The 72089-nt window shown below is 46.5% G+C and overlaps 1 protein-coding gene across 4 annotated transcripts; it reads right to left on the minus strand.

Moving 5' to 3' along the window:
- Positions 1-17551: 17551 nt before the first annotated feature.
- Positions 17552-57368, minus strand: LOC135394325 (23 kDa integral membrane protein-like). Of its 4 annotated transcripts, none has more exons than XM_064625016.1 (8): positions 57221-57368; positions 56022-56164; positions 50049-50249; positions 48960-49040; positions 30601-30690; positions 20828-20938; positions 20688-20771; positions 17552-20619 (listed from the first exon to the last, which is right to left on the minus strand). In XM_064625016.1, the coding sequence occupies exons 2-8, from the start codon at positions 56079-56081 to the stop codon at positions 20575-20577; spliced, it is 672 nt and encodes a 223-aa protein (XP_064481086.1). In that variant the 5' UTR covers positions 56082-56164; positions 57221-57368; the 3' UTR covers positions 17552-20574. The 4 variants fall into 4 exon arrangements, with proteins under 4 accessions (XP_064481086.1, XP_064481088.1, XP_064481087.1 ...); XM_064625018.1 differs by having other exon boundaries at positions 57178-57368; XM_064625017.1 differs by lacking the exon at positions 57221-57368 and adding an exon at positions 56727-57030.
- Between the last annotated feature and the right edge of the window lie 14721 nt (positions 57369-72089).

Here is a 72089-nt window from a genome sequence, read left to right on the forward strand (position 1 = left end):
TCGTGAACTGCGACATTGAGTCGGCGACGCTCACCGTGAACGGGACGCAGCAAATAGACACGTTCGACTTCAACAATAACCTGAACCACCGAAGCTACTTCAACCTCCTGGAGCAGCTGTGTGAGAAGCACGTCTCCTACGAATACGACCACTACGTTGGAAACAAGTTCCTACTGTACTACGATCTGGATCCCGATCAATCCTCCGTCCACCTGTCACCGATCAGGCGTGGAAACGTTTGTCTGCAACTCAAGTTCCGACGTGCCTTAGCCGAACCCACGACCGTATTGATACTGTCCGAGAGTGTGCGAATTATGTCCATCGATAAGAACAGGAACGTCACACTGGATTAGCAATGTTCGAGCAAGATATCGAGAGACTCCTGAAGTACAACGATTACACTTCGGCGCTCTTTCGCGGTGTATACGCTCGAGACGACCGTCTGCCCGCACTGGATAGACCGAGTGTAATAGTGGTGAACACCGATCGGCGACAGCAAGCTGGGGAGCACTGGATTTTGTACGCGAAAATGAAGGATGACCTCATCTACTTTGATTCCTTCGGATTGCCGCCCATCGAACCCGAGTTGAAACGCCTCACCGTCGACGAATATAATGATGTCTGTATCCAAAGCCTGTATTCTCCAATGTGTGGTGTGTACTGTTGTATCGCGGCGACATTGTTGGCGAAAGGGAAATCACTGAAGAGCATTGTATCCCTGTTTTCCGATAATCTTGCCGCTAATGACCTAAAATCAATAAAGCTGCTAGAAAAGTTGTTTGTCGCTTAAAAACGCCTGGTGTCCTTTATTCTCTATAGCACCCCCACAAACTATACTTGCTTAGTCAATGAATACACGCTATAGCTCCCTATCATATCATTCTATCAATACAGCTTCCCATCATATCAGCCTATCTTCCTAATCCATTACAACAACGCAACACTTAAAATCAGAAATACATGTATTTTTATTTTACTGCTGATTACATATGGGGCGCTCGCTGGTCTCGCGGTCACTTCTTCTCCTGGTGAGTAAAGATGATGTCGGGCGATGCGATTCTTTTACCATCCCTGAATCTCTCCTTCTTCTCTAGTTTCAGATCTGGTAATTCTCGCATTTCTTGCAAATCTTCATCTGTCAGTCGCTTAAAACGACTGGGTAGGTACACCTTTACGCGTTTATCGTTGTCCATCAGGAGTTCCACGTACATGGACTCCCCGTACATAGTATCCACTTTGCGCAAGTCCAACACGTCGAGCTTTTCGTTGTTCGGAACAGTGCTCATTTTCTGAATGTCCCCATCACCGGGTTTCTTTAGTTTATCCAGCTTCTCGAAAATAGATGACATATCTCTCAGCGCAAGTTTCTACGCACGCCAAATGAACTGAAAATGAGGACAACTATTACCTAACTTTCCTCATCTTGAAGACAATAGTGAAACATACCTTTCTCGTTGTGCGCTTCACCGAGAGTCAACCGACGGAAGTAGCTTCACAGACCTCAAATGAGTTGTATATATCGCAACTTTTTTTTAAAGCACCCCTGGAGGAGCGCAAGGGTGGTGCGATTCTGTTTACACAATCACGCAGGAACAGCATGTGATTTATGATGCGCGCGCGCGCACGCGAAGGACATTTGGAACTTCTTGGAAACCAAAGTGCATAAGCGAACCCTTTGTTTTTGGTTACAGAAAGCTTGCTGATATAAAACTGATGGCCCAACTTGTTGAGACATGCAGCGCCGCGGCCGAGGCTCCATGACCTCATTTCTTGACAAGCATGATTTACGACCTCCAAAGCATGGCAGTACACGAGCTTTGATATAAAACAGATGGCCCCAACGTGTTGAGATGGCCGATGAAGCTCCGTGACCTCATTTCTCCTCCGTGACCTCATTTCTCGGAACACATGATTTACGACTGCCAAAGCATGGGAATATGCGAGCTTTGATATAAAACACATGGCCCCAACGTGTTGACACGTGCACCACGACCGCGGAGGCCCCTTGACCTCATTTCTTGGAACACATGATTTACGACTACCAAAACATGGGAGTACCCGAGCTTTGATATAAAACAGATGGCCCCAACGTGTTCTGACGTGCAGAGTGGCCGATGAAGCTCCGTGACCTCATTTCTCGGAGAACGTGATTTACGACCTTCAAAGCATGGGAGTACATGAGCTTTGATATAAAACAGATGGCTCCAACGTGTTGGGATGGCCGATGAAGCTCCGTGACCTCGTTTCTCCTCCGTGACCTCATTTCTCGGAACACATGATTTACGACTGCCAAAGCATGGGAATATGCGAGCTTTGATATAAAACACATGGCCCCAACGTGTTCTGACATGCAGCATGGCTGCTGGTTTATAAGACGCGCGATCGCCTCAGGGGGGAACAGTCCGCTTTCACTCGCTTCAAAAGTAAGTTATTCGCCTCACTTGTTGCACGTTTCTTACGGATCCGTTTATTTTCAGTGCCTCGGTGTGTGTTCTGCATTTTTGATCCTCACGATATCGAGGATGAATCGGATGAATCGGACGACGATTCTCGGGACGGCGCACCTCCTACACTGTCTGCTCACGTGATGCGATCGCACCCCGACGTGGATACATCTTTCCTGCCCTTCTTCCAGACTGACAGTGCATTTAGAGGTGTCGTTAAAAGGTACGTGCTATTGGCATCTGTTCACGATCATGGAGTAGAGGATTTGCGACAATATTTAATGAGTCACTTTCACGATATGTTCGCTATATTGAGAGCGCAAAGAATACCCTTTAGGTTTTGCATTTGTTCGGATGTTTTAATGGTAAAGGAAACTCGTGGGGAGATAATCGCGCACATTGCCCACTTTATGGCATTTGCTCGCGAAGTCCACAGCGACGGAGCCATCGCGAATACCCTGATGGATGTGATTCAGGAGTCCACGGGACGCGTAGAAAATTATCAGCGGGAAGGGAGCGGGTTCGTGTCCACCGACGTCCAAAACGTTCAAATGTGCATTTCCGCCGTGAAAACGAAAAAATTCGGATGCAATGGGACACTTCCCGATCATTTGGCTAAGCGCAGGAACGTGCTAACAAATATTCATTTACCGGCACATAAGGAGGGTGAGTGTTTTAAATACAACACGCTCGCCCTCCTGCATCCACAGAGTTGGAATACATGGTCAAAAAAATATGAAAATTATGCAGCGGAGTACTGGTGGCCTAGTCGCTTCCCCGTTTCCTACTCTGACCTGGACGAATTCGAAGACAAAAACATGATATCCGTGTACGTATACGAGTACGTCGATCAGGGAGTGCACGTGTCGCGACCTCCAAAACTCGAGTATGAAAAGAAAATTCACTTATTGGCTATAGACCAGCATTTTTTTGGAATCAAGTCCCTCGAGCGGTTACTGATTAGGAAAGACAAGCGTTTCGTCTGCGAGCGTTGCACGCGCTCTTTTAACAAGGAAGAGAGCATGGCGAAACATCGTCGCCTGTGCGCGGACGTAAACGAAATCATATTGGAATTTTGCGAACCGGGCAAAAACTTTGTAGAGTTTACTAAAATACAGTACAAGCAGCAGTACAACTACGTCGTCGCGTTGGACACGGAGAGCGTGCTCGCGCCCAGTGGTGTTGGCATGCAGCGTCACGTCACCTCGAGCTTCTGTGCCGTGCTCGTACGCACCCACGACTCGAAGGTGATGCGCATCAGGACGCACCACGGTGAAGATTCTGCGAGGCAGTGCGTCAGAGCTTTGATGGAAATGCGGGACGAGATGATCGCCCTGAACGCCTGCCCCGCGGAAATGGTGCTGAATGATGAGCAACGAGCACGACACAGAGCTGCCACCCACTGCGCGTACTGCGGGCGGGAGTTCGCGCAAGATCTACCCCGTGTCCGGCACCACGACCATTCCAAGCGTTGTACTGCCGGCGAGACAAATTACATCGCGACGCTGTGCAACCCCTGTAACGTGGCGTGCACGACGCGGGAAAAACTGCCCATCATGGTGCACAATCTGGCCTACGATTTGGCCGGACTACTGCGGGAATTTCACCTTCTCGGGTGGAAGCGAGCTCCCTTCATCGTGGCCAGTTCCATGGAAAAAATCCGATCGTTCGAAATTGGCACCTTCCTATTCAGAGATACCATGCAGTACCTAAATTCGTCGCTGGGAGAGTTCGTGGAAACCGTCAAATCCATGGGGGGCGCAGAGGCGTCCAATGCCTGAAGCAGGTATTTGGAGACGACTACAAAATTCTGCTTCGTAAAGGTGTATTCCCGTACAGCCACGTGAGCTCGTTCGCGGTCTACGACGAATTGGCTCTGCCGGCAAAATCCGCCTTTCGAAACGATCTGACGGGGGAGGATATAAGCGATGAAGACTATCAGTACGCGCTGCACGTATTTGAACGTTTTGGATGCTCGAATCTGAGGGATTATAATGCATTGTACCTGAAAACGGATGCCCTGTTACATGCTGACGTAATGCAGCACTTCCGACGCCTGTGCTACGACGCGCGCGGTTTGGAATTGCTTCATTGCGTTTCTCTGGCATCCTATTCGTGGCAATGCGCTCTAAATTACACGCGGGCAAAATTGGAGCTGATCATCGACGAGGGCATGTACCGGACCATCGAATCGGGTGTTAGAGGCGGACTCTGTCAGGCGAGCAGGCGTCATTTACGGGCTAACAACCCGCTGTGCAGTGGCTACGATCCCGATAAAGAGGAGGTGTACATATCGTACATAGATTGCAACAATCTTTACGGATTCAGTATGATAAAGCACCTCCCCGTCGGCGATTTCGAATGGGTCGAGGATTTTAGCTCCGTGGATTTTATGCGTCATCCCACAGATTCCGATGTGGGATACGTGTACGTGTGCGATTTGGAGTATCCAAAATCTATCCACGCGCTGACGCGGTACTTCCCCCTGGCTCCTGAGAAGGCGGTCGTCCCGAAGGAATGGCTCTCGCCATTCCAGCGAGAGCTCCTCGAAGAGTTAATGTATCAGCCGGCGAACAGCAAAAAGCTGCTGCTCACGTGCAAGGACAAGGTCGAGTACGTTGTTCATTACGCTCTGCTCGCTCTCTATTGTAGACTGGGCATGCGGGTGACAAAAATTCACCGAATTCTAAAATTTCGTCAGGCACCATTCCTGCGTCCCTACATCGAGGACAATGTTGCCAGACGCGTCGCATCGAGCACGACGTTTGAGAAAAATTTCTATAAAATCTCAAATAATGCGGTCTTCGGGCGTACGCTACTAAATAAATTTAATATGCGGGACATTCGAGTAGCCTTCGATGAGGAGACGGCGAGTCGCCTCGGGAGCCAGGCGGAATGCGCGCGAATGGAAATTTTGTCCCCCGATTGCGTCATGTACGAAATGCGCAAAAGAAAAGTGCGATGCGATTTCCCCCTGCAAATTGGCTTCACGATTTTAGAACTGAGTAAGTTAACCATGTACTCGTTCTACTATGAAACCCTGTTGAGTAAGCTCACTTGTCCGGTGATTACGTGCTACTTTGACACGGATTCTCTGATCCTCGGCCTATTCTGCAAGGACTATGAAGATCAGTTACGCGCGATCGCCGACGACCATTTAGATTTGTCTTCCTTCGATCGTGATCATCCACTGTACAGCGAGAGGAATCGCGGTAGACTTGGCGCGTTCAAAAGTGAAACGGGTAGCGTACCCATTGAGGAAGTAATATGCTTGAAAGCCAAAATGTATTCCATCAAATTAGCCGGGGGAAAACAAATTGCAAGAGCTAAAGGGGTCAAAAAGAACATTGTGCGCAAACACCTCCTCCATGATACGTACCGCGATACCCTATTCAAGCACGCTAGCGTATCGCACGAACAGGTGTCAATAGTGGGAAAGAAACAGTGCATGTACACCATCAGAAATGTGAAAAGAAGTCTGATGGCGTACGACGACAAACGATACCTCTACAATGACGTAGACCCCTACCCGTACGGAAGCTGCGAATATGGTAAGCTCGAGTGGATGACGTAGATAGCGAGATTTCACCTGGCGTTCTTTCCCCCCCCCCGCCGCACAGATAATGCAGTGGATGAGTAGGAGTAGCATCATTTGACCTGCGTCACTGGAAGGATGTGGCACCTCGTTCTCTTCTCGCTCGTCTCGTGCGCGCTGGCGCTGGACGCTGGCAACTGTACTGCGAGCATCAAGCTGGAGAAGGATAAGCACACGTACGCGCACGAATGCCCTGGCGACATCTTGGCCATCAGAGAGTGGCATGTGGTACCTATGCGGTCCGGCATTAACCTGGACAGGAACGCTACTCGATCGCTGCGTACGTGCCTTCACTCGCTGGACGTGAGCGACAGCTACGAAGATATCCAGTGCACGCGGATGTGCCAGCTCACGGAGGACGAAATTTTTCTCAGCCGCTGTCCCGGAGACGTCTACATGATCCGTCACTTCCGTGGAACCATGCCCAGCATCAAAGGAATCAATCTCTCCAAGACCGCCATGCTTTTTCTCAAACATGTACTCAATAAACGTTGAAAGGTATTTTTTCCTTGTCTGTATGAGATAAAGCCGCAGCAGGGTCGCTGCCGAGCGCGCCATCTGGCGGGCGCTAACGAAGGCTATGTTCAGCGGACTTAGTCAGCCAATCAGTGGGCTTAGAATGGGGCCAATCGGTGGGCTTAAACGGGGGACGGCCAATCAGAGGGCTTAGAAAGTCTGGAAAATGTGGAGAGTGATCAGTAGGCTTCGAATGGACCAATCAGCGGAGCCAGTTAATCGGCATAAAGGGGCGGAGCTGTGCTCAGCGATACGCATGCACCAATCAGCGTGAAGTGGGCAGAGACGAGTAATTAGCATAAAGGGGCGGAGCTACAGACAACCAATCAATGATCAGTAGGCTTAGCACGGGCCATTCAGCGTGAACTGGGCGGAGCCAAGCCAACTAATTAGCATGAAGGAGCGGAGCTACGGTAAGCCAATCAAAGATCAGTAGGCATAGCATGGGCCAATCAACGTAAAGTGGGCGGAGCTAATGGCGGCCAATCAGATCAGTAGGCTTAGCATGGCCCAATCAACGTGAAGTGGGCGGGGCTAATGGCTGCCAATCAGATGGCTTTGGATTTGGCTTGTGTTGGCTTAGAACTGGATTGTGTTGGATTATAACTGGATTATGGCTTAGAATTGGATTGGAATTGGATTAGAATTGGATTGGAATTGGATTAGAGAAAACTCTTGGCTATAGGACTTCTTTCTATACTACTGCCGTCCACTGTCGAACATGCGGGTGCAAGTCACTTTTTGGACACACAGAGGTAAAAGCTATGCTCAAACAAAAGATAGCAAGGGAGGTAGCTGAAGCATCTCTAATAATACAGAAGGGGGATATGTGTGTAAGCCAGCCGTCCATTGACCTGACTTCGGAAGAGATAACATATATGCATACGATGTAATCTTTGATGTGGAATAATATGCTCGGTACTTTGTCAGCCATGCGTGGCATGTGAATGTGGCATGTGTGTGAAATTGTTAGATAGTGACGGGTTATCGGACTTCGTTCTTCCTTGTGTGTTTCTTGCTGCATTCAACAGTATGTCAAGATACCAACTACCCCAAATTCGTATACACTTGTGCACAAAATAGGCTCCGCCTCCCGTCCTCAACAAATCAGGCGTGACAATGTTGTCATTCGGGACGATGGTTGGCCAGGAGCGTGCTATGTGGTGAAGTTCATTTTTAAGAGTGTGGGGACAAACCACCGTCGTCTGCGAGCAGTGAGGGAACGACCCCGCGTACTAAACGGGAAAACGTTAAGACAAAGCTCAAAACGGCCCTGTATCTTTCTCATGACTGATGTCTGGAAAGCGTGTTGCAGGTTTTGTCTACAGATTTATGTTTACAAGTTCCAAGTTAGCTGCAATCCTTTCCGAGTTCTTAAATTCGCAGAACGGCGAATCGCAATAGCGGACGAATTCTGTCTATATATGTCCACGTAGCGAAGGAGAGAAAGGAGGCAATAAGCAGGCCTTCTGTATCTGGGTGGCGTCGGCACGACGCGCCGGCGCTGGTACACATTTTCCGCAGCGCATCACATGCTGTTTCGTCCGCGTTGCAAAATAGTTCTTGTTATCTCAAGTGTTTATGAATGATACCTCAAAAGTACAGGAGCCGTGGCGATTTCATATTGCGCCTCCTACTTTAAGTTGTTGAATTTGCATTCCGCGCGACACTGCAGTGCACATAGGTGGAAGCGTTTCCGCCAGCCGCCAACGGATCAATCAAACGAAACCTCGAAGCGAGATGATGTGAACAAGTGGCGTCATTCTGCGTCATTTTAAGGATTTTACACGTTTTTAACTTATGTAGTCAATGTGTGAGGCATTCACATTCCTACTACGCGGTTACCTATGCTTTTACTCCTCTTCGCAGGCAATATGAGTGTTCATGGGGAGAATGCAAGACGTGCTGTCAGATCGCTGCCATCGGCGCTGTGTGCAAATGTATGCATATATATACGTCAATGTGTACTTCACAGTGACATGCTGCTGCAACAGTGTTTTTTAAAATAAAATTTTTCATCTCATATTGCTGGTTTGTGCTGCTCATATGCACTGTTGTGCAGTGTTGATGGGAATGTTCAGAGAATGGCAGTAAAACGGAATAAGGCACGGGGAAAAGGCCCCACTTGAGGTCCGTCAAAGTTCGGCTCAGACGTGCGAAGGACCTCTTCGGAACATGCGCGGATGTTATTTTGGCACTTCTGAGTATATCCCGAGAGTGTCAAAAAATGTTTCAGGGTGTCCTTAGGATGTTTTCATCGTCCTGAGCGCAATATTATGTTGACGTCCTTCGGACATCGGTGGTTTACTGGGTCGTTTGCCTGCCGTAATCGCGAGAGTTGTTACTAAGGTTAACCTTGGCTATTTTTTGCCGCAGAGCTATGACCTAATTTCCGCTACTCTGGCCTACTCGCTTCGGGTCAAGAGATCCAACGAGTCAAGAGATCCATCGAGTCAGGAGATCCAACCGGTCACGTGACAGGCGAGTCAAGAGATCCAAACCGTCAAGAGTTCCAACCCGGTCAAGAGATCCATCGAGTCAGGAGATCCAACCGGTCACGTGACAGGCGAGTCAAGAGATCCAACCCGGTCAAGAGATCAAACAAGTCAAAGCGCCATACTGGTCAGGAACGCGACAGAAAATAAAGTCTATCCATTATACCATGTTCATTGCAGAAGGATTGCGCTGCAGTATTAATTTATAAAGCAATATGACTGGCAACGGATGGTTGTATGATTGTATGCTTTATTGCTGTTGAAATCACAAAGTTTGTGTTATCTTCGCTGTTCTTGAACTACCAGTTTATACTAAACTCCCCCCCCCCCTTTATGTAAAACCCTCAGCAGTCTTTAAAGTAAATAAATGAAATGAAATGAAATAGTGAAGACTTTTCGGTGCTTTCTCTATTCTTACCACGCACGCACACACAGACAGGAAGTAAGCGAGAAAAACCCGAAATTGCGCTGTAGGTTACGACGGCCAGTCCTCCTACAGGGCTTAGTGTTGCCTTTTGCACTTTTATGTGCATTGTCCCCAAGCGCCGTCAACAGGCTATGCCAGAACGGGTGCTTGTTACCAAGAATATTGAGATAAACTTATAAAGAACCGTGAGCTGGCGGGAATTTGTCATTGTCGCGTTCCTTTCATTGGCCTCCACCCTTATCAGGTTATTCTATTCTTTTATTGACACACGTGCGGGAAAACACTGACCGTGCTTTCCAGTCAACGTTGACCTGTCGCGTTCGTTGACTTCAACCCCAAAATGCAGGGTATACTGCTGACTCAGAGTTGTCTTTGTACTTTTGTGTCCATTGGCGTCAGCCGTCCCCGCGTTATGCTAGAACTGAAGCTTGTTTCCGAGAATAATGGACCCAGACACGAAGTATACTTTGCCTTTGTCCTTTCTTCATCGGCGGGAAACATTAAGGGAAAAGTGGATATAAAAAGCGCAAGCCAGGGTCCTGGGATTCGTCTGGGATTCCCTTCTTTGCTGCAAGTCAACGGGAAACCAGGCTCGCTGTTTTTTAATGAACATGAACTTCGGTGCGCCTACATTTGTGCCCTCCAATCATCGGTCGAAACCAGTCATCCAGTACAGAAGCACGCGCTGGCCGAACGCGGTGTTAGAGTTCGGTTTCAAGTCCACAAACAAGAACGATTCCAGCATTCAGTACTACAGGTATGTATTCTGATTCGTTGATCTCATATGTTGCTAATTCTGCGTTACTTCTTACTCATTGGCATTGGACAACAGGAGCATGTTCCAGTGTTAGTTCGTTCTTATAATTACTGCGTTCGACAACAGCAATATTTACAGCACCACTAGGGTTGCCACCTTTCGTAGTGAAAAATACCGGCTGAGGGAGAGGAGGTGGAATAGAGGGAAAGGGAAATGCTCGCGGGAAAGGGAAGTGGGTGAGGGGTGGAAGAGCACACACAGAAAACAGAGAGATAGAGAGAGAGCTCAAGATAATACGAGGAAACATATGTTCCTGTGTGTAATAATAATAATAATAACAATGAATAACTAAGGAAAGAACTGGTGACTGCGGAGTTGGGGCTATGCTCCAGATTTATTCAAGCTGTAGTGGAATGTTGAAGGGAAAACCCCGCAAAAGCCCATATGAAAGGTCTTGAGTCACAAATACCGGCAAACGGCTGCCGGTATCACCTTCCTACCGGCAACCGGCAGAGCGAGCAAATAACCGGCCGTGCCGGTATAATACCGGCCTGGTGGCAACCCTAAGCACCACCCCAGATCGCCGATTGAGCTCTTATTCTAGTCTGATGTTTTGAGTTGTTCGTAGAGTCGAACGAGAGACAGAGTCGTGCTTGATCGCTTTGAATTCGGAGTAGGCCTGTCACTTCTGCGTTGCTACACCTCTGTGTTCTCTGAGGAGCGAAATGTTAAGGCAGTCATCTCCAAGCTGTAGTTTTATAAGTTATCTTTACCTTTTTGTTTTCCTATCGTTGTCATTGCGAGCGTTTTTTTTTTTATGATTTCGTTGATGATGGAACCTTAATTCCAGATGTACGAACTGCTATCGGTTGAGCAAGTTGGCCAAGATGACTAACGAACGCTGTTCTGTTGCCCACCTAACACTGCAAAATGGCGTGATGACAACTGATCCGGACCACCCGACAACCCCACATAGCTGCAACCCTGCGGAGGAGGCTGATGCCGCTTCAGTTCTAGCAGGACGTTATATGTACGAGGTTCGAACCAACGTCAGGACGAGTAGGAAGAGGCCCCGAGAGGCATTTGACGAGGCCCTGTCTGGCGTACAGGAGAGGTTTGAAGAAGACGGCGAGGGACTGCAGAACGACATCAAACGCATCATGAGCACCAACTACGGGTTCGGATCTAAAAGGCGCGCGTTATCGCGCAATCGCCATGCTAATATTCCCAGAGGGAACAGTGTTGACGCGATACTTCCAGAGCTGCAAGTCACAAAAGACTCACAACAATTTCTTCAACTTGAAGATCAAAGTGAAGGCAGGCGGATGCTGATGTTTTATGCAGAGAAAGACCTGGATGCCCTTGTGAACGCAGAGTACGTCCTAGGAGATGGGAACTTCAAATACAACCCCCCAGAATTTCATGGCCCCGGACAGCTGTATACCATACACGTGATAGTGAAAGGTGAATCACATCCTGTTGCATACACATTGATGCAGGCAACTGACGTTCGTGCATATGAAGCTATCTTTTGCACCCTGAGAGACTCCATGATCAGACGGTTCGGCCATGTAGGACGTCTGTCCACAACAGCGACTTGGCTCTTTGACTACGAGTCTGCTGCGATAAGAGCCGCAATGAACGTGTTTGGAACAGCAGCCGGCCCACCCAACGTGAGTATATAGCCAACGCTAACTGCAGAAATAACCTCCAATACAAAGCGCTGTCAAAAAAAAAAGTAAAAAAAAAGTGACAACTCTCCTATAATGTTTGTGTTACAAAGCAGGTTGATCTTACGAAGCACCACCTGTTTCTAACACAAGCGTCATAAAAGATTGTCGGCTTTTCTTTGACTGCGCCATGTGTTGGACAACATATATGTGGTTAGGATGGACACGCTGTGCACATATATCATGATTATATATTTATATATATATATATTATCCTATGACCCGTTCACGAAAGACTACTGCTCGCCCGATTCGTACTACGCACTTAACCGTATTGAAATGTCGTCCGCTTGTTTGTTGTACAGGTTCGAGGCTGCGCTTTTCATTACGCAAAGGCCATAAACAAGAAACGTGATGAGCTCGGACTGAGGACGGTTTGCAGAGAGAACGGTGAACTCAACAGGTGGTTCATTCGTGTGAGGCACCTGCCGTTCGTTCCGGACGACGTTCGTCTGCAGTTCGCCAGTGACCTCCTGTCTGCGAAGCCCTGTCTGTCGCCGCTTCATGCAGCAAGAGTGGACCAGTTTGGACGCTACTACAGAGGCTACTGGCTCTCAAACGCGCTACTGCGGGATCGTTGGGGACAATCTGGCAACCGGGGCCCCAGGACAACGAACATGGTCGAAGGCTGGCATAACGGCCTACACAGCCGCTTCACATCCCGCCACCCGAACTTCACGGAATTCCTGGAGTTCTTGCGTATCACCCAGCACGCTACACAGAACAGGATACAAGCACTCCTGCTTGATCCCCTCGCCGTGCCGACGCCGACATCGACTGCCATCGAAGAGAGGAACCGAGGACTCTTGCAGGAGATGGACACCATGCTCTCATACATGAGCGCGAGCCCAGTCTCATTTGCAGATCTGGAAGTGTATTTGGACAAAATTGCTTCGGTTGGAGTACTTCCCTCGGATGCATAATTTTAGTTTCCATTTGCGTTTTGAATGGGATTTGTACAGTGCTGGACAAAGGTTTAGGAAACATGCTCCGGCGCATTCCTTCCTTCCTCAGAGTGACACGCTAACAGGAAATGGGACCGTACGGACTTAGACATGTGCCTAGGTAACAGAGTCACCTGTCCGTATAGTTACATTCGCCGGTAGCGTTTCACAATCAGGAAGGAATGCGCCAGAGCGTGTTCCGTGAACTTTTGTCCAGCACTGTACAAAGCAATTAACTGAATCAATAAAAATGAGATATTGAATTTGCCATCAGAGTTTTTATTTTGATTTATACCGCACATGAAACGACTGCCTCGTATTTCAATCCGAATACTTTCTGCATAGCGCATGTTAGAGTTAACGGCGTAACACAAAGGGGACGAAAGAATCAACCCTGTGACAGGTCAAGAGATCCAACCGCGTCAAGAGATCCAACGGGTCAAGAGATCCACCGAGTCAAGAGATCCACCGGTGGATCTCTTGACTCGGTGGATCTCTTGACCCGTTGGATCTCTTGACGTGGAATCTGGCCTACTCTGGCTATTGTTCGCCCGCTTAGAGTAACTCCGAGTTGCCAGAGTTTAATAAGAAAACGCGCCCAACCGCTTTGCGGCACAGATAAGGCTGCGAGGGCCAAGGACTCGCACTTCTCAGGCGAGCAGTTTCGTTTCCGCCTCATTTGCATAGCAATGTTCGGAGATGAATATTTTAATGCACGCGCTCACTCCAGGGTTTTTAGAACGTGAAATGGCTTTCATCGAGGATGGTCTCTCACACTGAACGCTCGTTTTTACCTTTGTGTCAATTTTGTTGCTTCCCCCCCCCCCCCCCGCATTTTATTTCCCTCTTTACACATCACCGTGCACGTCGATCTGCGCACTTCTAAAAAAGAACTTGACATGCTCCTGGTCATTCCGAATGACGTATTCTCTCCTGATTTGTTGAAACTGGACGTCGTACTACTTTCTGTGAGGAGGGAGGGTGACAGGGGGCTAGTATGCGTCCTGGGTTGACTTCAGGGCTAAGTGAGCCGACATTCGTCAGGAAAGTCCGACGGAAAACCCAAGGAAAACCTCAGAGAGCACACCTGGTGACAGGATTCGAACCCGTGTCACGTTGTATCAACGAACGTGAAATTGATTGCAGTGTATTCCCTACGAGAAATCGCAAGTGAAAGTAGGTCGAGCTTTCAAAGTAAAAACCCTTAGTAAGTAGAGAGGAATTTTAGTATTTATTTTGAGCCGGAGGACTTCAAGACCTGCAATATCGCAACCGGGGATTTCGCAAAAATTCCACGCGTACCAAAAGTGGATGTTTCTCGAGGGCACATTTTTTCCGGGGGACATATTTTCCAGGTGACATTTCTTCCGGGAACATGTTTTCCGGTTCCCCCAGAGCACGCGCGTCTTTGTCTCGTTTCTTTTTCTTTCCAACTAGTTTCTTTGTTTTCTACATGTGGGGGAACTGAACGAAGAACCGGAGCATGGGAGGGGGCACCACGGTAAATGTTTATTATGTAGGAAAGGGGAAGGAGTGCTGTCGCATCCATTTTGCTACGAGGAATTTTTGTCGCACGGTAACTATCTTGCAATGCAAATGCAATTTCTTTGATTGAACTCTGAAATCTGCAGACGGATCCTGCGTTTACTCGCAAATACAACGATCGTCTCACGGCAAACTGTGAGCAATCAGCGCCGCGTAATGCGATGGAGACGACTGAAATAAACTAGTGAAATGACCACATTTCGTGGCGAAAGATCACACCTCTCGTCATCTCACAAAGCGATAACACGAACCGCAGCCAAATAGAAAAAAAAAAGTTATCTTCACCTACTAGTCACGGCCACTACTATGCGGAATACGGACAGGTTACATAGCGTATAATTGTCGACTTTCCTATTTTACCTCGGTTATGCCATTCCTTTGATTCTTATCATTTTGTGTGCGTACTGTGAGTTGAACTTCTAGTTTCAACAGAAGTGGTAATTTCATAATTCATTTCAAGAAATCCTGTTTCTGTAAGCTGTATTGAGATAAAACTGCTACCGATCGGCACGTGAACAGACTCTTCACAGCTGACTGCAATTATTTAGTATTTGCGTCCATTTTGTATGACGGTTGTTTGACCATTTTGCATTTGAGATATATATTTTTATATATCTCAACTATATTATATTTTGCACAGTCTTCGTCACACGCTACGCGCGCGGCAGCTACCCCCGTGCTACTCAAACCACGAAAATCAACTCGCCGTCTTGCACGACAGTTTCAGAAGACTTTTACTAGACAATCCTCCCTTCTACACACGTACACCGGGTACGATGGCATACAGAAGAGGCTCAAGGTCAAAGGGTCCAGTCGGGAGAATCGCGCGTGGGACAGCTGTCCCACGCGCGATTCTCCCTAACGGGCCATCCACGGAAACCGCGACGGTGGCGCCCCGCCGTAGCAAGTCCGTAAGTAAATTCAAGATGACTACCGTGAGACCGTAGCCTTAATGAGTTAATTAGTGAATTTTAGTCATCTAAACACCAAGAACACTCGCGATCCTCAGGACGTCCTCAAAGTGTCATCGCGTCCTCGTCTGTGATAGGATGTCCGGAGGAGGTTCAGAGAGTGTCATCGTGAGATCTTCCAGTGATGGAAATTTGCGTACGTCCTGCGAAAGGAAATGCCACTGCCGCATATTTCTTTCAAAGTGCCGCCCGTCGACGACGATCGCAATAAATGTGACGCGAGCTCACGGGGCCGCTGCTGCGCGCCAGTGCGCTTTCGCATTCCTTCTGTCAACGACAGTCAGTCTGGTTGTTCTTCCTTGTCTCCCGAGGTACACGCCACACCCTTATTAGTGGCGAAGGACCTTTTATATTTCTTGTTTTTTTAAATCGCGGCACCCATTCTTCGTCATCGAAAATACGTTGAAGAAACGAAGAGGAGAAACGGAAAATGACACGTGCTGGTGGCGGATGTTGAGAAAATGCAAAAAAGCAAGTTGGTGTTTACTGAAAACGTCTGCTCACTTCTAAAAGAGAGAGAAATAAAAGAAGATTCACTAGCTACATGCAGAAGAACAAGTTCCTAGAGTGCTCCTGAGACTATCCCATTTCTGTCCCCAGATGTCGTCCCAAGGATAATCTCTGTAGTCTCATAGGCTGAACCGCATGGCACGAAAAATTGTCCGAAAACTGGCCGAACCGAAATCGGGACCGAACTTGTTTCTGTGCATCACCGCATGCTATCGAAATGCACCCCGAATTTCGGCCGAATACTTCTGGTAGGGAACATCACCTTTCAACCATCCAGCTCAATGAGATAATCCCTGTATTCATAGGGGAAGAAGTCGCACACACGGCAGCAGCTGACTCGATTGCTACGTCACCGTTGCTACGGTTCTCCTTCTGGCTGAATAGCTATTGGATGATTCTACTTTTTCGGTTGGCGTCACTTCCCATTTCGGAGGAGAAATCTGACTTGGCCAGATCGGGCCGAATTCGGCCCGGAATTCTGTTCTCCGAAAAAAGTTCGGTCTCGAATTCGGTTCGGAAAGAATTCGGACGCTTTTCGGGCCATGCGGATGGAACAAATTGAGGATCCTGTGGCGATATTCCCAGGATGTGATTTCTTTCCTTCAGTCGTCCTCAGGATGAGGGATGTCAGCGTGTTTTTAGGGTATGTGGGTATACTGTCTACAGGAGGACGTCTGCCTGGCCAGTGGTTTATCCAGACCCCCCTAAATGTTTGGCAACACCCCCAAATTTTCCCGTGTACTACTGTTACAATGTAACTGCACCACCAATAGTCTGCATCCCCCCCCCCCCCCCGAGCTTGCGTCTCTGGATAAACTACTGTGCCGGGACGTATAACTCAACTGCAAAGACAGCCTCGGTGCCAATCTCATAGCTTTTTTTATAAAAAAGTTGTAACCAATAAAAAAAAAAAAAACACTCGCTATAGGTTTGGACCAACGCTTTAACATGAAAGAACTGATGTTCTGAGGCTGGAACAACATAGAAAGGACAAACACATACAAAGCCTCACGTGGGTTCGAGTGCTACAGCTGGCTAACCTTTTCAGTGACTTTCATCGTTCACTTTTAACATGATCGTTCCACTTTTACCTAGTCACACTTATCACTAATTTTGGGGCACTATAGACCTAGTTGCCTGTGCGCCGTAAAAACTCCAATTATCATCAGCATCCTACTTTTATGTTAATCATGTACAGACTTTTGCAGAACATACCGCACGGCGGCGGCTACCCTAGCGAATACCGGTTTTCCTCACTAAATTCGTGCACCATCTCCATGACTCCGTTTTACGCCCGTTCACACGAGTGCTGCATACTTTGTACTGTCATAATAAATTACTATAGCCAATATGAGGAAGGCTGATGCGTGAGTAAAGTGGAACCCCTCCGTGCGGGAAATATTCGAAACGACAGCAAAAAGGCTATGGAGATCCGCGTCCTGTTCTGCTCTGCTATGGGAATTCATTACCACGAAAAAATGTGTCTTCCACCTAGTTGTGTTCAACGACAATCCATGTGTCTTAATTTCTGGGAACGGGATGTCAGGACAGTTTTTATCAATCTTCTCTCATGACTGTAAGCACCTAGCATGCAATGTATGAATAAGGAGCACAGGATTTCCCAAAAGTGTCTGTTGACACGTTTAATTGCACTTAGGCATTACAGTCTAACAATTTATTGTTTCCAACAACACCAATGTGTGTATACATATATATTTATACAGTATATGAGCGTATATCATATTACACATGGATACAAATATAAATGCTCTTGATCATGACACTTGAAAAATATTGGACGCATTAAAAGCTCCATAGCAGTCAATACATTTGTGCTAGGAATATGGAGTCGTATTACTTTGGAATGGCTAGCACTAGGAACACAATCCATAACAACCACAAAGCTGCACAACTGACGGGGTTTAGCTTCATTCTCACTGCAAGTTCGGCAACAGCTCACTGTGCGTTGTTCGCCAGGAGCATTTGTAGTGGAAATCACGTCTTACAATTTTGTCTAGTAGTTCTGTCATATATAGGAACCAGTGAACGGATCAAGAGGAAGGGTCCGGATGTCCTAAACCCAGTCTCAATTTCTACCTTCACATACTGCTTCAATTGACCGTAAATGAACTGCATGTAGCATGCTGTCCAACGCTGGACTCTTTTAGAAAAGTCCTGGACCCACCCCTGATAGGTACAGGTACTGAAACAATGTAACTGGGGCTTTCAGTTTTGGTGTTTATCCAAGAGCACACATAAATGTATGTCGGTATCTTTTCATGCAGTCAGTGAAAGTAGTTATGCACCGGTAATCATTGGAATAAGCACTTATTCTCTGTTGTGTCAAAGTACCTGTCGATAAATGTAACTGCCAGAAGTGAGACTTGTTAGTAGATTTTAGACTGCTCATGGAAAACAATGGCAGGTGCTTCATGCTGTGGCACTCAACCTGTTTGCACTATCCGTATCAAGTGCTAATGTAGAAGAAGTATTTTATAGCATAACAGTGTTGCTATGAAAGGAGTGGTGTGTGATGTTGTCTGAATCGCTTAATGTGGACCTGGCAATTTATTACTATTACGATGAGTTCAGGTTTTAGCTGTTGGCATAGTACAATGAAAAACTGTAAATAGAGTGTCTTATATGCTGTAAGCATAGGAAGTTCCAGTTTCATTTCTTTATGATTTTCACAGAGTGACTTCCCGTTTAAATGTTTCCACCGATAATAACTGATTTGTGGTGAGCAAAATCCACCGATTTTACATACTGAATTGCTGAATAATTAGACACCGTAAACTGGGATCCCCAAATATAACCGCTGGCAATTCAATGTAAAACAATTCGCCTGAGAGTTGTTATACAATGAGAACGCAACTCATTAAGAATATCTTATCAATTGTGGGCTTGACACAGGAGAACAAAGTTAGTTACGAGTTCATGAAAATTTTGGCTACAGTTGCTGCATTTCATCGGTATTCAACAGAGTACTGTTCCATCAATACACCAATAAAAATCGTAAGGAATGTGTTCCTGTTGTTTCCTAAGGAATGTGTCTTTCGTTAGACCAATCACTTTAGTAATGGTGAACACTTTGTACAGTAGTGTTGTACTGTTTCGAAATCATGATGGAAAAAGTGTGTTGGATTCATTCACAAGATGAAGCAACAATTGGGCGGGTTGGTATAGATCCATCCAGGACAGCGACAACAAATACACGTGACGCGAGAAAATATTGGACTAGGTGTGCTTTAAAGAGTTTACTACATGAACAATCGCAACAACATACAAAGGATGTCATACATACATGATACAAGATAGATGTCACATACAAAGGACAGCACATTAATATAACACCCAAGCCTGACAAGTGCATCCCCCTTAACATGTTACCCAACCCATCAGCATTGCCAGTGGGTCTCGGTAACTAACATGCGACCTTTACCTGTGAACCCCTCTGAACCCGAAACCCAGACAACATGCCATTGCTTGGCACTGGCATCAGTATTGTTGTGTGGTTTGGGTAAGCAGTTCAGGGGGACACACAGGTCAGGGACGGATGTTATATTTAAGTCGTCCATTGTTCTTGTTGTAAATTTTTAAAGTCCTGGGTTTTTCTTGCATCTCATGTATTTATTGTCACTTCCCTGAAGGATTCATTCAAGCCGGTTGCATTTTCTTTAATGCAAACAGTTTCTGTTTTACAAAAATATGTTGTGGGTGCAGTCTCATAATCACATTTGCGTGACTCCTGAGAGGCCCTGTGTCAGGGAGAAGTGGAAAGTGTGTACATTTCCCTCCTGGATTATGTACACAAATCGTGTGGGAGCTATATAAAAAAAAAACATGGTGCTGTCCTCGATGGGCACTGTGTTTGCTGTAATATGTGTAATGCAGTATCTCACACCGTTAGATGCAGTTTTTGCAAAGTATGAACGACCGGCAACAGCGACAGTGAACGAAATGACAGCATGAAACTTGAAGCTTTCAGAATGTAACATAGCACCCAGTTCCTGATGAGTGGTGTGGAGACATCATCTCCGTACACTGTACTAAACTCATTGCATCGATGTTGCACTGAAATGCAATATGCTAGAAAACCAAGGTACTAAAGTCCCACTGTGAGGTACAATGCGTTACACGTATTTTTCATTCACTGCACACAACCCTGGGGGTTATCTCATTAGAGAAGCTGCCCAATACTTGAAAAAATACATTACGTGCAACGAAGGCAGGCACAAAATGAGAGAGATCTGTTCACTCCAAAGGCTCAGCAAGGGTATTATGAAGTGAAGAGTGTTGAGCGGCTTTGTGCTATTTGCTGCCCTAAACTAGGATTTGGAAAACATTACTTCGAAATCCTGTGAATGGTCCAGAATGGTCCCACAAAGAAAACATGTTATTGTATAAATGTGCTTCATGGTAGTACCCAGGTGAACTCTTCACATGAGGGTCTCGATAAGATTACAGAGAACAGGGATAAAACAAATTAAAATGAGTTAATTAACATCAGCTGCCTAACACAGTCACAATGCAAATCAACTGAGGCATGGTAGCAACACTGCCAGATCAAGGAAAGCATCCATAAAAAGTGAGGCACCAGAAAAAGGCACTTGGCTGTTTCTCAGTGACTTGCCCGTCACCTACAACTTGCAGTAAAGCAGTATTGCAATTGATATTGCCAGGATCTGACAAAAGAATATTGGCACACCTTGTAACATCTCTGTGAACAACAAGAATATCCAGAAGCTATTACCTGGGCCAACACAACACCCAAAGTTACAAGCCCGACTTTCAGGCTTTGCTCTCCAAGGAAGATTGCGATGGCTTTCCCACAGCCCTAGAAACAACACCTCCGCTACAGTATAGAAATCAGCAACAACAAGAATAGCTCACCATGTCGTGCAAACGAGGCACATACTTATCCGCTTCATTGTAGCAGCTTTGAGGAACCTGGAGACCACTTCTGGCATAGTCATCAGGGCCCCTAGCTCCACAGCAATTCAACTGGAAAGAAATGGCACGTACAGATAATTTACTACTTTCACAGAAAAAGCTCAAAACAGAGGATATTTGACGTGCCTTACAGAGACGCTACTTGAAGTTGGCATAGACATAGTTTTAAGAGGGGATACCAGCCGCGTCGTTTCACCAACTCTCGCCGCAAGATGGCGCCGGGGTCTAGTCAACCACCAGATGGCGCTAGAGGCGCCGAGTGCAGTAACCAGTACCGTTGTTCAGGAAGAGCACAATACACCGCGAGGGCATGTAGTTCCAACAACACGCGTGACCTCGTTGCATTTGTTCAGATCGACGATTATGTACGGCTAATCTGCTAAGAAAAGGGGTTGTTGAAGGGAACACAGCTTTGTACATGTCTGTGGTTGCTTCCTTGGTTTGCACTCTGTTTGACGTGTGTATCGTCTTGCTGCTTTTGACTGACACCGTCTTCCTCACTAAAATCTCCCGGTTGGATGACTTGAAAACGGTTCATGCTGGCAAAATAATTTCGTTTGGTTTGGCATTAGTGGTGCACCGGCTACAAGGTATGGCGTGTAATGTTCATTTGCATACTCTCATCCATTAAATAAAAATTAACTTATGAAATTTGCATGCGATGGTCTCCGTGTCTACCCTATGAAAGAACACCTTCAGCAACTACATTTTAGCGACAATCCCCAAATCAGCACATAGTGGCTAGCACAGCTAGCGCGCGGTCCATCGATTCGGTTGAATGGAGTTCGGTCGAATGCTGTTTGATTGAAGACATTTGATCGAATGCCACTTGGTCGAATCGAAAGACACGTATTTGTGACACATTTTAATAAAAAAGAGAGGGACGCGTTCTAACAACAATGGTTTGCCTGCTCTGGCATATACTTCATTTAGGATATCAGACCTGCCGCCGAGGAGGTAGGAGCACTAAAATATGTGTAATTTTTGCAGTATCTACTGACTTCAGAATTTTTTATTCAGTGTCCCTTTAAAGTGTGACCGTTTGCACTCTGTACAGGTATACTACAGTGCCCAGACTTTACGTGTGCCAGCTATGAGGACTATGACACGAATGAAATGGCGGCAGTAAGGTTGCAAAGTCGCGATTAAAAATCACATCGCGAAGATGGGGCCGCCTTACACCCTCTCCATCTGTGGACTGGTTGATCGTAGGAAGCTCCGGGCACCTGCTTTCGTCTTCACTGAAGGTCGTTTCCAACATACATTTTTTTCACTGAAATAAAAAAATGTCACCGGCGGACCTTGGTCGATTTAAAATGGAATTACCCAGGATATGCCGCATGTAATAGACGTTCTTTCCTGTGAAAAGTGGCCCAAGCTTTCCAAGTAAAAACACTTAATAAGTCGTTAGGTAATTTATTTAGGTATATTGAGTCCGAGTACTTCCAGACCAGCAATATCGCAGCCGGGGATTTCGCAACAATTCTACGCGTACCGAAAGTGGATGTTTCTCAGGGGACATTTTTTCCAGGAGCATTTTTTCCGGTTCCCGACCAAAAGGCTGTTACCTGTTTTCACTTCGGAAAGTCTACCAAGGGCCCGTATTATCGACCTTTGCTATCAGTTAATCCCCTTTGAAGGCACCAAGTGGGCCCCCTACAATGGGATTCTGATACCTTCTGACTCACACTGCGAGAAGGAAGGACAGGGGTTTGGAATCCGGGGGCTTCCTTACGTAGAGTGGTACTTCTCCCTTCTAATCCGCAGCATGGCGCTACCGTACAGGGGGAAGACAGGACCATTTCGCACCTCTCTACGTACCTCTGTATTTTGCCCGTAATCTCAAGAACGGGTGACCTTATTTCAATGAGCATCGTGTCAAAATACCCTGGAAAGAATTCTGCATCAGAGTTTCATTACGGATTTTTCATTTTCCTTCTTAGTTTTTAACAAGAGCGCTTCAAATTTGCATTCAGTTTAAGAGCGGAAATAAAAAATCGGTAATAAAGCTCAAATGCAGCATTGGACAAGCTATCGTACAAAACAAACGAGGTGAAAATCCATCAAATATTAACCGAGATTAAGGACGAAATGTGTAGAACGAAGTGTTCCATAGAAAATACATGGGGCCTTTGGAGCTGGCATCCCCTCTTAATACTTTCAGTGTAGACCATTTTACTGACAACCTTGTCGGGATCATGGGAAAGTTTACTACAGTAGAAACCACTTATAGCCCTAGCAGGCAGTGCATGCTGTCAAGTACAGTTCATTGTCATATCTGCACAGGATATCCCAGAGTTTACAGCATAGATAGGGCCTGATGTTCTAGGGTTACACCAGATATTTACCTCCTCCCCCAATTAAAATAACCAAAACAGGGTTTAATCCCATATTTCCCCAAAAAACTGCTGCACCAGGCAATCCGAAGTCATCAAACACAACTTTGGAAACTGTGTTGTAAATGCATAAATATGCTCATGCAAACTGTCAAAACAGAGACCCTGCTGCCTCTTAGATGCACAGACTAACTATTAATACTCTGTGTCTACTGGTGTGTCATGTGTATTATGCTGAGTAAACAGAAGATTTACATCTGATGCAATCGGATTGAACCAGAATTGAGTTGAATCAGGTTCAGTTCAACCCAATTACACCTGAATTATTGAAGCAAAATATAACCCGATATTTACCACCTGATGTTGCTGAAAAATATCACCCAAAAACGTCAGCCCTTAAGTATAGAGCAATGGGCAGAACAAAGAACAAACAACACAAGACAATGAGGAACCAGCGGCAAAACACAGCTCAGCCCTCTTAGGACTAACAGTATGGAAAACAAAAATAAATAAATAAATAATGGTGCAGCACTAACATGTTGCATGGAAGCACAATGAAATTACTGAAGGTGCTTTGCAAAGGATGAAAGATCTTTGAAAAAATATTTGGCTGTGTACAGAATGAATGTAATGGTCTACATTGGTTATTTGTGTGAAGTACCTGTTGATGAACAAGGAGACGTAGAGACAAGAATAATTTATTCGTGTGAACACACAGAGCGAGGGGGGCGTGGTTTTAGATCACTCCTCCTCTTCATCGTTTTTAGGTTACAACATCTTCCCGCCTGGGACTTAGGTGCATCCTTCTAGCGGATATATCTGTTGAACCGGACGACGTATGACATTTCTATTTGCCATCCTCAGTTGACATGCTCTTACAATGCCACCTTTGCCATAGAAAACCTTTTCTATCCGACACATTCTCCATAGCATACGTGGCCCTTTGTCTTCCACTAGAACTACGTCTCCCACCTGCACTCTGGGTTTTCGCTGACCTTTCTTCATGAAAGCGCCTCTTACTTTCAAATATTCTTTTCCCACCATAGACTTGTGGCTTGCTGCCTGAGAGACCATGCTGCTATCAGGTCTTCATTAAAGACGTCACTGTTTTCTTGGGTGGAAGGCATGGTGTGTCGCTCACCAATGAGGCCTGCTGGCGTGAGAGGAAGAGGGCTCGCCGCGTCTGTGTACACGTACGTGAGTGGTCGATTGTTTAGAATACCTTCCATTTCCACGAGTATGGTCTCAAGCTCTTCTTTAGTCTTCATGGCTTTTCCAACGGCTTTTCGTAGAGCAGCTTTAATGCTTCTTACAAGCCTTTCATAGAACCCTCCCCACCAAGGTGCTCTTTTGACGATATATTTCCATCATATTCGGTTGGCTGTTGTGAATTTCCGAACCGTGGGGTCACGTATCATCAAGTTAATGTACTTGTTGGCTCTTTTGAAGGACCTGGCGTTATCACTGTAGAAAGTTGTACAGAATCCTCGGCGTGCGACGTATCCTCTAAATGCCTGCAGAAAGCTGTTTGCTGACGTGCTATCCACCATTTCCAGATGTACAGCCCTTGTGGTGGCACAAGTAAATATTACAATGTAATACCTCTTGCTCGATTCTTCCATTTCGTGGGCTCTTGCATAAAGCGGCCTGCGAAGTCCACGCCTATTCTGAATGGAAGCTGCTGAGTAGTCTGGTCCTGAGGAAGTGGTACACTTTCCAGTTTTATGGACCTTGAGTTGTACCTTTGACACGTTACGCATCTTCGAAGTATTTTCTTTGTCTGCTGTCTCCCTTGGATTGCCCAAAATCTTGAACGTAATCGTATCAACGTGTCCCTGACGCCCGCGTGATACATGTTCTCGTGTAGGCGACGTTTTAGTAACTCTGTCAAATATCCATTTTCCGGAAGGATTATTGGATGCTGCTCTTCATAGGGCATGTTGCTAGCGTGCATTCTGCCGTCCAATCGCCAGATTTCTTCTTCATCTTTGAAATGTCGGATACTTCGACACAACAGAGTGTCTGCGCTTCCACTTCCTTCAAACAGCTTCTTCTGTTCTCGCTTTATCCAGTACTTTTCTGTTTCTTCTAGTTCCTCTGTGCTTAATATGCCTGATATTCTTTCTTTTGATATGCGCTTGATGAAATGAAATGCTTGTGCTGTTACCCTAAGCAGCTTTTCTTAATCGCTGAAACGATTAATGTCAAATATGTCTTGTGTCTTATCATGATTCATGGCTGCCTTGCAAGGTTGATATAGTGGATGTGCCTTCCACACCTTCATCCCGCAAATCTTTCTTTTCGTTCGCTTGACTTGGCCATTGACCTTTGTCTTCCAGCCATTGAGGCCCTTCCCACCATAATTTCGATGACAACAGCGTTTTTGACTTTACTCTTCGAGTCAACAAATCGGCCAGATTGGCTTGTGATCTTACATGTTTCCATGCATGCTTCGCAGTCATTTTTCGTATTTCTCGCACCCTGTTTAATACAAACACTTCTGAGGAGGTCTCGGAAGATATCCATTGCAATGAAATTGTAGAGTCTGTCCAGCAGTAAACCTCATCCAACTTACGTTGAAAGTTCTGTTTTAAACAGTCCAGCAGCTTCGGTGTAAGAGTTGCTCCTAGCAATTCGAGCCTTGCTAATGATAATGGCTTCAGAGGTGATCTGGCCATAAGTAATTGCTTTTTGCAACTCAAATCGCCGTAATGTGTAAACATGTACACTGCACATCCGTATGCTGCTGGACTCGCGTCCGAAAATATGTGCAGTTCCGTACGTAAGACCTTGCTCTGATTTCCGTCGTCATAGCATCTAGACATCATGATCTTTTGCAGCCCTTCTACGTCTGTAAACCATTCAAGCCATTGCTCTTGTTGATCCTTCTGCAGGTGATCGTCCCACGAAATATTCGTTTTCCACAGATTCTGCAGTAATATCTTTTCTGCAACAATTACGGGTGCTAACATCCCCAATGGATCATATATCCTTGCGACACATTGTAGCACCATACGTTTGGTCCATAGTGATTCTTCATTCATGTCTTTCACGCTATTCTCTGCAGAGATCTGAATCTCATCTTTTTCGAAATTCCAGTTAAGTCCAAGTAGCTTGATTTGCCCTTTTTCGCATACTTGTCTGTCAGGTTCTTCTCCCTCGAAGTCACTTGCAAATAGTTGCATCAGATCCTTGGAGCTTGACGTCCATTTCCTTAATTCCATGTCAGCTGTGCTAAATATATCTCTTGCTTCTAAATAAACCTTTCTTGCAACCTCATCATTGCTTGCTCCGATGATCACGCCATCGACGTAAACAGATTTTTCCAACATCCGCACAGTGTCCGGGTACTTATCCTTCACGGACTGCAAGTGTGCTTTTATCGTCGCTGCTAGCAGAAACGTGCTCCAGGCAATTCCAAAGGTTACCCTTGTCATCCTCCATGTCTCCAATTTGTTATTTTCTGTCGTATATGGTATGTTCTCCCACCACAGCATACGAAGTGCATCTTTATCTTCTTCTTGTATCAGTATCTGCAGGAACGCCTGCTTCATGTCTGCAACAAGTGCTACTTTGTGTGTTCTGAAGTTGAGAAGAACCGAGACTATGTCATGGTTAAAGGGGCAATAAACAGGTATGGAAGGTGCACTTTTTTCTAATGCAGTGTGATTCGTTTCCTACAGTGACGTTTAGCAAAAATTTTTATCACAAAAAAGTAAATAATGGCTCCAAACCGACCGAATATTCATTGCAATCTTTTGCACTTATACCCCACCCTGCGATGCCCTGGCGACAATAGTCACACGTCATTTTGATGTTGCGCATCATCAACCATTCAAAATGCGGGACGCCTATACATTGATTTTGTTGTAATATTGGGAAGTGAGGTCAATTCTAAACATATTTACACTTGTCAATCCCAAGGTAGCCAGATCAAAAGGTACCAAAAGCCCACAATATTCCATTTCATGTAGGCACTATGTTTTCAACGCGGTTGTGCTCCGCGAGGTCACAGTGATGTTCCCACAACCGGTTCTCCCTGCACGCTGCTGCTTGTGTCAACGAGGCCCGTCTTTCGCTAGGAGTAAAAAATCTCCTCCATCTCCAGTGACCGGAACGCAGCTTTGCTACACGTGCGAGACGTGTGACGTAGGTGCTCTCCGAGTAGGAAGGAGAGACTCACACAGATTATGCTCTTTGAATGGCATTGTTTCGTGGTAAAGACGCTCACTAGAAGTAAATGAATTTCATAATTGGAAATCGTGAGTCCCGTTCTTTCAGAGAGCATAATAATTGGAGAACATTCGTGGAGCTGTTTAGTGCCCCTTTAAGGTTCGGCCCTGCATCCAAACAGTCGTTTACCGATGTCCCGGGTGTCTCTGCTGATGAAGCGTCAAAGATGATCCTGATCTTGGTGTGGCATGTAGTATACGAATTCACCGTTACTTTGACCTACCTTGACCTTCTCTGCTACACCCGACGACAAATATTCCCTGATGGCTTTGTCATACCTTTCCAGTAGGGTCGTGTCCTTCTGTAACCTCTTTGTTAGCTGCAACAGGCGTTTGTGTGCCAAGTAATAATCATCCTCCAGATTAACCTTGTGCTTCCATGTAAGTTTCACTGCATATCGATTGTTGACCTTTTGAAGATTCCTGGCAAACTCCATTAGTCTCTCATCATCTTCTGCTGTAAAATCTCTATGTTCCTGCGTCTCTTCTCTCCAGAATGCTTTTAATCATTTGTCTTCTAGTTCACATCCAAGCGACACTTTTAGCACGTTGACTCCGGCCTGCCTAGTGCATCGGCATTTTAAAGTAACTGGCCCTTGTATCGCCCAACCGAGAGTTGTCTCCACCGCGGTTACTGAATCGCTTATCCTGTATGTCTTTCCAGTGACAAGTTCCCAATAGTGGTCTGATCCTACCAGGACGCCTATTTGATCGTCTGCTACTGTATCTTCGTCCCCCAAATGTCGCTTAACTTCGTCTGGTAGACCTTACATGTTGGGATCCACTCTTGGCAAGGTATTACTTCCTATCTTCTCTACTTTGAGAGCTCTGATCATCTGTGCATGTGTGCCCTTGTGCTTCTTTATCTTCAGCTCAACGACTCGCATCTCTTTCTCTGAAACTGCTCCTCCGAAAGATCCGATGAACAGATTCTCCGTTCCCAATATTGAACATCTTAGTGTCTTGGACAATGACTTTGTAATGAATGACCTTTGACTTCTTGTGTCCAGTAGTATCCTTGCTGGTTGCGTGCCTTGCCTTCCCTCTATTATCGCTGCTAACGGTTTGAAGCAACACACTTCTTGAAAGTTCACCTTTTCTGCTTCTTGCATCTCGTCTTTCAGATGCATGATATGTATGCTTTGTCGAACGCTCTTCTGCTCCCTCTTCTATGCATCCATTGTCTGGGTTCGGTGGTCTACTGTTTCTTGGATGACGTTCCAACTCGTCAGCTGACACCAATGATGATTATGTTCTCCTGTTCTGGCACATGCTTGTAGCGTGTCCGCCTTTACACCTTTTACATTTAATTCTGCTGTTGTAAAGCTTTGCTGAATGCCATTCTCCTGTGCATTGGAAGCAGCGTCGCTGTTCTTTGAGTTTCAGCATTTTAGCTTCATACGTTAGCGATTTCTGGCACTCTTCTGTTTTGTGGTTAGATTGACCACAGAATATGCATTTGCTTGTTGCGGTCATAGAAAAAGCAGCAGATGATTTTCCTCTTATTCCCTGTAGTTTTCCCGTTGTGGAGTACGAGGTGTGCTGTTCCTGTTTGAACTCTGCCCGCCATTTATCGTTGTCCCCTTGACATTTTACTAAGTCTTGCAGCCTTTGAATTAGTCTCCTGAGCTTCTCGACATTCTCCTTCATCAACGTAACCTCTTCCGCCTAGTTCTGGTCATGCTGTCTATTCCTTTTTCGTTCTTCTTCTTTCAGTTTGAAATCAACAGTGACTTGCTTTGGAACGCTTTTTAGAAGAATGGGCAGGAGCATTGTAGCGTACGATTCCAGTTTTATGCCCATAGACTCCAGCCCTCTAGTGTTGACTTCAACAGTCTGATGTACATATCGAAGTCCTTCCTTGTCATTTGTCGACATTACAGGTTTTATATGGATGAGAGAATCCATGTGACTGTCCACTATATGCTGTGGGAGTCCAAATCGCTCTGTAAGAATTTGTACTGCATGGTCGTATAGTTTTCTTCCGAAACCTGTAATCCTTCAATTGCAGATGCAGCTGGTCCCGTTAAGGAGTTTAAGAGGTAGCTGAATTTGTGAGTCTTCGACATCACCTGTCTATCGTTGAACGGTTGTCTTGAACTGATTCCAAAATCTCTGCCACATCATTCTGTTTCCATCAAATTTGATCAGTTCAAGTTTTGGTAATTTGACTACTTCCTCTCGTGAAGTGCTGACTGCTCTCCTTGCACCTTGCACCTTGTACACCTGCCGGTTCTCGCACACCTGCCCGCCCCAATGTTGCGAACACAGTTGCTATTTTCATTTGGTAATCAACCAATCTCTCAAATTCTCCATCTGCTGTTTCGGCAGTGATAAAATGTTCGTACTGGCTATTGGTCTCTTTCAGGAGACTGTCTATAGCCTTTAACTGGTGCGTGAGTGTTTCTACAACACCCTGACCAACTCCCCCTTGAGTGGTCCGTTCAATTTCTTCGATAAGGTTCGTGACTTGCGTCCTGAGAACTTTCCGTTTTTTCGATACGGTGTCCCTATTCATTGTCATGCAAATGAAAATATCTCACTGCTTGTTTCAGGGTTGTTTGCTCCTCGTCCGCCGCCAGGATCGAAGACGTCTCAGTGAAGGTGAAGTGCAGATTCACCTTGGAACTGGACAAATGTCGGTATATATGGGGTTGCTGCTCTGGGCTCTAACAAGATGCTTGTAATCTGCTTGCGTTCTGCTTCTGGAGGTCGTCTATGCCGACTGATCCTGGTCATGGCACCATGTTGATGAACGAGGAGACGCAGAGACAAGAATAATTTATTCGCGTGAACACACAGAGGGAGGAGGCGTGGTTTTAGATCACTCCTCCTCTTCATCATTTTTAGGTTACAACAGTACCCATGGGATTTTCATTTGAATGAAAATTTTGTTGCTGAACAGCAAAATAACCTCATAGATGGGTAGAAATCCAGCAAACCGGTAGCGATGTAGGAAGAGAGTTGCCTCAGGCAACTCCCTTCCTAAAATATAACCTCAGTTATTCTTAAAAGTCAAATGACAGTTAACATGTAAAGCCCTGTCTGTCAAATTGTCAAGCCACTTATTACAATCAAAGCAAACACATGCATATCCAAGTATACTGCGATGAAACAACACAGGCTGTTGCTGGACTGAACTTACATTTAATTGCATCTCATGAAGGAAGTTTGGTAAGCCACTCTTCCGGGCCTCGATGAGCTTGAGCAGGATGTCCGTCAGAGTTTTTTCCAGCTGAAAGATATACAAATAACTGCGTACCTTTGATTGCTTTTAGCTGACAAGTCTTATATGTAATACCCTTCAAAAACGCATTACTTTGTAATGTTCTCTCCTGCACCACTTTACCGGACTACAAATAATAACTCTGTCCAGTACATTTTTCAGCCTTTACCATCTGTATTCAGAATTTCAATGATCTGATTTCGTCCAATGAGTTGGCACCTTATGGCACATCTGCTATCCCGTACAGTGGTCACAACCCGTGTGCCATATCGCCTTACACTCCACGACAGTACGTTCCAGTACTCCTACCAGGGAGGCTAATGAACATATTTTTGTTACTGCAATAGTTCCATTTCTGTTATCCGTTTCTGATAATCAGCCTTTCAATTTAGTTTCTGTTATTCTTTCCGGTAATGGAACGGCTGTTACAGAGCTGCGGGAGGACTGCCCGTTCAGCTCTGTCAGTACCCCGCTTGGCTCAAGTGCCGCTCGGTGTCACGCGTACGTAATACAAAAGTAATTTTGTATCAGTGGGATCGCACATCTTGCAGGATTTTAAAAAAAATTCTGCAGAAGCATGTCTTCATCCCTTAGAGTGTGGTGGTGGTCAAACTCTGAGTGCAGATAGGCATGACCAGCCGCATCCGAGGTCACATTTATAAGTGGATGCTCTCAGTAGTTAACAATACTGCCATAGCCACGGTGAAATGAAAAAAAAAGAAATAAGAAAATTATAGGCTTGTGCCCTCAGTGCTGTGTCGTGGAGTCCGTTGTGCAGGTTGCATGTGTTGACGTCATGACTTATGAGGACTAGGGACGAGTAAGTGACGGATGCACAGTCGAGATCCAATATTGCGCTTTCCATGGTCTCGTGTAGTATTCAGAGCATGTATTACAGGGAATGGAGTCACCAACATACAAAAATAACATGAGGAGTCTCTCATGTCATCGCACAATAGGAGTAGCCATTACCCGAATTCAATACCGGACGATCATTTCCTTTCCCTTTCTGTTTCCGATAAGGGAATACCGTGGTATGTGTTGCTGTTTGCGTTACCATCTCAGTAATATACAGTTTCTGTTTCCGTTACTAGTACCATTCTCAGACACTGCAACAACTGCTTATTTCTGTACCTGTGTCAGTATGATCACCAAGACAGAGGCAAGGCAGCAAGGAAAAAGCAAACAGAGCTTCTCTGTTTGTGAGCTCCTCTCAGAGCTCCTTTCTGTTTGTGGTACAACAGGCTACAAACATGCTCTGTGTGTGATGCTTTGTCTGAGGCACCTTTTTAGTCTCAAAAGGTAACATTAATGTCACCATCCACAAACAGCTCAAGGATTATAATTCCTACGCAGAGACTGCATGCAAAGAAACTAATACATTATGATTGTAGCTGATCAAGTGTGTGGTGTGCAATGATGTGATTACACAAAAGTCAGTGAAAGAATGTGGACATGAATGTGCTTTGCTATCTCCGTAGCGTTCATTGACATAAGAAACCTATCGTACAATGTGACAAATTGAGCTCAGTCATTGATACATGTCATGCTGATATTATTGTACAGCAGACACTCATGAAGTCAAACTCCAGGGGATGTCTTTGAACATACCAGAAATTCATCTATAATCATGCTCAACCTAAGAAAGGCATTGCGAGTGCATCTTTTTCTCCCAAAATTCATGTCTCCCCATCATCGTTGGTTAACAATTTGCACGCCAACATTCCTATCCTACTTGCTCGCAATCCATGGTCAACATTATTTCTTTCGGGACCACTACTCAAATCGTTCAATAGGTTGTAAAAGAAGGAAGTGATCGGGGCAGTTGAAGCAGTGAATGGGGGTTAAGTAAGAAGAAAAGGACGCACGGTCACTGACCAGCACTCTGCAGGCAATCATTTTGAGGGCTGAACCTCAGAAGCCCTCTCTCCAAAAGGCGCCTTTCTCTCCAACACTTTCTAGCGGTACCAATATAATGGGTGTTTCACATAACTAGATACCACGGCTGAATAATTCATAAACAAGTGGTGCTATCGAATAACTTTATTTTTGGTAGAGGTCACCAGGACATTGGCCACGAACTGAGCAGTGAGCATTTGCATACGCTCACTCACTAAGTACACATTAGGGGTGTGCGAATCCGAATATTTGAAGTCCAATCGAATATCGAATCGAATGAGAGAAAAAATGCTGAATATCGATCCGAATTTTCATGCAAATTTTACAATATGTGCCTTGGCACTAAAAGTCTGCAACTTGTAGCGCATGGCTTTAGCATAATTTTTCTGGCATTAACTGTCATAAGACAGAGAGACATTCAATTCTTCAGTGGGAAACCCCTACACTTAATGTTACAAGGATGAGGCCGTAATTTTTTTTGAACATCCAAAGGTCACTTATGAAATTGGCGTCCTGTCTCAGCTTTGTCATTATTGTGCTTTAGCTTCTTTGCTGGAGTGTGCATGTCTTTCCTGGGGGTGTGTATGTTCATTCTCGTGGAATAGTCGAATATTCGGAAAATCGAATATTGGATATTCGATTCGCAAACCAAATAATTAGAGTGAAATATATTTGATCTGAATTCAAGAACTCGAATATTCGCACACCCCTAATAAACATCCTAACTTTTAAATTTTACATCAGACACCGTCGGAACCACTGTTTTACGTATCGCCACCTTCAGCAAAAAATATTCAAAGAAAAAACCTGCGTCGACATTTCGTTATTTTTTCAAGTAATGAATTTGTTTTGGTTTAAATACAGGGTTAGTCTAGCAAATGTTACACATTTCAATCGCATCGTAAAAATAGAAGACGGGGCTTAGTGTACCCCAAACTTTGAAGACGGATAGCCATTTGTCTGAAGTTTTATTGGAATTTTTTGTGAGCGCTATCGTCATGTAGAAAGAAAACTAAAAATCAAGCAAAATTTCGCCCAATGCATTTTCAATGGCCTAACTCACACAAACACTGCCATTTTTTCTTGTGTTTGCTTCGCATTCACATCACCTCACACAGTTGGCGCTGCCTAAAACGATGTGACATGCCTATCCTGACGTTATCCACTAGTCCTCTTCTTCTGTATGTTGGTGCCATCTGTGTGTGGTGAAGTGAAAAGCATACACAGGAGAAAATCGTGGCTTTTGAGTGAGATGGGCCATAGAAAACGCATAGAGTGAAGTTTTGCATGATTTTTAATTTTTCTTCTACAGGACCATAACGCTCACACAAAATTCAAACAAAACTTCGGACAAATGGCTACCAGTCTGCAAAACTTTGGGTTGACTAAAACTCCGTCTCATATTTTTATGATGCAGTCGAAATGTGTAACGTTTGCTAGACTAACCCTGTATTTCTTGTGTGGAGCTGTGCACCAATGCCCTCTTTGGATCAGCTATCCGGGTGTCAATTCCGTGTTCATTCGCCGAGCTTACACATAGGGGTGCCGGAAGATAACGAACAGCTGCAGGTGATGTTTGGATGTTCCCTCTGGTTGTCTATGCGACAGCAACACAGTACGAGCTGTTGTGTCCTTCGGCATGCTAGGCAGTGTGCTTTCATGATGATAATGATAAGCGGCTAAGCAGTAAACACAATCAAAAAGATTCCATGTAGGGTGAAAGTGACGGGTTTGTTGTCAGCATAGGAAGCACTGTTGACGATCGCCCATTGATAATGAAATACAGGGATGGGCGTAATGAGCTGACGATTTTAAAATAGCAGAAAGAAAAGGAACACGTTACACTATATAAGTTTGTTTAAGTGGAATATACTCTACACTTATTGGAGATTAATTCAAACTCACTCACAAAAGTGATACTAACTGATACTAACTAAAAATGACATCTTTCAAGTGGTCACCATGCGATGCTACACAGCATTGAAGTCTTTGTCTGAAGTTTAACAGCACACGCATCAAGACGTCCTGTCCCATCCTTCCAAGACGTCTTGTCCTTGAGGTCCTCTGTGGTTACTGGTTTAATGTGGTAAACAGTTTCCTTTATATGCCCCCAAACGAAAAAGTCAGGAGGGCTAAGGTCTGGAGAGCCAGATTGAGAAATAAGGCATCATGGAAACGTGCAAGAATGTGTAGAGCATGTTGGTTAGGGCTCCGCCATGTTCAGCCCTGGACACAGCTGATGAAGAGCTTCCATGCTCGAACGTGCTGTATGTGGCTGTGCTCCGTCTTGTTGAAACTGTGGAGGACGATGGTCTTCCTCTACACGAGTCCTGATCGGCGATGATGGAATGTCCCAGCGGGCAGATGGACGTGGCCTCACGCTAGGACGGTGCCGGTAGAACTGCTGTGCCAGCGCAGTAGCGCGTGGCAGCAGAGGCACGTCGTCATCATCGTCACCGGGCCGCCACATCACCATGCGTCCTCCTCGTTAGCGATTTTCGGGTCAAGCCACTCATTGATCATGGCAGTGTAGCGCTCTGCATTCGCTGTAACTGCTCTCCTATCGTTATCTCCAAGGAAGTACGGCCCAATAATGCAGGAAGATGAGACGGCACACCAAACAGTAACTTTTGGGCTATGTAATGGCCTCTGGTGAAGTTCATGGGGGTTTTCAGTCCCCAAGTACCGGCAATTGTGTCTGTTCACTGCCCAGTGAAGATGAAAATGAGCCTCATCTGAGCAGAACAAATTATTCAAGATGTTGTCATCAGCAACTAGATCCAATATTGCCTGACTACTATCGACCCGTTGTTGCTTCTGTGTATCATTTACTGTTTGCACAACTTGAATTTTGTAAGAATGAAACCGTAAATTTTTCAACATGTGGGACAAACTTTGTCATGACATGTTTAACGCAACAGCATGCCTTACCATTGGTCTCCTTGGACTCTGGGTTACTGCTGCCAACACGCGTTCCTCATTTTCCGCATTGCAAACAGAACGACGTCTTCCACTACGATGTGTGTCTCTATAATGGAACTTGGACACCCACAACACGATCGAGTTGCATGACGGCAGGGCTGTGAATGTATGTTCGTATTACAATACTTTGTATTATACAGTAAAACCCCGTTTAACCATACTCGCTTAAGTCGTAGTTCCGGTTTAACAGTAGTTGTGCAGAATCCCGGAGCGGGTTGCCATTCAGCTCAGTGTATTCTATGCCCGCTTAAACCGCAGTCGTTTCTTCCGTACATATCGGGTAATCCGTAGCTGTTCCACATTCCGTGACCTCGGTCCGCGAGCGGACAACAACGCTCACACAAACAAAGGAGAAAAGGAAATTCCAAGAGGTCAGGTCAACTTGGGACGAGACTCATGACCACGACGTACACACGGGCGCCCTTCCCCTGAATGACGCGCTTTCCCCAAAAAGAAGAGAGGGTGAAAACGGAAAGTTATCACTATCGCATCGCGTGTGTCAGAGCAGTCTTTGTAATCTCAGCTCTGGAACGCCCTTCACGTTTACCGTTTTCTGCTATCAACGGTGATCGTCGGATACCCGCAAGCTACGCCATGCCGAAGCAATCGGTAAAGCACCGAGTTTTGACATTGAAGGAGAAGCTTGAGCTTATTCAAGAGAATAAACGAGGAGTCAAGAAGGCAGCACTAGTTCGTGAGAAAGGATTGCCCCTGACCACTGTCTGCACGATCTGGAACTCCAGGAAGAAACTGTCGAACTCCGACGCAGCAGCCAACCTGAAGAGGTGCTGTTTACGTGGATCGTCCTATGCAGATGTCGAGGAGGCATTGGTGTTGTGGTTGAAGAAAGCAAGGAATGAGAACCTGCCTGTCAATGGCCCGCTTCTCGTCGAGGAAGTGCTGACTTTCGCGTTACAACTGCGACATGATGACTTTGTATGCAGCAACGGATGGCTTGCAAGGTTCAAGGCGCGCTACAACATTGGTTCGAAAGTGGTGTCCGGCGAAAGCGCGGAGGCCAACAAAGACGGAGCAGAAGCATGGGTGAACGGACAGCTTCGCCAACTCCTGCAAGACTACGATCCTGAAGACATTTTTAACATGGACGAGTCGGCATTATTCTTCAAGTTGCTGCCTAACAGGACCCTAGCCTTCAGTGGTGCACAATGTTCTGGTGGGAAGCACTCAAAAGATAGGATTTCCGTCGCGTTTGCCGTCAACATGACTGGGAATGAAAAACTCCCGCTACTGGCTATCGGAAAAGCGGCGAAGCCGCGATGCTTCAAGAGAGGAAGACTGCCGTCCGACGTTCTCTACCGCAGCAACGGGAAGGCTTGGATGACTGCTGTTCCGTAAGAGGAGTACGTCCGTCTCCTGGACCGTCGTTTTGCCGCAAAGAACAGAAGACTGGTTGTCATGCTGGACAATGCATCTTCGCACGTCGAAGTGGCCAACCTCACCACGATCAAGTTAGTCTTCGTTGCCCCCAACACAACATCGTCGTCGCTGCCCTCCGACCAAGGGGTTATACGGGTCGTAAACTGCTCGGGGCGTTGTAACGGGGTCGTAAACGGGGCGTAAAAAGGTCGCGGAAACTGCTCGAGCATTAGACGTGATGCGCTTGTTTCCAGAAAAAAAAAGGACTAATGGAGCAGCTGGCTCCCTGTTTGAAAGACTTCGAATTCACGATTCTTGCCGCGAGATCGGTGTACCGACAATCGAAGATTACAGATTTCTGCAATTCTGCGAATTAAAGCGCTATTTGGCGTGTTTTCTTCCAACAAACGGCGTTTGGTGTGTGATTCTCTCTCTCATTACGAAGGTATGTGCTTATCCCGTATTTTCGGATATGCCGTAGTGCCGCTTTGAACCGTAGTTTTGCTGCGTCCCCGCCAGGTACGGTTTAACGGGGTTTTACTGTAATAGTATTACTGTACTACATTTTGTATTTGTATTGCTCATTATAATACAGGTTTCAGAAAAGTATGTGGATTACATATTATAATACACAGAAACGCGTATTACAAGTATTATAATACTCCAGTAATACTTCTCGGACTTTGACGTGTTCCTACACTCTGCATGCGCTATCAGCACGGTGATAATCCAGTAAGGCGGGTCAGCACACCACACGTTTTAGGTCACGCGCTCTTTGAATACCTACTCCTATGGGGATTAGTTAGTGTACCCGCTCTGGCCATAAAATTCCTGGGAAAAAAAGAAAAAAATCTGAATTATTTCTAGCTCTGTGTCCAATGCTAATATACACACCAGGGGAACAATTCTACTTCTGGAACACGGGAAATTTTCACACCCCCTCCCATGCAGGGAGGTGGGGTCAGCTCAAGAGGGGCAGTTGCCCTCCACCCGGGCTAGTCTTAAAAGGGACAGGTCTTAGATGCCTTGTGGCATATTCAATATGCCACAAGCAGTTCTTTGCTTCGACCATACAGGAGAGCACTCGAAACAGGCGCGGATCAAGACCCTCGGTTTGGGGGGGTGGCAGCTTCTTTGTTGAAGTGCATAGTGGGGGAGGGTGCTGAATGTTCGCTGTGCTCTCCGTACTTGCAATTGTATCCGAAGCGCTCCACGTGAGGGTGCAACGTACCTAAAGGCTGAGAAGCAAAAGGGAGCTCGCGTTACGTCTGACACTTTCTCCTCAGTCGAAGCTGCTTTTGCAGAGCGAACTCATGTATCACGGGAGACTCGCCCTTCTCTTGCATATTGTATGCTCCTATTAAAGAATTGAATCTAACATGGTGTCAGAAGAGTGTGGATACAGTTTCACGCATCAGCCGATTGACACATCGCTGGACACAGGTGCGAAGTTTTAGTATCGTTTCACATCATGTGTCAACAAGTATACAACCAGTAGGCCTAACATTCCGAAACTATGTATGGGTCTTCGCAACAGCCACCTCTGACCTACCAGCTCCAGCACCACAGCCATTTACGTTTGTACCAGAGCAATGGACAACGTGGAAAAGACGATGGGAATTATTCTGCACCGCCTCAGGTCTCCATGCCAAAAAAAGAAGCCAAGCAAGTCAACTCCTTCGTGTACCTCATGGGTCCCAAAGCTGAGGAGATTTTTGCCACTCTCCCCATTCCTGCAGGAAAGAAGGAATCGTACGCCGATGTCGTCATGGCGTTTGAAGGGTTTTTCATCGTAAAGAAGAAGGTGGCGGGCTGTATTCAACAGCCGCCACCAATGCGAGAAGGAGCCAGCAGCGGATTTCATCACTACGCTTTGTGCATTGGTCGAAACATGTGATTACCGCAACCTCAAAGACGAGCTTCTCAGGGATCAAATCGTGGTCGGAGTTCAAGATAAAAAACTGTCCACAAAGTTGCAAATGGAAAGTGACCTGACCTTGGAACGAGCCGTACTGCTTACCAAGCAAACTGAAACCGTCGGGCGTCAGCAAGAGAATCTCAACCACTCCGTCAGCTCAAACCGTACATAGTTGACAGGCTACAAGCGAAGTCACAACAAACAAAGAAGATCAAGCCAAGGCTGTTTCAAGCTCAAAGGAGGGACATCCTAAAGCGACACAATCGTGGTACTGGTGTGAGAAGCCAGGAAAACATCCGAGGCCACAATGCCCTGCAGCAAAAGCTCGATGCAACAAGTGTGGCAAACCGGGTGATTTTGCCTCAGTATGCAAAGCTAAGCGGTTACGGCAGTTTGTTCAGCAGCCTCAAGGCACACAGAATGAGGACGAAGTGTTCTTTGCTGGAGCAATCACTACACTCAGAAGAAAATGCCATAGAAAGTTTTGGTCCTTGTTAGGGTCGATTCACACGATGCAACTTTTTCCTGTAACTCGACTCCCGCTACAGTTGCGCGCAACCGAAGTTGCACCAAATAGTTCCCTTTCATACGGCGAGCAACTCGGAAAGTCGTAGTGGTCACCGAGCTCGCCAGATGCCGCGAAAAAACATCATTGTCATCATTTTCGTCCAATCGTTTTGTGACTTCCCCTCGAAATTCGTTGCGACTTCCATAATTCTGAATAATTTCCACTGGACAGGGAAATTTCATCATCCGGCGTACTGCCGCTGCAGTAACTGACACATCGAAGTCTTCCTGATTGGTCGTGCTTGCAAGGAGAAGCCGTGTGATTGACAGGTTGCAGCTAGAGTTGCAGGAGAAATCGCTCGTGAAGCGATTGGCTGTGCAACTCCTGCAACTCGGTTGCGTAACCAGAACTTCGCCGTTCACACAGTGCAACTTGGTGGCGTAACCTGGTTGTGCGCAACTAAAGTTGCATCGTGTGAATCGACCCTTGATAATCAGGATGTTACTTTCCGTCTGGACACCGGTGCTGATGTCACTGTCATGCCAACTAACCTGCTATCGAAACTAAAGATAGAGTCTACCCTTGTGAAACCAGAAATGGTAATCCCCAGACCAGCTAGACAACGTCTGGATGTCGTGGGAACTCTGTATCTAACTGTTGCATTTCACGGTAAAAGTGTTGAGGCAAACCTCTGCGTCACAAAGGGCCTGGATGAACCACTCCTTGGGTTAGATGTTATCGAGAGTCTTGATATTCTGCGCCAAGTGAACGGAGTCTATGTAGGATCGCTCCTGGATCCAGTCAACGAGTACCCAGAGCTGTTTCAAAGTCTTGGGACAAACACTCTATGAATGCAAAATCCGATTGCAATGAGTAATCGAGCCCACTGCAGTGACATCACCCCGGCACATACCGGTTCCTTTGTTGAAGGCTGTAGAGAATCAGCTCCTGAAGATGGAAAGTGAAAGCATTATTACCAGAGTTGATGAACCAACTGACTGGTGCTCTCGAATTGTAGTAGTGCCTAAAAAGAACGGGGATGTGCGCATATGTGTGGACTACACAAATCTCAACAAAGGTGTGCAACGAGATACCCAATTCCAAGTGTAGAACTGCTCCTCGCTACACTGGGACAAGGCAAGTACTTTTCTCGCTTGGACGCATATTCAGGGTTTTATCAGGTCAGGCTGCATCCAGAGTCAACTCTTCTTACCACATTCATCACCCCGTTTGGCCGATTCAAGTGCTCCAGAGCACTTCCAGAGAATGATTCACCAGCTGATAGGAGGACTAAATGGCATTGTATGCCACACTGACGATATTCTAGTCTGGGGCAAAACCAGGGAGGAACACGACAGCCGCCTACACAAAGTCTTGAAGAGACTAAAAGGGAAACGGCTCACACTCAATCGCGAAAAATGTGCGTTTGCACAAGAAACAATCACTTTTTGGGGGCATGTGATCAACAGAGATGGAGTCACACCAGATCAGAGTAAGATAGCTACCATCGTGGACATGCCAGCACCTACAAATGTCACTGAACTCAAGAGGTTCCTCGGAATGGTTAACTACATCGCACGTTTCATACCAAACCTGGCAGCCAAGACTGCCCCATTAAGAGAACTGCTTCACAAGGATGTCTCATTTACTTGGGACTGTGCTCAACAACCTGCATTTGAAGAAGTAAAAAACTGGCTCATGTCACCACCAGTCCTGGCACTGTACTTTCCAACGAAAGAAACAATACTATCGGCCGATGCTTCAAGTTATGGCCTTGGAGCAGTCCTCATGCAGCGACAAGAGGACAAAAGATTGCAGGTCGTTGCCTATGCATCCAAGTCACTCACAGAGGCAGAAGGTGGTCACTCTCAAATAGAAAAGGAGGCCCTTGCAGTCACATGGGCGTGTGAGAAATTCAAAGACTATGTGGTCGGATTGAAGTTTCACATAGAAACAGATCACAAGCCACTTATCCCCCTATTCACCAGGAATCCAGTAGATGACCTCACACCGCGCCTTCAACGCTTACATCTCAGGATGATGCGCTTCGACTAATGCAACATGTGCCAGGCAAAGACCTCGTAGTTGCGGATACATTGTATAGACAACCACTCCCCGAACAAGAAAATGCACATCTCGTGGGGGAAGTTGCAGATTCTGAAGAGTGCCTTATCCATCACATGGCTGTCCCAGATGTAAGTCATCAGAGAGTTTTGCATGCGCAAAGCCAGGACGCCGTGTGCAAAACTTTGCGTACATATATGTTCAGACTACCTGGCCAGACACAAAGTCACAAGTGTGTGAAGACTGCTTACCATACTGGCAGTTCAGAAATAAACTTACCTTCCATAAAGGAATTCTAATGAGAGGACAGAGATTCCTCATACCTACAACATTGTGTCCTTCAGTACTGAGCTCTCTCCACAACGGACATGAGCTAGGGCATAGTCAAATGCTAAAGGCAAGCCAAAGACTCCTGCTGGTGGACAGGCATATCGCATGATATACAGTGAAACCCGCGTATAACGATATTGACGGTAATCGCGAATTCCATCGTTAAACGAGGGCCGACCTAAATAGCGCGTCCCCGAAAAGTCGCGCGCCACCCCACGTGTAGCAAAAAAGAAAGAAAAAGAGAAAAACAAACACATGCTAAAAAAAACGCGAAGCTGTGTGACATCGCAGTGGCTTGGGAAAACAGCGATCAGAACTCGTGGAGGGAACCAGACGACATAACAGAACAACTTCTGGCAACACTACACGTCACCATTCCGCATGTCGGCTTCACCTAACGCCTGCGTGCTTTAAGAGTAGCTCGCTTTAGAACACTGTCGCGCGACTCGCGGGTTGAAAGCACGCGCTAGGCCTTTTGAATCATCTCGCGAATTTGAGCAGCATTGGCCAACTATTAAATTAAATAAAAGCGTTACCACCTACCTCTTTCACTGACAGTATTGGAAAATGAACAGTCTTGTCTCAATTTTTATTTTGGTTTAATTCTTTTGATGTGAATTTCGGATGATATGAATTTTTTCCGCTACCCCACGAGATTCGTAGCATCGAGACTCTACTGTATCTTATCGGGGCAAAAATCGCCGCGTGGTTACGCGCACGGGACAGCGTCCAACATCGCTATGCGAGTACTCGGAACCGCGGTCTCCATCGCTATACGCGGGTTCGTTTCCCCATAGAACCAATTATATTTTGACGGTAAAATCATGAACCATCGTTTTACGAGGGATATCGTTATACGCGATATCGTTATCCGCGGGTTTTACTGTAGTTGACATGGTGGAGAAATGTGTGAGTTGCATGGAGGAAAGACTGCCTCGGAGCCAACCTCTATTTCAACTCCTTTCCCTGACCGCCCATGGCAAAGGGTGGCAATGGATCTTTTTCATGTCAATGGGAAGAACTACTTGTTAGCAACGGACTACTCCTCCCGCTACATTGGAAATGCTCTTCTGGAGAACCAGAGGCCGGAGACAGTCATCCTTAAGTCAGAGTCAATTTTTGCAAGACATGGGATTCCGGAAATGGTGGTCATGGACAACGGGCCACAGTTTCGATCAGATACTACTTCGAGCCCCAAATATCCACAAAGCAATGGTTGTGCTGAGCAGCGGAAAAATTGTAAAAGCGAAGATCTCGAAATCTTCTGACCCTTACAGAGCATCCTAGCGTATCGAGCAACGCCCCTGGTGTGGTGTAGTGAGAGGAAGATGATGTAGCCACATCACGGGGGGCATGTGAATAAAGTGGAAGACGAGGAAGTCTTCTTTTGGGAACAGGCTTACAGGAGGTCGGACATAGTTTCTTCCGCTCTGAGATACAGGTGGAGACACCACACCTGGCCAATGGTTTCAGCCCTGCTGAACTGCTGTTCAACAGACGGTTGCACACACATGTACAGCTTCGTCCAACCTTAACATGAACACGGCGCCGACCTGCGAAACAACGGGACGACACCCTAATGGCTCTAACTGGAACTAGCGGGGGAGGGCGTTGAGGGCTGTCCTACTCGCGTCACGGAGGGTGCCCGTCTGAGAACTGGTGCTCCGCTTCAGACAGGCGTTGACTTAAGTTACGTAGACATTTGTTATCTACACATCGTTCCAGAGTGGTCTTGAGACTGCTGCGGGCGATTGAAATTGAATCTTTGTCATCTGATCAGTGATTGTCCGCGCCGTTAGTAACTACGTTAACAAACATGTCATTGGTATGCGTCATATTGCTGTAGTGGCATCACGTTGATTGGAATTAAACAATAGAATGAAAGCAATGCAATAATAATAATACACCTGAATGCATTGCACTGGAAAAGATAGGGACGGTCTCGTACAGCCGGGGCTATTCCGTAACTTAGCCAAAACTAGTTTCACGAGTACTGTACACATACAACCATCAAAGTTTCGTTCGGAATAACCAAGTCGTTTTCGAGGAATTTGTCGAAACGTGCCGTAAAAGCAGACGACGAAAGCTGCGCCTCTCTCATGCATACGTCATCTATGACGTCGGCCCGCGGGTGCGTCGTCGTTGTCACGGCAATTGTCAGAAGCACCTTGGTACAGTGACCTTGGTTTGAGTAATCCCCTTTGCTCTCGAAATATGGACACTCAGGCATATACCTCCGCGAGCGGAGAATGTAGTCCGAGCATTGACTGTGGGGTCTCCCATAATGTGGCGCACAATCGGATACGTGGAAGCTAAGTCACGTGTTTTCTTTCCGCGAGTATTTAATGCAGTTTTTAAATAAACACGTTCTCCTTCTCCATGTACGTCGTCAGCGACACTTCATTTCGAAGCATGATCAGTGTACAACGGGGAGTGCAATGGAAGCGCGCGTAATATATTTTTGGTCGGAGCTGTAATGCGACCGCGCGCGCCGATGGCCAGCGACTTCAGATTTGTGATTGTGGATGGGGTTGTTCTGCGACTTTTAACTTGTTTCTGAGGATTAACATAGTTGTTCTGAACCACCATGCTTGCCACTACTTAGAATGCGCGTTTTTCACCTGAGAACTGAAAGAAAATGTACGAGAGTTGCCGCGGTGCCCAGTAACGTCTGAAAGTCGTCTGCTCACACCGATGCACTAGCACGCGCAAAAGCAGACGATTTCTGTATCCTATCACGGACTTACCCGCAGGGCGACGTGGCCGTTCTTATTGTTGCCGACACAGATCGCGGCGTGCTCTGCAATCTTTATCAGTTTAATTCGGTTATTTAATAACTGTGGCGTGTTTTGTCGGATAAATTAGCAGTATTCCATTTTCAACAAAGGGCAATCGAATGGTACACTTTATGAAAGGGGCAGGGAGTACGAGACCGTCCCTTTAAAGCACCACATTCCGTACCACGTTGTATCATATGTTCGCGATGGCCAGCCAGTTGACAAGCTTGTTCCATTCTCCCGGTGATTTCACTTGTGTCGCAGTCGACAATACATGCTAGCGAAGGAATTAAACATGTTAACTAAATAAGCCGGCGCTCTTATGAGTGCTACCCTTTATTTATATCTTCAAACAACAACAACAAAACGAGAAAGAGCAGCTTGCTATACATCAAAATAATTTATGGTACAGAAAGCTTTGTACAACGCAGTGCTTATTATGGGAGATTATGGCTAATTATGCCACATTATGGGAGACCCCACAGTCAATGCTCGGACTGCGTTGGTCGCACGTCGCAAGGATGGAATTTTCGATGCGACATCACAATGTGGTTACTCGCTCGCATTATTCACATGTTCACTGTCCATTACCACTTTCATGCTGCTTCAAGAATAAATCAAGTTCGTTATGCAAGTGAAATTATCTTGTAGCGCTTGAACGCACAAAGCCTCTCCCGCGCAGTTAATAGCAAGAAAACGGCAGTTTTGAGGCAACTGATATAGCTTCACAGCGATCAGCGATATCAGATGCCACAAGCTCACGTAATCACTACAAACAAGCTGAAGCGTTTCGGCTCCTACCGTTGCCCGTTCCAAGCGGAGCACCTGTTCTCAGACGGATACCCCCTTGATGCGAGTAGGACAGCCCTCAACGCTCTCTCCTGATAATTCTAGTTAGAACCGCTAGGGCTGTCGTCCCTCTTGCTCCGCAGGCCGGCGCCGTGTTCAAGTTAAGGTGGGACGAAGCTGCACCTATCGCGGCGGAGCTGCTGCTACCATCTGTGCCCAATGCTGATCGGCTGAGCGCATTTGAAGGCGAAAGAAGTAAGCGTCAGGAATTAAATTTCAACAGGCATCATTCTGTTCGAGAACGTGAGGAGTTCCAACCTCAGCAGAAGGTCTGGGTAACCAACCTCAAACGGCAAGGAACGATATTGAGTGTGGCTGACACTCCTCGGTCCTACTGGGTTATCAGTATCACATATCAGGGCACCGTTTGCCGAAATGCAAAGCACTTAGTGCTTGACCACCGAGGAAGCAGCATTGACAATGATCAGCTGTCTATTTCCAGTTTGCCCTGCGTTCCTCCTCTAAGTCCATCCGATGGGACAACTCCACAAACAGTACCGGAAGCGTCTGGACCTACGTCATGTTACGGAAGACATCTGACGCCACCAGCCCGTAATGGGAACGACCAGAGTTAAGGAGGGAGATGTTGGATGTTCCCTGTGCTCTCCGTACGTGCAACTGTATCCGAAGCTCTCCACGTGAGGGTGCAACGTACCTAAAGGCTGAGAAGCAAAAGGGAGCTCGCGTTACGTCTGACGCTTTTTCCTCAGTCGATGCTGCTTGGACAGACCGAACTCATGTATCACGGGCGACTCACTCGTCTCTTGCATATTGATTGCTCCTATTAAAGAGTTGAATCTAACAGAGGGGAGAGAGGGAAATGAAATGTATAAAACTGACTTTTTTGGGGGGGCAGTGATTGCCCCCCTCTGTATCCACCACTGACTCAAAGATTGAGTGAGATTGAATTGAGAAAATGTTATTAAAGCCAAATAATCAGTAATGCATCTATTGTTTCATACAACAGGCACTGTAAATTGTGAAATAAATGTTGTGTATGCCCTGGGCTTTTCAAAAAGTTATGTATTTCTTTATTATCATAATGCATTACAGTCAAACTCGTTTACAACGAAACTCGGGGACAGCAAAAAAAATTTTCAGTAAAGGTATTTTCGTTCAAAGGATGTCCATTATTGGACCTATAGAGCTCCAGCGGGACCGCAAAAAAATTTGCTGTAGTGGTATTTTCGTTAAAAGGGTGTTCGCTATAAAGGAGTTTGACTGTATAATTAGGGCATGAACTTTTCAGGAAATTGATTTTCTAAAATTCGGGGTTAAAAATCGAGCATTAAAGTTGGATGCATTAACTCCTGCAAATTCAGGTTTAAAAACAGTGCCGATCCATGCTCATGAGCAGCATTCGGGTTTTATTGAACAGTTAGATATGTGGAACACCAAAGTGTTTTCAGGAACATAGAGGTAAACGCCATAACCATGGCATACTGACTAGAATATACAAGCCATGAATGAGCGAGAACACTCAGCATTGATAAACCTACTCAATGTCCTTCTTGACGTACAAGATCATGCACATTCATAATGTGTCATTGTTCGTTCAGGCTTTTGAACATATCGCAAACATGGCGGCGGCACCCAAGAAACAAAATGCTCACACTTTCTCTTTATCCCTCTGGTGGTGTTAAAGGTTGTTGGTTGACTTGCTTTTTCGGCCTCCGTCCTTGAGCTGTTTTGGCATGTCGCTGTGATGACAAGTATTCCCTGATTCTGTCATACAGTTTCTTCTATGGGTCAGGTAAGATTTCAACGCAGCAGTACAGTACACAGTCCCGGTAAAATTTTGAAACGCCGTAGATTGGATCGGCTCGGACCGGTATGCGCGGATAAATCAAACATGCAAGCTTTCTGCATAGTGGTGACCAATCGTAGTTCGAACACTCTTTTCATTTCTACAGGTAGAAATCGGATTTTCCGGAATGCTTCTAACGTTGCCCGGGGGCCAAATACCGTGTTTAACCTGAGGTGACCGGTTATGCATTCGAGGGAAGCCCGAAAACTCCTGGCCCTAAGTATTATGCAGTATAATCAGGGTGTCGAACCGAACCCGAACCGAAAACCGTACCCAAACCGTTATTTTTGTCGGAACCAAACCTGAACCCGAACCGCAATTTTTATAACACTGTTGAACCCAAACCGGAGCAGAACTGGAAAAAATAATAGCGGTAATCGGTTCGCAACAATACGGTTCGGACATAAAAGAAGTCAGCATGAGCATCCCCGAACGAGGAAACATTGGTCTCCATATCATGCATTTCGCAAATTTTCACCTAGCAGTCGAACGAGGATGTATAGTAGGTATGCTTTCAACGTCTTTTTAACACGTTGAACATGTGAGCGCCGCGGCTTGCGCCCTACGCACACGCTGCGGTGTCTGCGCTTCAGAGAGGAGGCACCACGCTGACGAATGAAGCAGGAATGGAGTAGGCCTGTTGTGTATCTTTACAGGACGAATATGTGATTGAGCAAGCGCCCAACATTTCCCTTTACACGTGAGCAGTAAAAATTAAACAAGTCAGAAACAAGAGAAGTGGAGGAGGAGCGTACGCAGAACGGTGCCTGCTTGATTGGTCATGGTTTGAAAAGTAAATGTAGTTCTGCTTACTGGTAATGCAATTGTGTCATGACACATTGCCTTTGTGTTGTGGATTAACTGGTACACTGCTGTGAGCTCGAACAGAGCAAGGCTGGCAGACTTATTTTCGACATGCTTCAGTATATCAGCGGTCATATCCAGCGGTCACACCCTACTATTTTCGTCTGATAACTGCGCCCCCGTTGTACTGAATACAGTTAAAAGTCGATGTGTGTACGATAGTGACGGATCATTAGAACGACTTCCTGCAGAGTACTCGGAATTCGCGTAAATCATTTCATGGTCCCTTTAATGTGTGTGGAATTCAAGGATACCAGATCCTTGAACCACATTTTTTGACGGCCATCTAAACAGCGTTGTCCACGACTACCTTTACGAAATGCCTCTTTCTGAACGATGTAGCATGTAGTACTAGCACGACAGTGCCCCAGCTCACACGTAACGCCGTTCCTGTGCACGGCTGGACACTGCGTTTAATGGACATTGGAGTTGACCTTCTGGACCTGTTCCGTGGCCAGTTTGGTTCCCGGGCTTGACGCCAATGATTTTTTTCCTCCGAGGCCAGGTAAAGGACAGTGTCTACGACAAAGACCCGGAAACTCCTGCAGCTTTAGAGACTTTAGAGAATAGTAGACTCCTGCTCGCAGATAACAGAGCAGCTGCATAGGACTGCGCAAGCGACCAGGCACCACCTCTGCCTTGCTGCTGAAGGGAAGCACTTTGAACACATGTCCCAAGGATCTCTACCACAAAGAAAGTTATTCGATAGCGCACCTGCTTACAAACTATTCAGCTGGGGTATTTATGTGAAACACCCGGTATATTCAGCATACTCCAAATTTCTCAGAATGAGCAGTTTTAGCAAAAAGACTTCTGGTGGATTTTTTCTAACTTCAGATATACTTGAACTGATGGCACAAAGTTAGTGAATCTGCAACTCTGCTGCTTCATGGTCTTACTCACCTCTTCTCCACTTGTGTACTTCCAAACAAGGCCCATGACTGTCATTTCAACCACAACAAGGGCCGCCATGATCATGACGAACTGCACACACAACACAACCAACTTTTAACATTACTTTAGCCTCTTTGTATGTTCTTCCCATACCATTTTTGAAGGACAGTCAACATAGAGAAAGTAGAATCATTTAGTGTTAAAATGCTGACATGAGATACAAGTGAATTCTCTTCCGTATTAAAAAAAAGTCACAGGACAACACCTCGTGCAAGACCTTCTACAAAAGCACAGCACAACAAATTGTTTAGTGCACTTTCATCAGCACTGGGAATATCACTAGGAACAGTGAGCATAAGGTGCGAGCAACAAACATTGAATCCAGCATTGCAAGAAAGTGCAGTAAACAGTTATGTTGTGCTAGCATAATCCCCATAAACCCTCCGGTCTCTATTCTTCATATTCTACAATGGTTCTAAGTAGGGTGTCTCGTTTTCTGCAATTATATTTTCTGAGGTATGACAAGGCAGGGCGAAGATAGATGACAAAGAGAAATTATCCTGTATGAAAAACTTGTATCAGTGTAATTTGGTTTTGTGCTCACTTTTTGCCGTGTTTCGGAACGTCTAAAAAATTTTCGCACTGTAGATATATGGGGTAGTTGGTAACTTAATGGTGTAGACATATCACAGCAATTTAACGAGGGACGCAACACAGAAGAAGACAAGACACGACAACAGTCATCATGTCTTGTCTTCTTCTGTGTTGCATCCCTCGTTAAATTGCTGCGATAGGTATACATCATCAAGGCTCAAAAATTACAATCGCTGAAGGCGAGGAACCCTAGTTATAACTTATAAGCAAACTGTTTTCTTTACTTGCACTTTAACCTTCACAAGGTCACCAATCTGTTACGAAACCTTGAAATAATTCAGAAACGGTTCTAGGATTCGCCACATGAATGTATGTGACCTGGATTTTGAGAAGGCATCACTTCTGCAGGAAGCCCTTTTTTTTAAGTTAAAATGGAGGAATCCCTCTCTCTCTCTCTTTCTTTTTCCTTTTACATATAGTGAGTATGAGGTTGCTACAGCTTACCAAGATTAGCAGCCATCCAATGGCAAAGCAGGCCCCACAGCAGCCACACAAGCCAAAAAGGATAACGACAACACCTGCTGCTAGAGCTACACCAGCAGCCGTGGAGTAGTTTGAGTATTGTTCCAAGTTATCCTTCACTTCCTGCAAGTTGGGGTTGGAGAGTACCAGTGCTCCGACTACTATTGCACCGACACCCAAGCCCTGTAGGAAAAGAAACATAGTGGCTTGATAGACAACTTAGACACAAAATTGAAACCAGGAAGTTTGAATGCAAGAACACCTGCCAACATGTGGATATAATTTCCCTATCGACTTTGCTGCAGCACAGGAGACGAAGACAAAAGGTAAGAATAACAGAGACGGGACAGGACGCCTGCATACCCTCAACTGGGTGACGTTTATTAGTTACGAACATATTTATACACTTCAGTCACGTGGGTACCCAACGACTTGCTTCGGAGCTCATGTGCTCAGAAGTTCAAACAGACGTCTGTTGTATCTAAACACAAAGACCAGACAGTGCTGGGAAATCACTGAGGTGCTCTGCATCACAAATCTGCGTGAAGTATGCATTAGCTTTCCTTCAGTAGCACTATCAAATGAAGAAACTGATTATCTTCACCCACACTGGCATATCATGAACAATTGTCAGCCCCCACTTCAGGATCCTCATTCTACTTCATTACATGCTCCCATTATCTACCCAAGGCCAAATGTTTGTGTGGTGCAAAGAAAAACCTGTTCTTACCGTTCTTTGTCAACATAGCAAGTACTTGGGTGCCCGTGTGACTGAAGTGTATAAATATGTTCCTGACTAATAAACGTCATCCAGCTGAGAGTGTCCTGTTCCCTGTCTCTGTAATTCTAACCTTTTGTCTTTGACTCCTGTGCTGCAGAAAAGTTGATATGAACATGTACCAACTCCCCTGCTACATCCCTCTTGTAGAATATAATTTCCCCGTCACTGTTTCTCATCAGTTCAGAGTGCATGACGGACACATTTTACTTCCATGTGGCCCCTGATCTTGAATAACGAGCACTGTACTTTTGTTACTAAGCAGGACCTGACAAATTTAATGGGACGATCTATGTCGTGTACCGAGCGGATATTAAGAGAAGGCAGTAGTCCCAGAAACAAACTATTTACTACGTACAGTCGAATCAGACTGCTCGTGCTCTTTTGAACGTGCACCCCAAATGCCCAGACCGAGCATGCCTCACGATCATGCCCATGACCATTACACTACACCTCCCCTTTCCCATAAACTACTCAAACCCAAAACGAGGAGGTCGTTTAGAAACATGTCTGCCTCTCATCAAAGTTCCTTCCTTGCCCGTTGCTCCGGTCACAAGATTTGCAGACTGAGCCCTTGTAGCTGGCGACAGTTGCAGATGACAAGAGGTCCTTCTGACCATCCCGGTGTCGGTTTACACCAGGTATAACCGAGGTTCTCTTGCAGGACCAATCACTCTCCCTGCTTGTGACGCTCCAGCGTGCATAAATACAGCTGTTCGGGGATTGATTGGTGGCCTCTCCCTGACGCTGTGACGTCGATTGTAGCCTTCTAACTGGGTCGTTTTCTGTCAGGCGTTGCGCTTCCTAAACCTCCTAAGGTACTTCCACCTTGGATGGAGGTTGCTTGCGTGTATCGGAACTGTAGTTCATAGGCAGCGTCCCATTAGTAGTTCCGCAGCGGGAAAACCTTCTGGGCTAGGGGTCGCTCAGTGTGCGAGCAAAGCTGTGGAGATGTAAGAAGACCTCTTCATGAACCTCTTTGCGGTCTGGACTGCTCTCTTTGTCTCTCCATTGCTTTGCGGATGATGAGGGCTTGACGTCACTAGTTGTGCGTCCCAACCATCCAGGAATGCCCTGAATTCTTCAGAGGCGAACTGCGGACCATTATCAGAACGAATTGTTTCAGGATTACCAAACCTGGCGCACCATGGGGGTTCAGCACCCGAATAATGTCTTTTGTAGAAGATGCTGGTAACTGCTCCACTTCGAAGAACTTCGAAAAACAGTCCACAACAACCAGGTAGCTATTCCCACTGACGTAACATAGGTCCATTTCAAGAATCTGCCACAGAAAATCTGGCAGTGGCGTTTGTAGCAAAAGCTCGGTGCCTGGTGCCCGAACCTGGATGCAAGTGGGACACCTCATAGTCAGCAACAGTCAGCAATCTGGTACCAGGCCACCACACCGAGTTGCGCATCCGTGCTCTGCATCTGACACTACCTTGGTGACCTGTATGTGGTCGTTCCAAGACACCCTGTCGCATGTCAGCGGGGATGAGTAACCAGTCTTCTCGCATTAGCAGGTCTTGCGTGAGGGAGAGTTCGCTTCTTACGCTAGCAAACTTCCTAAGCTCGTGACAGTTTAGCAGTTTGGCCTTCGGCCACCCAGTCTTGCAGAAATGTATGACAGCCCGGGTTGTTGCGTCCTTTAGAAGTTCTTTCCTGAGCAACTGCAGCATCTCCGATGACACAGGCAGGAGGGAGGTCAACTGTAAGCTGCTCGTACCACTGCAACCTCCACATGATTACCGAGTGGTCCGGTTGTGCATAGGTTCCGCGAAAGGTGGTCCGTCATGAACATGCTTTTTCCTGGAACATGAACTATTGTGACGTCAAACTCTAGGATGTGCATGCGTAAGCCCTGCGGACGTGGAGTCAGCTGATCAAGTGGCTTCATAGTGAACAGTGGTACCAATGGCTTGTGATCTGTTTCCACTGCAAAGCGAAGTCCCAGCAGGTACGTCCTGAAAAGTTTGCATGCCCATACAATTGCGAGGCGTTCCTTCTCGATCTGAGCATACTTTTGTTCTGTGCTGGTCAAAGCTCTGGACGTGTATGCCACGGGAAACCTTTGACCTGGAAAAGTCTCCTGCAGGATCACCACGCCCAGAACTAGGATGATGCATCCGCAGACAGTGTTATGACTCTGGCTGGGTCATAGTACGTCAGGACTGGTGTCGTAGCCTATGAGTGCTGGATCACCTTGAATGCCCTGTGTTGTGGTGGCCCCTATGTCCAAATGGCCTCCCTGACCAATAAGCCCTACAATGGCTTCGTTGTCTCCGCCAGCCCAGGTAAAAACTTCACCAGGTGATTTGCCATACCCGAGTATGCCCTTAGTTGAGCAACATCAGTAGGTGGGCTCATTTTGGGCCGAGGTCTTCGCCGGCTCAACTGATATGCCATCCGTTCATCCAATAGATGTCCCAAGAAGAGCATACTTCTCTTCCGAAACTCTCACTTCTCCAGATTCAGTGTCGTACTCACGTCGCGTATTTGCCGTAATACCACATGCAGCCTTTCATCGTGCTCTTGCACATTGTTGCCGAAGACAATGACGTCGTCCATGTGGCACGTAAGGCCCTGAAGACCTTCTAGAATGTGCAACATCTCCCTCTGGAATAATTTAAGCACCGTGGTGATTCCAAAAAGCAACCGTGTGAACTGGAACCGTCCCAAAGGGGTTATAAATGTGGTTAATTCCTGTGATTCCGGGTCGAGCGGAATCTGCCAATATCCTGCACTTGCGTCGATTTTGCTCACACACTTTTACGCCACTCTTTTGCACCAGAAATCTTCGCAAGGCTTTCTTCAACAGTAGGCACGACAAATTGTTCCCTCAGGACTTGCCTATTCAGCTCTCCGTAATCGACGCATATTCTGAGTTGTCCATCCTTCCTTTTCGCAACCACCATCGACGCGCACCAAGCTGTTGCCCCGTCGACATGCTTTATCACGCCAAGCTGCTCCATTCTCAGAAGTTCCTTTTGTACTGCTGGTAGCAAGGAAATTGGAACTCTATGTGGTTATGTAACTGCATATGGCGTTGCATCTGGTACCACAGCGATCCTGTAAGGCTTCTTCATGCATACGAGACCACAAAAGAGAAAAGGAAAATGGTGCGCAACGTCGTCAGCCGTTTCTACTTCTCGCATGTAAGCCAGAGCCCGGAGCGCTCGTATGGTCGGATGTCCCAGTAGTGCATGCCGTAGTCCTCTCACCACGTAGACGTTCTGGCTACTGGTCCTTCCTTTCCACCCGGTTACTGCCGTGAAGCGACCGAGGGTGTTCATGCCCAAACGGGCAGGTCCCAGTAACCGCTTATCAGGAGGGCTCAGTTGTGTCATCGTAGATGCTTGCTACTCTTCCTCTGGTATCACTGTCACGTCTGCACCCGTGTCTACTTTGAATCTAAGGGCACTCTTGCCGACAGTGGCTGTGACGCACCAGGGTGGCTCGGAGGTAGGCTCGGACACATCTCCTATGAAGACTTTCTTCCAGAACAGCGTGCCTTGAAGCGTCCTTCGTCCTCCTTGCTGCTGTCTGAGCGTTAGTTGAGAGACAGACCTTTGCATAATGGCTGATTTTCTGGCATGCCTTGCATACTTTGCCGTTCGCAGGACGTTGCTCCTTGGTGTGGGCCGTGCTATCTCCACACCACCGGCACTTGGACGCTGGTTGGCCTCTAGCCCAGGCTTTCCTCCTTTTGTCTTCCAAGATTCAGGACATCAATAATGCCGTCTCTCCTCTCCTATCTCATCCACTGGACGAGAATTAGTTGGGTCGGACCTGAGTTCCTGCTGTTGCTTTTTGACCATAGAACTCTCATAATAACTAGAAACCAAGCCAGCGAAGGGGGCATCTTAACATGCGAGCTGCCATGATCAATACGGTAGGCCTCGCGTATTATGAACAGTGTCTCCTACGAGTTCCGTGCGCCATTCTTTCATGTCGCAGCACAAGGTTTAAACCGTACGATGCTCGTACCCTCAGAAATCCAAGCGCACAGGCAATGGCAGACAAAACAAACACACTCTGCACACAGCATGGCACACGCAGACCAGGGGAAGCGACTTACATTGGATTGGATACCACTGCGTCGAACACACCTGGTCTTCACACGTGGAAAGGCTGTGGCCGAATCCGGCCGAATCCAGAATATTGATCATGGCGCCTCCCGGATTAGGACATTGGGAGAGGGTCTTCCCTTCGTACAACTCCTTTGCTCTTCCCCATCACTCTTTCTCCCAGTTTTTCTTCTAGCCTCTCCTTATGATTTCTATGTTTTTGACAGTCTCGGAAATTCTGGCTTGCTTTACTGCAGACTCCAGTGTGATGTCCGGATCCGGTTGCAGGCTCACACTTAAGTGCGTATCCTGGATACCAACCACGATCCCATCCTGGATAAGTTCCTGCTTCAGTGTGCCATAACTGCAGGAGTCTGCAAATCTGTGAAGATCCATAACGAAAGCTTCAACTGTTTCATTCGATTCTTGCTTCCTCTTGTTGAACTTCGCTGGTTCAAAGATCACGTTTGTGCGAGGGATGAAATGCAGCTGAAATCACTACAGCATTCCTCTCCACAGTCAGAAAAGGCCCTTCACAGTAGATGCCCCCTGTCGTTGGTGCTGCTACATCCCTGCCACCATGTCGTGTTACGAGAAGACAGTAGTCCCAGAAGCAAACCATTTACTATGTACAGTCGAATCAGATTGCCAGTGCTCGTGCTCTCTTGAATGTGGCCCCCAAAGCCCCGGAACGCACATGCCTCACGATCATGCTCATGACCATTACATTACAATCTACACTTCAGTTTTAAAACACTCCTGAATATTACTTCGAATAAAACGCAGTAGGGACCATTAATATTCAGCAGATTCAAGCGGGTGTCCGAAGCAGAGTTTCTACATCTGCTAAGTGAATGCAAGCAACATCACAGCATAAAGATATAATATATTTGCGAGACAATGTGCACAGAGGACAGAGGACGCATATAAGCGTAATCTACAATGAGAGAATATTTTGTTGCTGAACATCAATTTTAGAGTATCTACAAACCATTCAAAATTTTAATGTTGAGTTCAAGTAATATACAGAGAATATAATGGGTGGCCCCAATATGGTTCATATTACTAGAAACATGTAAGATCAATTCACATTCATTTATTATGACTTACAACAACGCCAATGTTGAGGACGCAAAGGACAGCTTTGAGCAGACCCAAGCCAGCTGCCATGGTGCCAAATATCGACGGTAACTCAAGATGGATAGGTGTTGGATATCGAACTGTCCTCTGAGACTTGGTTTTGGTCCATAACACTGAAAATGTGGAAGTCAATAAATCGCTTCAGCCATTCTTCCCCATATGTTTCTAAAAGTGTGAACAACCCTGGAGTTCTGTTATGGGGAAGATTCAGACAGCAGCCCTTCTAGAAAAAATGGGTGGGAGTGGTGCAGTCACTCCATCATTTGCTGCAGGTAATATAAGAAACTTGCACCATCATTACTCGGAACATCATTATTCTGTGGAATCTAATAAGCTGCTGCAGTATAACGTATAAGCACTGTTTCTGTTTGATCTATGTTTCCTGTTGCTACAGCAAGCAGCACAACATTTATCGACAACGCATTGGATACGTGAACTTCTGTTTTCCAGTGAACTCACTTATTTAGCACTTGTACATGTCATAAAATAAGAAATTGGTATTATGAGGAGTTGCATATGGGGCCAAGTGCTGAAGAACTGGGGCTTTGACATGGCAAAAGTTTGAGGTAAATCATCGCAACACAAAACATGACACGAAAATGAACAACGCGAATCGTATCTCATTGGTTGTCACATTTTCAAGCAGAGAACCTGTCGGCAACAGACGTGACTCACATGGTGAACCGCGAACAGTCCTGGTGATCTTTTGACGAGTGACGTGGTATAGTTAAGTGTTTGTGGCAAGCGTCAGCTGTTCTTAATAATATGGTGACAGAAACTTTTCACACGGAACGTGAGCTTCAGACGCGACACAGAAGCAAAAGTGTGTCTTTGTTTATGAATGCGTCAAACGCCTCAGACGATATTATATGCAACAGCCTATTACATATCATACATGCAACAGGATAACGGTATGCGAACAAAGTTCAAAACATATAGGTTCAAAACTGCTGTGTACGGTTTGCGGCAGTGTACGCTGCGCTGTAATGTTTGCTTGTTTGTGTACGAGTGCACGCACGTACTTACGATCGCTACATACTACGTTGCATATGCTACATACGTTCCATGTATTGCTAAAAGAAATAACGATACGCACGAAACGATTCGCTCACAGCGAATTACTCACAAGCGCTCAAAGCAAGACTTGAGTGAAATGGTTCACCGTTTACCTCTGCTGGATAAATTCGTTCACCTGTTCACTACTGCCGGTAAATGCACAAAAACAAACGACACTTTCCGCACGCACACACAGACACGGTTTTCCCTTCGGTTGGTTTAAATCGCGGTTTACATAAAAATAACGCACGTCGAAACTTCCTTGGTTTAGCGCGCCATCTGTGAAGCTAAACTGGAATTGAGCTGGGTAACTTTCGCGGGGAACTTTCAAATAGGGCAGTTTGTTGGGGATGTCGCGAACTTCTTTCGAACCGCAAAGTTCGAGGTCCAACCTTGCGGTTCGAATGGTTCGACGAACCTTCGAATTTTTTGCGACGTTCGAGCAAGTTCGGGTGGTTCGATGTCATTTCAACAGCAGACGATGAAAGACGCGCAGAACTACGATGTAATGAGCAGTGATGGCCCGTAGTTAACTACATGTAGTTAAACTACTAGTTAAACTACCTGATTGTAGTTAAAAAGTAGTTATCAACTAATTGCAGAAATGTAGTGTGCAACTACTAGTTAAACTACTATTTCGAGTAGTTAATTACAGTAGTTAGGTTACTGCAGGCGCCAACTACTTCCGATTTTGCTGCAAGCTTTATGGCACGATTGTGCTTCCGACTTTTACCTTGATTGATGATTGATTACCTTGATACCTTGATTGTTTGATGATAACGGAGGTGCAGAGCAATTGTGCCGTGCATGTGTACTAAATCTTCCTTTTATCACTGCTTGTGGTTCATATTTAGGTGTCCAAGAACACTATATAGAATGGGATTGGTGTCGATGGACAACGTTAAGCAGTTAGAGATGTAGTTAAAATACATTGCAGTAGTTAAAGAAGTAGTTTTAACTACCTCCCCAGAAAAGTAGTTGAACTACTAGTTAAACTACTCCATCACGAAGTAGTTAGTAGTTATAGTTAAACTACTGTAGAAGTAGTTAGTGGCCATCACTGGTAATGAGTTTCATGGGCGCAGAAATACTGTTCCGTGTCTTTTCATATGTCCTTGCCTTTATCCTACAAATTGTGATAGTGCAGTAAACATGGCAGTGAATGATTAAAAACAATCAGTAGAGTATAGAGTAAAGACCACCTAAACCCTTTTGTCGTAGACTCCCAAGCGGGGTCATAGGTGCAGAATAAAATAAAATAAAATACAGCACTAGTATTTGGTGCTTAGTTGAGGTTGAGGTGAGTTGGTGCCAGGGTTGCAAAAACATCATTTGAAAAAATCAAATAACTCGGATTTATTTTATTTAAATCGGTAATGGTAATGGAAACAGAGACGGCATATTACTGAAATTGGGGAAATTAGAGTTACGATACCGGAAACGAGAACGCATACGACGGTGCTCCATTACCAGAAACAGAAACGACAATGATCATCCGGTAATGAGATCGGTTATTGGCTATTCCCGTTGTGCAGTGACATTTCGTTTCATTTGTTATTTTCTCTATTTCCAGTAATATATGCCCTGAATACCACACAAGAGTATGAGAAGCGCAATATGGGACCTTCACAATCCATCTCTTACTCGTCCCAGTCCGCATAACTAATGACGTCAACACATGTGACACATGTGAGGATATGGGGCCTAACCCGTATCCACGTGCTGGTTAGGCCCTATATCCTCCAAATGCCCATTTCCACCGACGTCCCAAATCAACCAAAAGCTCATTTCATCCGAAAAGATGTTCGGAGGTTCTAGGCTTTCGGTTGATCTGGGCACGTGGGTGGCAGTGACCCATATCCCCCAAATGCTCTTTTCATCCGAGCACCCAGAACCACCAAAAGCGCGATACTTGAAAGGACACGATTCCCCTGTTTGTCAGGGAGAAGAGGAAGGGTGAGCGGTTTCTTGGGTGTGCGGGAATCCAATCCTGCAACTGACTCAGAAGTGAAGTTTGCAAAGGAAAGGTATTATTGATGTCGATCGCGTTCAAGAAATCGCGTCAGGAACGTGACTCGGTGGGTCTCTCGGCGGTGGCGCAGGTCCAACACCCCCAACTTGTATTCGTCGACTGCCTTTCCCTGAAGATATCGTTGTCTGATCTGGCCCCACCCACCTACCCGCTGAGGGACCTGTCTCTGCTGATCGCCGAAGCCGTCCTCCCTGGACGTGTCCTAGCTCCTCCGGCCAGGCTCGAGGCCCTCCTCACGGACCACGTCAGCCGGCTCCAGTCTCACCTGGTTGTTGCCACAGATGCTTCCGTGTCCGCCGGGCTGGCGGGTGCTGGAATTGTCTTCCTGCAGCTGGATGCGCAGTTCCCGATTCGCCTCCCGGACTTCACTCCAGTATTTGAGAGCGAGCTCCTCGCCATGATACTGGCTCTCCGCATGGTCCCTCCTCAATTCTGCAAGGTTCTGCTCCTGTCAGACTCACTGTCTGTCATCGCAGCTCTGTCGGACCCCTCTGCCGACGCCTGGAAGACCTTCCTGTCCCTTACTCCAAGTCATATCACAGAAGTCGTCTTGACGTGGATTCCAGGACACCGTGGCCTCTCTATCAACGAGTTGGCTGATAACCTGGCCAAGGCATCCCTCGCTGGGCTATTCATCGACCTGTTACCTCCATTGCCCGCAGTAACTTGGGCCAGATATAGGAGGCTGCTGGAGCTGTCTGGACGCCGCTTGCCTGACCCCCGTTACGATCACCTTTCCTTTGCGTGGCACACCGGCCCTTCGCGCCGTGTTGAAGTCCTGCTGACGCGTCTTCGATGCCACGCCTTGCCTCTAAACTTTTACCTTCACCGCGCGGGTACCCATCCATCGCCAGCGTGCCCTCACTGCGGGCAGGACGAGACCACTGAGCATCTGCTGCTGCACTCTCGCCTGTACGACAGGCCTCGCCGCAACCATATTACCCTGCCCTTTGCCAGACAAGGCATCCCTCTATCCTTATCGTCCTTACTCCTTCGGAGCCTCACACATCGAGAAATGGATCCCCGAAGCGGCGTCCAGCGTCGTTGCCTTCTTTGCTACCTGCGGCCGCTTTTGAATCGCCCGGCCTGAGTAGTCTGACCACCTACAACGCCCGCCCGTCCCCCTGGAACTATACGCCCCTCTCAGATTCCTGGCCAATCGCCCTGTGCGGCTAAGGGACATTTCCTTTGTGGCTGAAGAAGAAGAAGAAATGATCCGATCCGAACAGAGATTTTTTCCATGTTAGTGACTGGGGTCCAGGCACTGTGTACGTCATCACAGTGGAAAGCGAATAGTAACAAAGCGCCCACTTCACAGGTCTCGAAAAAGGTTACAAAAAGAACCTCCGCCTTTGCTTTTCTTGTATGCTTTTTGTTAATATAGTTCTGACGTTCAGAAAACACGCCATTAATCGGCTGAAACAACCCATAGAAAAAGCTTGCAAACAGTACGAATGCATGAAACCAACATATCGTCTGAACTGTCAATCTCCTCAGAAGGCGCTTGAGGTGTGTGTGTCTTCCACCGTCCCGCTATATGGTCCAGCCACAGAACATACCATTCCCACCATGCTCTTTTTCCGTGACTCATGACGCGGACCTCCATGACCTTCCGAATATAGTGCTGCTTCCGTCAGCCAACGTGCATACTAATAAAATTCATTTTCGGAATACCTCTCCGTTCAGATCACTTCTTGAACGCGATCTCATTTGTACACACCGAGTGTCGTGTCATTTCTATCCAACCACGCTCAAGCTGCATGCATAGATATCATGCATCAGCTCTCATTTTTATATTAGTCATATATGTCACATCTCTAAGGAGAATTATTAGTAAGCAGGGGAACAAAGAAAAGCTGTGCAAGTCAACGGACCGCATCACGCTACAGAACATTTCAAGCACCGGATAAGCAGCAGCCAGGGGCCCACGCTAGAGTCACTAAATAAGCTACGCTTCAGAGTATCGACACTGAGCCGCCATGTTGTTTCGGATGACCTCTAGCCCCACCTCTATTTTGGCAGTAGAAATAGAAGAAGGTGAAGTTCAGCAGTGGAAGAAGACAACATTTCGAAGAGCGCTAAATGGATGGCGCTGGAGGTCATCCGAAACAACATGGCGGCTCAGTGTCGATACTCTGAAGCGTAGCTTATTTAGTGACTCTAGCCCACGCGACCCTCTCTGGTGACTTGCAGGAAGTACAGCTCGAAGCAGAGTTAAGTGGAACGCCACTTCGACCACCGAATCGGGACGAGAATCACCCTATAGCGGCGCTTAGGAGAAATAAAGGGAAATAATGTTTCCACTGTCCTACTTATGGCTGATTCGGGTGGTCATTTTATGACAACACGGCCTAGCGCTCGGAAATCAGTGCTAGGTCGGCTCCGGAGCTGAATCACGTGACAGTTGCCACATGAACATGAGTGCCAGGGATCTGGCAGTTTTAGGATCAGGATCATGCTCGCGCCTCATCCCTTTTGAATTAGGGCAGAGTTCGTAGGATTGGATCACGCTAGGGGCATCGCGGTCGCCTGTCTTCAGGTTCCGTCGTCTGCTAAATCACGTGAACTTCGACGTGCGGGCCAATGAGGGGACTCGCCACCGTTGCAGTGCGGATTTGACGACACCGGATATAGTTGGGCAACCCGCTGCTCGATCGTTTCTAGACCGGACGAAAAAAGTGCTAGCTGGCAAATTCAGGGCGTACGGTAAGTGCCACGCGAACATGCAAGATTGTTTGACTGCTCAGAATCCGGCAAAAAAATAAAAAAAAAAAATAAAAGGTTGCCACCAAATGACCACCCGAATTCGCCATATGCTGCGAGGGTGTCCGCCCTGGCATGAGTTGTTGACTCGGCATTACTCTCAACGGTGGTTATCATCGCGACGTTTGTTTGGGTTTGAGATGATTATGTAAAGGTGCATGCTGGCCGATATATCTCGCGGATGTGATGCTGTTGTCTCATTGATACACGCAAAGATGGACAGCAACTCCAATAAATTCCCTAGTAGACTCCGTGCATCCTCATTTGTTTTATCACAAATCTGAAAATGCCCCTCTGAGCGAACGCGACCACCTTCGCGTGTATCAATGAGATAAATCAATGAGTATGCGTGCGATATCAGCCGGCATACAACATCACATAATCGCCGCAAACACAAACAAACATCGCGATGATAACCACACCTAAGGGCAATGCCGATACAACAGCTCATGGCAAGGCGTACACCCCCACAGCAACAGTACATGGGACAGTCGAAACACTATTTGCCTTTATTTCTCGTAAGAGCCGCTAGGCTTGCTCTATCTCCGAGTTTAGCTCCGCCAGCCGAAGTGGCGTTCCAGTTAACTCTGCGTCGAGCTGTACATCGGATTCCCGCATACTTGAGAACCGCTCACCCTTCCTCCTCTCCCTGTTAAACGGTGGGCGCGTGTCCTTTGAAGTATCCCGCTTTCGGTGGTTCTGGGCGCTTGGATGAAAAGAGCATTTTGGGGATATGGGTCACTGCCACCCGCGTGCCCAGATCAACCGAAAGCCTAGAACCTCGGAATATTTTTTCGGAGGAAATGAGCTTTTGGTTGATTTGGGACGTCGGTGGAAACGGGCGTTTGGAGGATATGATCTGCTACCGTGGATACGAGCCTGCTTTTTCTTCGTCGTTCCATTCTTCGACGTCTCGTGACACCCCTGGCTTCCCACGGTAGCAGCTCCAAACGCCCATTTCCACCGACGTCCCAAATCAACCAAAAGCTCATTTCCTCCGAAAAAATATTCGGAGCTTCTGGGCTTTCGGTTGATCTGGGCACGCGGGTGGCAGTGACCCATATCCCCCAAATGCTATTTTCATCCGAGCGCCCAGAACCACCGAAAGCGGGATACTTGAAAGGACACGCTTCCCCCTTTGACAGGGAAAGGAGGAAGGGCGAGCGGATCCTAAGTGTGGGAGTATCCGATGTACAGCCCGAAGCAGAGTTAACTGGAACGCCACTTCGACTGGCGGAGGTAATGTCGGGGAGAGAGCAACCCTAGCGGCTCTTACGAGAAATAAAGGCAAACAGTGTTTCGACTGTCCCACTGTTGCTGCTGGAGCATCCGCCTTGCCATGAGCTGTTGACTCTGTGCTGATGAGCCATGAGCTGTTATGCTGCGAGGGTGCCTGCCTTGGAATGAGGTATGGACTCGGGATTACCCTCAGCTGCGGTTATCCTCGCGATGTTTGTTTGTGTTTGCGGCGATTATGTGAAGTTGTATGTCGGCTGATATCGCACGGATGCGCTGACTTTCTCATTGATACACACGAAGGTGGTCGCATTCGCTCAGTTGAGCATTTTCAGATTTGTGATGAGACAAATGAGGATGCACGGAGTCTAGTGGCAAATTTAATGCGGGAACGAGGGAATTTGCATTTGGTGTCCACCTTTGTGTGTTAATGAGATAACAGCGTCGCATCCGCGTGATATCGGTCAGCATGCACCTTTACATAATCGCCTCAAACTGACAAAAACGTCGCGATGATAACCACAGTTGAGGGTAATCCCGAGTCCACGCCTCATTCCAAGGCGGGCACCCTCGCAGCATAATGGCGAATTCGGGTGATAATTTATGGCAACTTTTTTTCCAGATCCCGAACAGTCATGTTCGTTTGGTCAAAGCAAAGCAATCTCGCATGTTCGCGTGGCGCTTTCCGAGCGCCGAGAATTTGCCAGCTTCACTTTTTTCGCACGGTCTCGAAACTGTCGACCAGTGGGTTGCCCAACTGTTTCCGATGTCGTCAAATCCGCACTGCAACGGTGACGAGTGCCCTCATTGGCCCGCAAGTCGAAGTTCACGTGATTTAGCAGACGACGGAACCCGAAGACGGGCGACCGCGATGCCCCTAACTTGATCCAAGTGTACGAACTCTGCCCTGCTTCAAAAGGGATGACGTGAGCCTGATCCTGATCCTAAAACCGCTAGATCCCTGGCACTCATGTTCGGGTGGCAACTGTCAGTGATCCAGCTCGGGAGCCGACCTAGCAATTTCCGAGTGCTAGGCCATGTTGCCATAAAATGACCACCCGAATTCGCCATAAGTAGGACAGTCAAAACATTATTTCCCTGTATTTCAATCTAAGCGCCGCTATGGTGGCGGTCTACCGGATTCGGCGGTCGAAGTCGCGTTCTCGTTAAGTCGGCCTCGAGCTGTGCTTCCTGCCGCTCACCAGAGAGAGTGACGTGACTCTAGCTATCACGTGGGTCCCTGGGTGCTGCTCATTCGGTGCACGAAATGTTCTGTAACGTGAGCGTTCGATGTACGCGGTCCGCTGACTTCTACAGCTTCTTTTGTTTCCGTGCTTAATAATTATCCTTAGAGGTCAAGCATCTAGATCTCCGCGAGATGTAACATATATGACTGATATAAAAATGAGAGCTGATGCACGGAATCTATATCAAAGAAGTGTGAGCTTGGGTGGGTAGAAATGACACGACACTCGGTGTGTACAAATGAGATCGGGTTCAAGAAGTGATCTGAACTCAGATATATTTCGAAAATGAATTTTACTCGTATGCACGTTGCTCACGGCAGAATCACTATCTTCGGAAGCTCATGGAGGTCCGCGTCATCAGGCACGGAAAAAGAACATGATGGGAATGGTATGTCCTGGGGCTGGAACATATAGCGGGACGGCGTAAAACACACAAACCTGAAGCGCCTTCTGAGGAGATTGATAGTTCAGACGATATATTGGTTTCATGCATTCATACTGCTTGCAAGCTTTTTCTAGGGGCTGTTTCAGCCGGTTAATAGAGTGTTTTCTGAACGTCTGAACTGTATTAACAGAAAGCATTAAATAAAAGTAAAGGAGGAGGTCCTTCTTGTAACCTTTTTCGGGACCTGTGCCGTGGGCGCTTTGTTACTATTTGTTTTCCACTATCATGACCTACACAGTGCCTGGACTCCAGTCACTCATATGGAAAATATCTCTATTCGGATCGGATCACTGCTTGAACGCGATCGACATCGATAATACCTTTCCTTGGCAAACTTCACTTCTGAGTCAGTTGCAAAAAGTACATTGGATTCCCGCACACCCAAGAACTGCGCACCCTTCTCTCCCTCACAAACGGGGGAAGGTGTTATTTCAAGTATCCCGCTTTCGGTGGTGCTGGGCGCTCGGATGAAAGGAGCATTTGGGGGATATGGGCCACTGCCACCCCGTGCCCAGATCAACCAAGAGCCCGAAACCTCCAAATATTTCTTCGGATGAAATGAGCTTTTGGTTGATTTGGGCGTCGGTGGAAATGGGCATTTGGAGGATATGAGGCCTAACCGCTTCCCACAACTGATATTCTCCCCCCATCAATGGTGAGAAAAGTTGATCCAACGCTCGCTTTTCGCATGCCACGTAACACCTCTCATCAAGATGCTGCATTAATTCATCGGATGCGACTCGATGTGGCTTTTACAGCTTAGTGGCGTTACCGCTTGAGACAAGTTGACTCTCCCAGATGCTGGCACTGCGGTGCTGTAGAAGCTCTAGAGCACATCATTCTTCCTTGCCGACACTACCAACCTTCCCGAACCGCACTCTTCGTGTGTCTTAATCAGCTGGACTACCCCCCCCCCCCCGCTCTCTATCAGAATTGCTTTGTCCCTGGCCAAATCCAGCTCACTAACGCTCTGCTCTCAAAGCTCTTTTGACATTTTTGGACACCATAGGGGCAGTCCTTATTGTGAAGGGGCTCATTATTTCATTCCCCACGTCACCACCAGCAATGGGGTAGAGCATCGCCCCTGGCGATGACACTCCTCATTCATCATCTCACAATAAAGTTGTTGTTCTTTGCAGTAACGAAAATATGCCCCTTACCCTTCCCTGTTTTTAACAGCCCCGGTAACTGCATGGTCCTATTTTCTCCACACAGTCATCAAGTGCGATTACATGACAAAGACAGCTTCGGTTTCGTTTCACACGTATGGGACACTCAGTGGCAGCACAACTGTGGCAGCACCACGTACAGAATCTACCTCGTCCCAGTCTAATTCATTGATTTTTTTTGCTGCTGTTCATCTATAACTAGGGTGTGACTTTTTCGGGTTACATGGCTTTCTCAGATTCGGGGGGTAAAAATCGGGCGGTATTTTTAAATATGTTATTTGGGGAGAAATCGGGCGATAATTGTGCCTTCGGGTGTTATTGTTTCTCCGCTTGTCTAATAAGTCCTTCCTAATCTCTCTTTTTTGTTTTTCGGGATGGTGACCTTCCAGCGGTAATCCCCGAAGGCATAGACAGTGTTGACAGACGTGGGTGTATTGCTGGGAACGTAAGTGACCCATTCTTACATGTGTTACACGTGGCGACCTTTGTTCGTCTTCAGTGGAAACGTCACTTGAGGATTTCATAGTGACTGGAATTCGGGGAGAAATCGGGTTTAACCCGAATTGGTCTGAGGTCAGTTCGGGGGGAATAACCGGGCGGAATCGGGTGTAACCCGAAAAAGTAACTCCCTATCTATAACAAGCTCGTTCAAGGTACTCAGGAGCCCCAGACAGGAAAGTAACCGAGTGGAGTCGTCATGCTGTATCAAATGCCTCTAAGAGTAGCTCATCATTACTGAGAGGGTACTACCTTGACAGACCACAACTTCTACATGCCCCAGCAATAACACTCGTGCTCTCCAGCCCAACACATCAGTATATACGCTGCGTATCCACTAAACCTGCCGTGTTTCTTCAAACTAAGCATCTACGAAAAATCACTCAGGTGCTCTGGGGGTGTGTGTATAGGGGGAGGGGATATATTTATTGAAAAAAGAAAGGGAGGAAAGGTTAGTCAGGCGAAGGCCGACTTGCTATTCCCTGAAAAAGAAAAAGTTGTGCAAGACTGGGCCGAGCAGTGTGGCTAGAGAGACGTTGGGGTAACCAAGTTGTCGCAAATGGCGTTGGAGGACGAGTGGTTGAGAGAGATACCGGTCAGTATAATAGATAGTGCTCAATGTCGGCTTCCACGCAACAAGTTGTGCAATTGGGGGAGTTCGGCTGGCGCATTTTATACAGGAGTGAGGGTGTGCGTGCAACATTCATTCGAAGACGATGGAGGAGTGACTCTTCAGCTCTATTGCACCGGCGGGCAATAGTAAAGTCCTGCAGGGGTCAATGAGACGTAAGAAACGATCATATGAGGTAGAGTCCGCTTGGAACTGCCGAGTGCGGACACAGCGCCACCGGCGAATGTGCAGGCATCAGGTAGAGGTCGTTTAGGGGTAGAGGGGTAACCGGTCGAGCTCTGGTAGATGTTGCGAGTGTGGCTATTGTGTCTGCGCGGGCGTTATCAAGAAGGCCTACCTCGTGTCCCGGGATCCACGGAAGCGTCACAGAATGGCCAGTAGCCGCGAGTTGTGTGAGAGCTTGCAGTATGAGCGCGTGGAGAGTGCATATTGTGCTGGGGCGAAAAGAGAGCAGCAGATCCAGTGAGGTGCCGCGGGATATCTGCTGTCCTAAGGACAAGCACATTCCGCAGTGCGTTGAGGGATATTGGAGTATTTAGTATACGGTCATTTGAACTACTGTTTCATCAACTGGACTCATTGATTAGTTGGATCCTGCTTGTTCCTTGTTAGGCTTCTTGGTCATCTTGAGGCTGTACGTATTTGTTCTATTTCTCTACTTTCCTTTCTATTCATGTGTTCTGGAATAGCCTGTCCCGACTTTTGTCAGGACTATCACTTCTCCATATTTCTTTATTTTTCAATCAATCAATACAAAAACGTATTCAAGTTAGATACTAAACGCTTACATTTAAAATAAAATATTTCAATCGGTGGTAGTAAGATATCATGTTATATTCAAAAGTATTTGAGATAGATGTGGAAACCTCCTCAAACCTCCTCACCTCACCTCAACATTTTCCAGAACACTTTTTCCTCGCCTCACGTCACCCTTCATTCTAAAGTATCTTCCTCACCTCACCTCACCTCACCTCAACATTCTTTCTAAAATATGTTCATCTACTTCTTATAATTTTTGCCTCGTCGAGCTCACTTACCAGTTTCTGTAAAACGTTTTCACTTCAGAATTGCTCTTTCAATTAGGAGTGGCGTTGCTCATAGCCACAGTTGCTTCGCGGCGCTAACACGGAATCAAAAAAGTATTAGGAGCGGGTAGGTGTATACGTTGCAGTTGGCTTTTTACTGCTTCCTTGGTTGACTCCTGACAACAAGTTACAAGTACCCACAGCTAAGATTCATTACCTTGCTTGGTTCGTCCTTCTTGCAACAAGTATCCACTACATGTACGATCAGTAAAAATTGGACGTAGGGTACATGGGTACAGAAGTTGCACAAAGCGAGCAATTTTGAGTTGTTTGTTTTTCATGCTGGCAAGGCAGGAATGGCTTTTGTCGAGTATCGCTCAAGCGAGAATGATAATGGAGATGCGGAAGTCGTTTTCGGGATGGTATGCAGCTATACTTCGAATTACTTGTACATTATGCATTTTTGTCTGTTATGGCTTTATATTATCGATCAATATTATTCAAATAGCAGACATATTCATATGTAGCCGGAATTCGGGGACCTTTTCTTCAAGACCCTTGTTTTGAAGCAATCAGGTAGACGTGCCATACGGATTACTAGTGACTTATGTGTTGACTTACTAATTAAATTATTTTATATAGACACAGACCTCTTGTGCCTTTTCACCTAACTTCACTGCCGTACTAAAAGCTCAATATTTCAACTTGTGGCGTATATATGCCATTATTTGCGCTTATTGCACTTAAAGCCCGTGTTGTTGCCTCCATTTCATACATCAGTCTCTGATAAGGTCATTGGTTGTCATGTACTACACCGTTGCAAATAATACGTGAAAGACATCTGCTTACACACTGACTAGTTTGGCTTTGTTGAAATCTAAACACTCAAAGCACACGGAACTATAATGACTTGTTCATGTGTCTCACATCATGTATCTGACTCAACTGACTGGTTTGATTGTATTGAAATCTAAGCTAAATACATAAAGCACACATAAGCTATATTCACTTGCACGTGTATCTGATCTAACACGTGTATCATGTATCTGACTCAACGGAAAGTCTGAAACTAATGCGCTTACAGCGAACACATTTTGGTGTGTACAGAGCCTATGCTCACAGTACAAAAACATTTCTGCTACATTGGTAATAGAAAAAGCTGGCTCTCGGTGCCCCTTTAAGAGATCGCGCAATTGAAAATAGCCGCTCCACATCTCCTCAACATCCCTCTTAAAAAAATTTCCTCACCTCACCTCAACCTCCCTCTCGAAACATTTTCCTCACCTCACCTCACCTCAATCTCTCTTGAGAATTTTTCCTCACCTCACCTCGCCTCAATTTCCCTTTTAGAATTTTTTCTCACCTCATCTCACCTCAATGTGCGTGATGTGAGGGTGATGTGAGGGTGAGGGCACCCTCACCCTCATTCGCCCTCGTGAGGATGCCCACCTCTGCTCCGCAGCAACAAGAACCCCCAGCGGCCGGCGCGCGGGCAGAAGCGACTTTCTCACGTGACATATGACGTTCGCCGAGAGGCGGAGCCCGTGTGACAGACTCCCATGGAGGTAAGAAACTAAGGAGATGCCCTAAGCGCCTCTCCCAATGCAAGCGAGCGTGCTGTGACCCGCTCATGGCATTGTGGTTAGTTGCCCACACACGTGACCCATAAACGTCACGGCAAGACGTCATAAAACATGGCGTCCTCCATGTCCGCGGGGTATCTTACCTGAATACAGAGACGAGCTGCGGCCGAATAACTTGTTTCCGCTTTCATAACATCTTTGGAGTTAGAAGTTATCACACCCGTTGAAACACAAGATAGATCATCTCAGTGTGGAAGCAATGGATCACTAAATCGCTAGAAGATATACGTACGTCATCGTGACATTGCCTGGCTTCTCTTCTGTTTTGCTATTTTGCTGCGATTTATCACGCGGCAAATGTTGAAACAACCCATAACCTTCAAAGTATTGTGCGAATGGACTCCTTGAAGGTAAGGCGGTTGCTGAAGATGAAGTTTGCTAAACTTCAAAGCCTCCGCGCAGACCGCCATAACGCCGAAACATGTGGGGATCACGTGACCGGGCAACTAGATGGGCGTGGTATTGCCAAGAGCGACCGCTAGAGGGGTCCCACGGCCTTCCGATCTTTTAGCCCTCTCCTTAGTTTCTTACCTCCATGTAGAGGTGTGCGCCGCCGCGCCGAAGCGCCGCCGCCGGAGGTCGGGGCCTCGCCGTCGCCGCCGTACCAAAACTGTCGGCGCGCCGCCGCCGCCGCCGCCGATGTTGAAAAATCGGCGCGGCTGTGTAATGTGCCCATTTTGATCCACTTTCTATAAACGAATATCTCCCATACCTAATATTTTGTTTGTTTTTCTTTGATCTTAGGTTCCAGGCTTCATTTGTGGTGTTTTTAGCAGTGACAATTTCATCCCCTGATATGCTGTTTGTGCTTTAGAGTTTCGTTTCATAGTCGACCCTGGAGGCACACAACTCCAGGAAAACTTGTCATTCAATTCTTGCAGGTTGTTTGCCGGTCATCCACCAACACCATAGCACTGGTCATTATCCATATACAGGGTGTTTTGTTTTTTATTCGTCACAGAATTTTTGTTTAAAAAATAGCGGGACGAAATACATGCCGCTTTTGAGTTGGTCATGCGAATATTATCTCGAAGAAAGTATGTAACTATAAGATCATTAATTACCTCAAATTCATTAATTCTTTAATGAAGGAATTTCGCGTAAAAACGGGATAGCAGAACGGAAGATACTCATCGTTGAAAGCCATTCCATGTTTAAGAAATTCTTAAACGCGCACGTGTGTTGAAATATCCGACGCTGAATGTCGCTATGCAAATGAGCCGAAACAAGAAGTAAGCCATTTCCGAGCGCAGAAATGACGCGACTTTCGCCTTATCTGGGTTGGAAAGCGGTCTATCTGACCAACAGATTAGCGCCTACACCAATCAGCTCGATCGCTCCAAAGCACTTGGTCCTCTCACGTGGATTGCCCGTCGCTCTTTCTGCGCTCGAAAAGTGCGTAGCAAATAGTGCATTTTGTGTGTGCCGGCGAAAAGCACACAGTCAGAGAGGGTGTTTTCAATCACGGAATTGCGGGGCTTATAATGCGCGCGAAGCATGGCAGACTCAACCCACTCGTTCTGTACAAGCTTATACTGTAAAACCCTTTAATTTCGCGAGACCTTAATTTTCGCGAATTTTGCGAATCGAGAAAATTCGAGGAACTCGTGGAGTGCGAGAAATTTAGTTGATGCGAATATATCCCTATTCGATTCGCGAAAATTTAGGGCTGCGAAATTAAATGATTTTACAGTATTTATTCATGATTACTACAACCTCTGCAAAAATACTGTTCAATGACGTGGTGGGTGCGCCTTATGTCATATCGTTTGCTAACGTTCGCATATTTATATGGTTTCCCAAAAAGAGCCACTGGATCAGTGGACAGAGCTTTCACGCGTCGCCGTCCTGTGAACATTCGATCAGCACTCGCTATAACTGTTACGTGTAGTTGCCATTAAAGGGATGGCTCGTCGTTCTGATTATCTAGCTATGTTGTTTTCTCCAGCGCTTAACGCGCACTTAACGCGCCCAGTCGACTTTCTTGGGCGACGACCTTCTTGAAGTGCTCTACTTCTCCTAATGTTCCTCTGTGTGTTCGGTTTTCTTTCATAATACTATCCAGTGCTGACGCACTTGTTTGGTGCAAGGTACAGTAAATACTGCCACCGTCGCGTTGACTATGATGGAGAAAATACCCCCGCTCTGAGGTGTTCGTGCGTCCCCGTTGGAGAAGACATATTGACAGCCCACGGGGCGTACGCCGATATGACAGCATCGGCGTGACGCCGCTGACGCCGCCGCCGCCTGCCTTCAACGTGCTCTACGCCGCCGCCGAAAAAAATGCCCACGG

This window comes from Ornithodoros turicata, chromosome 5 (assembly GCF_037126465.1).
Source record: "Ornithodoros turicata isolate Travis chromosome 5, ASM3712646v1, whole genome shotgun sequence".
Classification (NCBI taxonomy): Eukaryota; Metazoa; Arthropoda; class Arachnida; order Ixodida; family Argasidae; genus Ornithodoros; species Ornithodoros turicata.

Bases quoted from the DNA above. Each gene is read 5' to 3' on its own strand.
- LOC135394325 (XM_064625015.1), bottom strand. The intron at 49,041-50,048 runs GTAAGCTGTAGC...TTGTGTGTGCAG, and splicing joins TTGGATGGCTGCTAATCTTG to TTCGTCATGATCATGGCGGC. The intron at 30,691-48,959 runs GTGAGTAAGACC...TATATCTTTCAG, and splicing joins AGTACACAAGTGGAGAAGAG to CTGGAAAAAACTCTGACGGA.